The sequence below is a fragment of the Rissa tridactyla genome, unplaced genomic scaffold, assembly GCF_028500815.1.
Source record: "Rissa tridactyla isolate bRisTri1 unplaced genomic scaffold, bRisTri1.patW.cur.20221130 scaffold_29, whole genome shotgun sequence".
NCBI classification, from domain to species: domain Eukaryota; kingdom Metazoa; phylum Chordata; class Aves; order Charadriiformes; family Laridae; genus Rissa; species Rissa tridactyla.
This window is the reverse complement of record NW_026529507.1, coordinates 4,092,169-4,148,325: the sequence shown is the minus strand read 5'-3', so window position 1 is coordinate 4,148,325 and position 56,157 is coordinate 4,092,169. Positions and strand designations below refer to the sequence as shown.

General features: G+C 51.9%; 2 protein-coding genes across 2 annotated transcripts; one reads left to right on the top strand and one right to left on the bottom strand.

Moving 5' to 3' along the window:
- Positions 1 to 22,560: 22,560 nt before the first annotated feature.
- LOC128903292 (olfactory receptor 14J1-like) lies at positions 22,561 to 48,251 on the top strand (the record flags this gene model as incomplete). Its single annotated transcript, XM_054187308.1, has 2 exons — positions 22,561 to 23,022; positions 48,222 to 48,251. Coding segments are annotated over 2 exons (492 nt in total), but the record flags the coding sequence as incomplete, so codon positions are not given.
- Positions 48,252 to 49,213: 962 nt separating this feature from the next.
- Positions 49,214 to 50,077, bottom strand: LOC128903388 (olfactory receptor 14C36-like; the record flags this gene model as incomplete). Its single annotated transcript, XM_054187405.1, has 1 exon — positions 49,214 to 50,077. A coding segment is annotated over exon 1 (864 nt), but the record flags the coding sequence as incomplete, so codon positions are not given.
- Between the last annotated feature and the right edge of the window lie 6,080 nt (positions 50,078 to 56,157).

Sequence of the window (56,157 nt, the reverse complement as noted above, 5' to 3'; positions counted from 1 at the left end):
TGAGGTCTTGGACCCTAAAAGGGAGGGTTTGGACCCAAAAAAGGAGCCTTTCAGGCCTAGAATGAAGGTGTTGGACTCTAAAAATGAGGCTTTTGAGCCTAAAAAATGTGGCTTTGATCTTTAAAGGAGGGTTTTGGCCCATAAAGATGAGGGTTTAGACACTTACAGTGCAACCTGGACCCTAAAAACGACTGGCTGGATCGTCAAGACCATGCTTTGGAGCCTGAAAATGAGGCTTTGGACACTTAAGATGCAGCTTTGGACTCTGAAAAGGAGCTTTTGCAAACTGAAACGGAGCCTTTGGACCATGAAAATGGTGCTTTAGAGCCTACAATGAGGCTTTGGAATCCCAAACGAAGACTTTGGAAAACAAAAATGAGGCTTTGGACACTGTAAGTGTAGCTTTGGAGCCTAAACCCTCTCCCCTGCTCCTTTTGCTCTGGCAGGGCTCCAGCCAGGCTGGAGGGGACAAGAGGATAAAAGGAGTTCCCCGGGCATAGAGAAAGGCAGCGGGAGGGCTCTGGGTGGCACCCAAGGGCACACGGAGGGCCGTGGTGGGTACCCAGAGGCACGCCAAGGGCTCGGGGTGGGCATCGAGAGGCAGCCAGAGGGCTCTGGGCTGCAGCAAAGGGCACATCTAGAGCCCAGGGCCGCACCAAGGGGCAAGCAGAGGGCCTTAGGAAGCACGCAAAGAGAAATGGAGGTCCTTGGGAGGCAGCCAAAGGCCATTTGGTGGCCCCTCAGCTGCCCCGAAAGGCCCACACACTGGTCCCGGGGGGACAGGGGAAGGAAACAGGCCTTGAGAAGACAAGAGGAGGGGTCCCGTGGCAAAGACAACAAGCTGAAGCCCATCCATTGGCAGGACACCAAAAGGCCCAGCGAGGGCCCTGGGTGGGAACCGAAAGGCCCATCAGGGCTCTTGAGGGGACCAGAGGATAAAGGCACAGAAGAAGGCGCAGCCTTCAGCAGCACCTGCAGATGGGACTCGCCTACGGCATGAGTAGAGCTTTGCAGGGCTGGACCAGCCCCTCAGAGAGCCCAGCCGCAAAGCTTCCTACACAAGGCTAAAACCTTGGCTGCTTTTCTCTTCCCTACTTCACATTCCCTGTAAAACTGGGTCTTAGCCTGACCAGGGCTGTAGGAGGGAGGAAGACGAGGGAAAACGTTGCAGGGAAAATGCCCAGACACGGTGTGGCCTGGCGTGACTCCTGTAGGTACAAGCAAGCCCTTGGGAGCGTCCTGGTTTGAGGTAAAGCAGAACCAATTTTGTGTTCAGTAATTTTACTCTGCAGCTAAGCCTCTTCTAACCAACTGAACTCTCTGACATTAACAGCGTATTGTCCAGACGCTGTTCGCTCCCAGAGTGATAAGACCTGGTTGTTTCTAGTTTATGCCAAGGAACGGTGTGCAGAGAGGCTCCTGCTCATCCTTATTGCTGTCACAGCCAAGCTCAGCTCACTGTGTTATTTGCCCCGTTGGAGGGGGGGAAGCGGAGAAGCGTAGAGGGGCGGCTCCTGCGGGGAGGAGGGGACAGGACGGGGCATCCCAAACTGACCCACGGGGTATTCCACCCCACCTGCCCCACGCTCAGTATAAAAGCTGAGGGATCACATGGGGCAGTCTCTTCTTTCGATGGCCGACGTCCCAGGAGGACTCTGTCAGTTCATCCGACTTTACTCCTGAACCGTGCATTCCCAAACCCAGATCGGGAATCCAGCTCCCGTCCATCGCTGAGTCCAGTCTAGGACTTTCCCAGTGCCTGCCGGTGACGTGATCGTCATCCTGGGAGTCTGATACAGTTTTGTGCATATCGTATAGATTTCAATAGTTTCTTTTTATTTTATTATTAATATTTTATTAAAGTAGTTAGTTGCTTCTGTGACTCCAGAGGTGTAATGCCGGGACTGCTGAAGGCCTTCTGTTGGCCGGCGAGCATCTCGCTCAGTGCCTCAGGGAGGGGTGGGAGGAGAGTCCGTGAGCTCTCCTCTTTGATTTCTCCTGCTTCCTCTGAAGGTGGGGCTGTTGGAGGGAGGCTGAGAGGTGGCAAGACCTTCCTTGGTTGAAGCTTCTCTGAATTCTGCTCTGACATCCTTTCTTCCTCCGACTTCTTCTTCAAGGTTTCCACAACTTCAGGGTCAATGGTTTTGGCATACGCGACCGATTCTGCACCCAGCTGCTGAATTCTGGAGATGGCTTTTTGCGTGCTCTCCTTGGCAGTCTCACGACTCACTCGGGAGATATCAACAGCCTTTTGCAGTGGCTGCAAGATGAGCAGCTTTGCCCAAGAAGAAGAAGTGTCCAAAGGATCTGCCCCTCTGGCACTGGCAACCGAGCTTCCGCTGACCTCATCGGGAGCCCTCCTTAAGACGTGGACGGACTGGTCCAGCGCCTTCACCTGCTCCAGCACTTCCTTGACCATGGTCTCGGCCTTGTCTTTAACCTCCTGGTCTTCGTCCAGCGTAGCCTGCAGCAGCGTAGGCTGGATGCTTTTAGGCGCTTCTTCTTCTTCGGCACACTTTGGAGACTAGAATGAGGAGCAGATGATGAGGGAGTGTGTTCCTTCACCTCGGTTTGCCTTCCTCTTCCTCCTCACAAGACCCCTGCCCAGAGGAGTCCCTAGCAGTCCAGCTTGAAAACCTCTGGTTTCTCTGTAGGCTAGCGGGCACAGGGAGGTTTCTGGTTTCCTGTGGCCACGAGCCAAGTGTTGTGGGCACTTCTTGGCATCCAGCAGGTGCCACGTTGCTTAGAGCAAAGGGCACTGTACCTGCCCTGGACCTCAGCACGGTGAACCAGGTGCCACGGGCCGGCCCTCCACTGCAAGCTAGTGGCTGCCTGAGTACCGCAGATCGTGTCTGGAGGACAGGCCCCAGGGCACAGCGAGCCCCCGCACGGGCTGGTACTTCCAGCGGGCTCATTGGCTCCAGCCGCGGGAGGCGCTGGGCAGCGTTGCAGAGCGGAGGGAAAGTGGTGGAAGGTACTGGACCAGGCTCCTTGCTCCAGTCTCTTCTGCCACAGGTCCCAGCCGCTCACGGGGCACTGCTGCCCTGTATCAGGGGACCGGTTTGCCCCTTTTCAAGGCCAAATGCCAAGAAGAGTTTTTTTGAGAGCAGAAAAGGAAACAATCCCTTTTCTTTTGGCACCTGGCTGTTGTCTGACAGCCCAAGGAAATGTCCTTGGGACAGGAGGCAGTCTGAAAGTCCAGCCTCGGGCAAAGTGGGGAAGAACTCGCAAGTCAAGAACAGAGACAGGCAGCAGCCTGAAACCGTCCTCTCCCGTCATTTGCTCTTTGGCAGCTTGACAGCCTGACTGCCATGGCCGAGGGAGCTTTACCCTTCACCCGGGCATAGATACCACCCCACACTATCCGGAAACACTTCCCGAGAGGTTGCTGCAGGGGACGGAAGGCCGGCAGCATTTAATGGGCCCCCTGCTAATGAGAACTGGGCTAATCAAAGACTGCCTTGAAGAGAAAACCAACCCACGAATGGCCAAGCTCTGGCACTGTCAGGTTCAGGGACGCTGCATCTTTGGATGCAGAAGTCTTTGGATGAAAACCAGAGGTTTTCAACCAGACGCGAAACCAGCACCATGAACCATGCGGCCATTTAGTGCAGCTCACAGGTTCGTGCTAAATGTGCGAGTCCACGCGCAGAAGTGGCCACTGAGAGTGCCCAGGCACACTTTTGTGTCAGAAGGGGCTAGTGCCTCCTGTCCGAGATACACGGGAAGGAAAGCGCCCACTTCTTGGTCTCTGACAGCCACCTTCAAACGACAACAGGACACACACCAGCCAGGCACCACTTCCTCAGCAACCAAGCACGGCTCACAAGCCCCGAGGAGCTGCATCTGTGTGTGTGGCAGCACCCTCTCCCAAGGCCCGGGTACCAAGGCACTAGCGCACAGCGGAGGCGGCCCCCAGACCGACCCCCACCTCTGTACACCCTCCTTTCAGGGAGTTGCAGAGAGCGAGAAGGTCTCCCCTCAGCCTCCTTTTCTCCAGGCTAAACAGCCCCAGCTCCCTCAGCTGCTCCTCATCAGACTTGTTCTCCAGACTCCTCACCAGCTTCATTGCTCTTCTCTGGACCTGCTCCAGCCCCTCAGTGTCTTTTTTGTGGTGAGGGGCGCAAAACTGGACACAGCACTCGAGCTGGGGCCTCACCAGTGCCCAGTACAGGGGGACGGTCACTTCTCTAGTCCTGCTGGCCACACTGTTCCTGATACAGGTCAGAACGCTGTTAGTCCAACCTGGCCTTGCGTCCCGGGATTCTGGGTTTGTTGGGTTGGAGTTTGGGGTGGATTTGGGGTTTTTTGATTTGGCTTTTGGATTGGATGTTGAGTTTCCTGGACTGGATTCTTTTTGTTGGACATTTCCTGTTGGATTTTTGGGGTTGTTTTTTTTATTTATTTAAGTTGTTTTTTGGGGTTCACGTTTTGGGGTTGGATTTTGGGTTTAATTATGGGTTGGTCGGTTGGAATTTTGGGGTTTGATTTTTACCCCTGTGCGGGCGTGTCAGGCAGACATTGTGACATGAGGGCGGCAGGGCCAGCGCTGAGTGTCTGGCGGTGGTGGCATGGCAACCGCTGATGTGCTGCCCGCAGTGGTGGGGCTGCCATCGGCAGGGACATGTTCAAGCAGGTCAGGTTCCTCCAACGCCATCCAAGCTGGCCTTGAGCCCTGGGATTTTGGGTCGTTTAGGTTGGATTTGGCGTTTTTTGCGGGTTTTTTTAGGGTTGGATTTTTTAGATTGGATTTTGTATGGTTTTTTTGTTGTTGTTGTTGTATTTGGGGTTGGATTTGGGGTTTTTCGGGTTGGATTTTTAAGGTTAGATTTTATCTGTTAACCGAGCTGAATTTCGGGTTGGATTTTGGGTTGGGTTTTTCATTTTTTTCGGGTTGGATTTTTCGGGGTAGAAATTTTGGGTTGGATTTTTTTGGATTGGATTTTTTGGGGTGAATTGTTGTTTTTTTCAGTTAGATGTTGGGTCATATTTTGGGTTTTTTAGGTTTGATTTTTCGGGTTAGAAATTTCAAGTGGGTTGGGTTGAATTTAATGTTGGGTTTTTTGGGGTTGGATTTTTCTGGGTTCAGGTTTTGGATTTTTTTGGGTTTGAATTTTTGCGTTGGATTTTGGGTTGGATTTTTGATTGTATTTCTTGGGTTGGATTTTTGGGGTTTGATTTTTACCCCTGTGCGGGCGTGTCAGGCAGACATTGTGACATGAGGGCGGCAGGGCCAGCGCTGAGTGTCTGGCGGTGGTGGCATGGCAACCGCTGATGTGCTGCCCGCAGTGGTGGGGCTGCCATCGGCAGGGACATGTTCAAGCAGGTCAGGTTCCTCCAACGCCATCCAAGCTGGCCTTGAGCCCTGGGATTTTGGGTGGGTTGGGTTGGATGTTGGGGTGGATTTTGTTTTGTTGGGTTGGATTTTGGATTGGATTTTGGATTTTTTTGGGTTGGAGGTTTGGGCTTGGGTTTTTTGGGCTTGGATTTTTTGGGGTGGATTTGGGGTTTTTTTCAGTTAGATTTTGGGTTGGATTTTGGGTTTTTGGGTTGGATTTTTGGGGTTGGACTTTTTGGATTGGATTTTTGCAGTTGGTTGGGTTGAATTTTGGGTTGGGTTTTTTGGGGATTGGGTTGTTTGGAGTTGGGTTTTGGACTTTTTTGGGTTTGATTTTTTGGGTTGGATTTTGGGGTTGGGTTTTTTGGGTTTGATTTTTACCCCTGCATGGGTGTGTCAGGCAGCCATTGTGACATGACAGTGACAGGGCCAGCGCTGATTGTCTGGCGGTGGTGGCATGGCAACCGCTGATGTGCTGCCCGCAGTGGTGGGGCTGCCATCGGCAGGGACATGTTCAAGCAGGTCAGGTTCCTCCAACGCCGTCCAAGCTGGCCTTGAGCCCTGGGATTTTGGGTCGGTTGGGTTTGAAGTTGGAGTGGGGTTTTTTTTAATGGTTGGATTTTGGCTTGGATTTTGGAATTTTTGGGCTTTACCTTTTTTGGCTTGGATTTTTTGGGCTTGGATTTTTTGGGGTGGATTTTATGTTTTTTGAGTGATATTTTGGGTTGCATTTTGGGTTTTTCAGGTTGGATTTTTGGGGTTTGATTTTTGGGGTTTGATTTTTCAGGTTGGATTTTTCGGGTTGGATTTTTCGGGTTGTTTGTATTGAATTTTGGGTTGGGTTTTTTTGTTTGGGTTTTTTGGGATTGGGTTTTTGGGGGTTCGGTTTATGGTTTTTTGATTAGATTTTGGGTTTTGGGGACTCGATTTTTGGGGTTGGGCTTTTTGAACCCTGGGATTTTTAGTTGTTTGGAGTGGATTTTGGGGTGGGTTTGGTTGGGTTTTTTTGGGTTGGGGGTGTTTGGGTTGGGTTTTTCTTTTTGGGCTAGATTTGCTGGGGTTGGATTTTTGGACTGGGCTGTCCCCAGGGCCCTCCATCCCCCATGCGTTTAAACTTGGCTGTCTGATACCAACCAAATCCCTTTGATTTGGCTGAAAATAAAAGTATTCCAGTGCTTGACAAACCTTTCAGTGAAGAAATGTTTTTCCTACTATCCAATCTAAATCTTCCCTGGCACAACTCCTGGCCATTTCCTCTTGTCATGTAACTCGTTACTTGGGAGAAGACACCAACAGCCACCTCGCCACTTCCAAGCCTGTAGTGCTGCATTGGGTTTTCGTGACCCAAGTGTAGGACCCGGCACTTGGCTGTGTTGAACCTCAGGCCACTGGCCTCTGCCCATCGATCCAGCCTGTCCAGATCCCTCTGCAAAGCCTTTCTACCCTCAAGCAGGTCGACACTGCCAGCCAACTTGGTGTCGTCTGCAACCTTATTGAGGGTGCACTCGATCCCCTCATCCAGATCATTGATAAAGACATTAAAAGGAACTGGCCCCAGTTGTAGGCCCTGGGGAAAACCACTTGTGACCAGCTGCCACCTGCATTAAACTTTGTTCACCACCACTTTGGCCACTCTTTGGCTCAGCCATCCAGCCAGGTTTTCACCTGGCATAGAGTACTCCCGTCCAAGCCACGGGCAGCCAGTTTCTCAGGGAGAATGCTTTGGGAAATGCTGTCAAAGGCGTTTCTAAAGTCCAGGTAAAGAACATCCACAGCCTTTCCCTCATCCACTAAGTGGGTCACCTTCTCATAGAAGGAGATCAGGTTTGTCAAGCAGGACCTGACTTTCATGAACCCATGCTGACTGGGCCTGATCACCTGGTTGTCCTCATGTGCCACATGATGGCACTCAGGATGATCTGTTCCATGATCTTCCCCACACCGAGGTCAGACTGACAGGGCGGTAGTTCCCAGGATCCTCCTTCTGGCCGTTTATGTTGATGGGTGTCACCTTTACTAACCTCCACTTAACTGGCACCTCCCCGCTTTGCCAGGACTGCTGAAAAATGATGGAAAGCGGCTTGGTGAGCATCTCCGACAGCTCCCTCAGTACCTGTGGGTGGAACCCATCTGGCCCCATAGATTTGTGTATGTCTAAGTGCTGTAGCAGGTCCCTCACTATTCCCTTTGGATTATGGGGGCTTCATGCTGCTCCCCATCCCTGTCTTCCCGCTCAGGGGCTGAGTACCCAGAGAACTGCTGGTCTTACTACTAAAGACGGAGGCAAAGAAGGTATTAAGTACCTCAGCCTTTTCCTCATCCATTTTCACTATGTTTTCCGCCATATCCAATAAAGGATGGGGATTCTCCTTAGCTCTCTTTGTGTTTCTAATGTAATCATAGAAACATGTTTTAGTGTCTGTTATGACATTAGCCAGGTAAAGACCTAGTTGGGCATTGGCCTTTCTAATTTTTTCCCTGCATAACCTCACAACATCCTTGTAGTTCTCCTGAGTTGCCTCCCCCTTCTTCAAAATGTCATAATCTCCTTTTTTCCCCTGAGTTTGAGACAAAGCTCTCTGTTCGGCCAGGCCAGTCTTCTTCCCCACCAGCTTGTGTTTAGGCACATGGGGATGGCCTGATCCTGCGCCTTTAAAAGTTCCTTCTTGAAAAACGTCCTGCCTTCCTGGACTTCTTTTGCCCTTCAGGACTGCCTCCCAGGGGACTCTGTCAACCAGGCCTCTCAAAAGGGCAAACTAAGATAACCAGGTCCGAAGCCCAGAGAGTTATTGCCATTAGGCACCTCCTGATGGTGGAGGGAGGGGAAGCCCAAAAGAAGGAACTCCGTGACACTGGTATGGTTCAATAGTTTGCATCCAAGCTGCAGTGTTCAAGGGCAGATGGTCAGTGGAGGAAACAATGCTTCAGGAGGTTAAAAGAAGATGAGACAGAGCGAAAGAGTGTAGAAGGACGAGAAAAGAGGTTCATGGGGACAGTCGGGCACAGGCTGGAAGGAAAACAGAAGATAGGAGAGGAGAATCATCTGAGAGCAAGAAGACATCCTTTGATGTACAGAGAACAAACTTGCTAAGTGAGTCAGAGTAGGACTGCACTATAAAATGTATGCCAGTTATTGGATTCGAGCTCTTTACCCAAGAGCCTCTTTACAGTCGATGGAGAAAAAAATTGGTGTTTCTCTGTCGTTCTTACTCTAGTCTATTTAAATATATCTTTTAGGATGGGCTAAAAGGAATTCTACTGAAAGATAAAACACCTCAGCAAAGTAGCTTTAACCTTTGTCTCCTAACCTTAGGAGAGAAACAGAGAAAGCAGCGTGGAGATGGTGACAAATGAGGAGAGATGTGGGAAGTAAAGGTAAGCAGGACAGCCAGAGAAAAGGGGAAGGTTTGGTTTTCAGGGAAAACCAGAGCCAAAGAGGGCAAAGAGGAAAAGCCTGTGTTAAAACTATCCTCTTTTCAGGACTGTCTTTGCATCCATGCTTGAACTTTGCCAGGTAGAACAGAAAGCTTTGTAAACAGACTCCTCCTCAGTCACTGACCACTTTCTCGCTGAAAACCAGTTTTGGTAAATCATTCTGGCAGTGAGGGGGAAAAACAGAAGACGATTTCAAAAGCAACACAAAAGAGGGGAAGAACCAAAAGTGATGGCAGGGAGGAAGGCCCCTCCTGTGCAAACCAGGGATGAGAACAGCTGTTTCCAGCTTGTGTGCATGCCTCAGCCTGGCAAATGGGGAATGCCCACGGCTTGGGGTAGCCGTGCCCAAGGAGCTGACCTTGCTTGCCCAGGGAGAGAGCAGTGTAGGGGCAGCAGTGAGGGACTTAAAGGCAGAAAGAAGAAAGGAAATATCAGGGGGTGTCATGCAAAAGTGGGCTAAGTTGAGTTTTGATCCTGAGGCAGATGAAGAAGGGGGATGTGCTGTTTGGTGCTGGGATGTGGAGCGACATACGGGATTCTGGGAACTCTGGGGCTTGGAAATCCTGCGCAATAAGTGAGCATTAGCAAGGCTTTGGAAGAAACCGAATGGGCTGTGGGGAGCTCACAGGCACTGGCAAATCCTCAGAAACCCACAGCTTGGTGTTGGAAGCAAGGGAGCAGACCCAGGCACAGGAGAGTGTAGCTGTGTTTTGGGGATGGCCAAGGGCCTTGGTGGGGCTTTGACACCCCAAGAGAACGGAGACCCTTGTCTGCTCAGCTGTGGCTTCTGTCTCATCCACTGAGCTCAATGAGAGGACACCAAGTCCTTACAGCTCCAGCGCCTTGTTGCCTCCTCACCCACCCTCCCCAGAGCCTGGGAGGTTCCTACTGCTGACCTGCACCTGGCACCTCATCACTGCCACATCACCCAAACAGAGCCCAGAGCATCTCAAGAGGCAATGGACATCCCTCCCCAGGGGATGGGAGTCCAGGCTTGGCCGTCCTGTTTGGTGAAGCACATCAAGGCCTTTCACAGTGATTTCCACATTTAAGTTTCTTCCTGGCCCATGTGTCTCCGACTTCCTGCTTCACCACACCACAGGGACAGGAACTTTGTCTGCTCCTTCCCTGCATGGTCTGTGCAGTGAGGGACTTCAGCAGGGTCTGATAACACCCTCAGAAACCTGGAGGTTTGCTGCTTTTACTTCTCAAGAGGACTAGTCAATCTTTCAGGATCTGCACTTCAGGAACTCGGCACCAGAGCGCTCCTTACCACAAAAAACACATGAAGGCGCCAAGTCTGGGCATAAGTTTCCTTTAGTCTTCAGCTCTTCTCTGGCTCATTAGAGAGATTTCAGGAGTGCAGTCAAAATGAAAAGATGTCCAAGCAAAGAGGCCAAGTCAATTTAACGCTTGATTTTGAAGAGCCAGTTCTGCATTAATCCCAACACATTTGGGTAACAGAAATGTCTTCGGGAAGAGTCTGCGCCGTCTAGACCCATGTGGATGGACTGGCACAGCCACCCCCAGCAGGGGGAATCCCCATCTCCTAGGCTGAGGCACGCAGTCAACATGCAAACCTCTGCAGTGCCCACTTGTTACAGGCCTCCAGGCAGAGTGTGACTCATTCCACATGACCCTCTGAGCCTCTGTCAGCTCATTGTGCTTCCTCTACCCATCCCTGCAACTCTCAAGCCTCTGGGAGCTTTGGCTTTGGCATCCTCCCGACATCCTGGGGCCAGGTTTCTAAATGCCTCCTCTGCAGCTTCCCCGCCTTCCACCTCCTGTGTGCTGCCTTTTTGCCCTGCAGCCCAGTCCGTTTATACCAGCAGCCTCCTGAGACGAGTGTTTCTCTTCATGGTATTCCAAGACATCATTCCTGTGCTTGGAGGAGGCCGTCCTGTAATGCCTATATGATTTCCCGAGCTCCTTCACCCTTCAAAGCTGCTTGCCATGGCACCGCTTGTATCAGTCCCCCAAGTACACCAAAGTCTTCTCCTCTGGAGCCACCCACGTGTGTTCCTCTGCTGGCCTTCCTCACTCCTCTTTGGCCTCTGGGACCCCGCTATTTCCTGGTCACTCCAGCAAGGCTGACACTAATTGTCACATCCCTGACCAGCGCTTCCTTGTTGGCCAGGACCAGGTCTAGGTGAGCATCGCCCTTCCTGGCCCAGCAGGCAGCTCTGCTAAGAAGTTGTCTCATGATGCTCCAGGCTGCTGGCACCTTGTTTCTCTGCCTGGCCAGTGAATGCCTGGGCAATTACTGTTCCCCATAGGAATCTCCTCATTTACCTGGAGACTTCTTCGTGTTCCTATTTAAGACTTGCTCTACCAAGGCCTGGGAGACCTCACTGGTGGTAACTGAGGCAAAGAGGACATTGAATATCTCGGATCTACCTACACCTACTCCTACTAAATTCAGCACTGCTCCTACATTATTCCCTTTTCTTCGTTTAACTGTTCCCGAATTACCAAAGATCCTCTTGGTGCCCTGGAATTCCTATTTGAGATTCAGTTGAGTTTCGATATGCACCACTGCTGGATCTGGAAGATGCTGCCCTGGAGGACAAGATGTATCCAGGCACACTGTGAAATCTATTGGTCTTTTCATTGATTGTATCATCAGGGCAGTGAGTAAAGATCCCCGTGTGATGTCCTCCATGTCCATGCAATGCCTGCAGCTGTTGTTTGGAGAAGGGACAGACCTCGCCTCTCTGATGACTGATGACTGAATGCATCAGTCAACGGCACAAAAGCACCAAATAGAACGCTCTAGCCTGCCATGTGGGGCATCTGTGATGCATCCGCACTGAAAGGGAATTGATTTCCTGTAGGTCCTGTGTGGTCCATGCCAGCCCTGGCACCTCATGTAGCTCTGTGGGCCTGGATTTGAACGTTATATTGAGTTGCTGCCCTGAATTCTGTTAGGCAAAGTGGGGCTGAACATGGCACAAATGCCATTAGAGTCACTGGAGATCTGGAAAATTGAGCTGATGGAAGAGAGAGAGACCAAGCTCTCCCTGTGTCCCAGGACTGCGGTTGTTCATATGAATACCCCTAAAGACTGCCATGAACATACAAGTAGGAGAAGATTCTTTTGGCCTTTATTTGGGCCTCAGCTGTCATTTCACTTGGCCAAAGGAATTTCCCACAAGGCTCATTCAGGGTCCCTGAGACATTGCCCTGTCTCTATGAACAGCTCCAGTAGAGCCTGCAGTTATCAGCACACACCTTTGACCATCCCTGAAACCTTCAATGTCACCAGGCATTGTGTCCTGCTCTCCATCTCCATTGATGAGCACAGGAGCTGAGACAAGGAGTTCACGTGCATGTGCGTATTTTATGCACACCTGAACACCTACAGCAAGAGGAATCCCACCTCCTGTGGGTTTGTGGCAGGCATGGAAGGCAGTTGTGTCTCCTTCAAATGCCAGGAATTGAAACGCAGGATGAGATGAACCACAGATTCAGCTGAATCCCTTCCCTCAGCAGGGGTAAGGGAGATGACTGCCTGTCACTGTCTGGGAACACTTTCTAATAATAAGAGCAAAAAAGGCGATATTTTGATGTAACTTTGAGAGGAGAATTAAAAGTTCTGGAAAGAAGTGTCTCTGCCCAGCTGAGGGAGGGGACATCAGTGGTGACTTCATCCTGTTTCCCAGCAGGTTCCCCTGGAGCCCCAGGGACACCTGGAGGGAGCCCCGAGGGGGCAGAGAAAGGGCTGCCTTGGGCTGGTCCTCTGCTGCTGAGCTGGGCTGGGCTCCTGGCATGGAGGGAGCTGATGGCAAGCGGGCAGCGCTGCAGACAGCTCTGCCCAGGAGCAGCTCCTCTGCCAAGCGCAGCAGGGCTGAGGGCACTGCCTGCAGGCACCCGAGAGGAGCCAGGCACAGAGAGGATAAAGGCAGCTGGGAGTGGGAGGAGAGTTCTGAGCTCGTTCTCTCCTGGCTTCTCTGGTGTGGAGAAGGAGGCCGTGCTTCCGAGCAGGGATGCCCTGCTGCACCATGGCAGCGACAATGAAGGAGGGCTGCCTTCTGCGAGGGACTGTGGCAGGGTTTTGAAGACAGGTGGGTGTGCAGGCAGGGGTGCCCAGGGCTGTCCTTGAGAGCAGGGTCCCTGCAGCCCAGGGCTCTGTGTGCCGGGGCAGGGACTCTGCTGCTTGCCAGGGTCAGCTCTCAGCCTGCCCAAGGAGTTCCCCCCCGAGCGTCTGTGGGGAGAAGCTGTGGGGAAAAGGAGAGACTCCCCTCAGGGCAGGGTCCTTTGGCTCTTTTTCGAGTGTGTGCTGTGTGGGTCAGGGCTGCCCACAGCTGCAGATCTCCCCCAGAGCACTGGCAGAGGCAGCATTTACAGAGGAAAGACAAGGCAGGGGCTGCCTGGAAGATGAAGACATTGCAGGGTCTGTGCTCTCAGCTGTCTCCTGAGGGAAAGGAGCTGTCACTGTTCCACTGAGGGATCAGCAGATCTGCCAGAAAGCTCACAAAGTGCCTTCAGCCCGTCAGGCCAATCGTGTCCTGGGCTGCATCAAAAGAAGCATGGCCAGCAGACCCAGAGAGGGGATTCTCCCCCTCTACTCTGCTCTCGTGAGACCCCACCTGGAGTACTGTGTCCAGCTCTGGAGCCCCCAGCACAAGAAGGACATGGACCTGCTGGAGCGGGTGCAGAGGAGGGCCACGAAGATGATCAGAGGGCTGGAGCACCTCTCCTGTGAAGACAGGCTGAGAGAGGTTGGGGTTGTTCAGCCTGGAGAAGAGAAGGCTCCGGGGAGACCTTATAGCGGCCTTCCAGTACCTGAAGGGGCCCTGTCAGAAAGCTGTTGCAAGGCTGTTTGCAAGGGCATGTAGCCTTAGGACGAGGGACAATGGTTTTAAACTAGAGCAGGGCAGGTTTAGATTAGAGTTTAGGAAGAAGTTCTCTCCACTGAGGGTGGTGAGACAGTGGCACAGGTTGCCCAGAGACGGGGTGGAGGCCCCATCCCTGGAGACATTCAAGGCCAGGTTTGATGAGCCTCTGAGCAACCTGATCTAGTTGTCGGTGTCCCTGCTTACTGCAGGGGGGTTGGACTAGATGACCTTTAAAGGTCCCTTCCAACCCCACACGTTCCATCATTCTGTTATTCCATGATTTGTCCAAAAGCTTGTTGCTGCTCAGGGCCCCCTTTAGGCAGATTTGTGTATTCAAAAGACCATTTGATTTACTTTGTCTCTTTGCTTCTCTCTGCGAATCGAGGGAGCTCGTGACGTGAGTGTAAGCCTCACTGCGTGCAAAGAACAATTATGGACAAAGAAAGAAAGTCCAGGACAGGGAATCTTTTGGGAAGTCTTGGGATCTGTGATTTAACAAAAATTATGTTTTCTGTTGGTCTAAGGTTAGCCACTGTAGGAAGCAGATTTCGGTGGGGGTAATGTGGACTTTACACATAGCTGAGGAATGTCTCACTTTTTTACTGAACTATGCATTCCTTTGTTTCCATTTGTTGGCAAGTGACAAACACCCTTCTGTGTCCGTGTGCTGCTCGTTCTCCAAGTAACCCAGGTGGGAACCGGTGCCAATGGGCTGAACCGCGCAGCTTCAGTGGAGGAAGCTCAGATTGGAACAGGGCTGCTGTAAGTCCCAGGGGGCTGATGAGAGAAATGCTGGGTTGGGGGCAGGATGAAGACTGGCCATAGGTTGTGGAACACAAAGGGTCTTGATTTTCATATCTGTTCAGACTGCATTAGCAGACGCTCAGGATCAGTATCATGTAGAGACTGCTGATTCCCATTCATGTATAAGCAGAAAAATAAAGTAGGAAAAAGAAAAAAGAAACCCTTTCTTCTTGTTGTTTAGTAATCATATTATTTCACTTTGAGTACATTCCTGCAACTTCTCTAATTAAGCACATGAGAATTGAAGACTTTAAGGAAAAATATGCCCAGAGAGACTTGACTTGTTAGGGCGTTTTGCATGTTAATGAGCCCTCTGGTGCCAAGTGCCTGAACTGCAGATCCTGAAAGACTGAACAAGCCTCAAGACAAGTAAAAGTCAGCAGCAATCCTCCAAGAGTTTCCGAGAGTCCTTGGAGGCTGGTGAAGCAGGAAGTCAGAGGTGCTGCTTCGAGGTGGAAAATCAAACGTGGAACGTGGTTGTGAAAGCCCTTGATGTGTGTCACCAAGCAGGACAGCCAAGCCCTGACCCCATCTGCTGGGAAAGGGGATCCGTCAACTCACGGGATGCTCACACCTCAAGCCCTGCTCCCCCGGACACTGCTTCAAGGCTTCTAACAGAGATGCAGACTGCTGCATTGGACATATGTATGTTTATATTTTTTTTAATAGGTACTGATACTCCTTGGGAAATCAAACAAACTCCTGAAGGAGTATTGAAGGATTCTTGATATGGTCAGGGCTGTATAAGGGCACGTGTAAAGCATCCCTGCACCTGATGCGAATTAATTCGGTGGCCATGGAAGCTCTGATGCACACACAAGATGCCGGTGTGACCAGGAAGGGGAAGACTGGATCTAAACAGCACGTTTCCAAAGCTGAGAGCATGAGCGTCATGGTTTCACTGCAGGAGAGCTCCAGCCTTGGGGCAAAATCACAAAAGTGGTCTAGTACATCAGGGCCAGCAAATGTGTCTGGGACAAGAAGGAAATGATTACTGCAGATGACAGAAATCCCCCCAGCCAAGGTGCAGCTGTCTTCTAGCGACAACCCTTCCAGTTCAGGAGTCTTGCAGAGAGCAGGGGGTGGCACAGAGCCAAGTACTGTTCATAGCATGTGGCCACCAGCAGGAGCCACTCTGTACATGCCAAAGGTGCAGGAAATAGCCCTAAGAGCGCTGTGAGCAGAGGTGGTGCTGTGCCCAGTGGGAGGACAGTCAGGGTGGCGGAGCTGTAGCAGGTTTCCATGTTTTCCAGCAGCAGCCCCATGCTGAGGCTGTTCCCAACTGCAATTATGGGGCAGGTCATGGGAGGGAGGAGGAAGAGATTTTTCTGAAGGTTGGGGACGTTGCCCATTCCCATTAGGGGAAACTCCACTGATGATGACAAATTGTCCTAATCCCCTTTTTCCATGGAAAATTTTAGGTCTTCCTGTCCCCTCTCTCCTTGTGGGTACGCCTTCGAGTGACAACATTTGTTTCTCTGTTAGGTGCCTAAGGACATTGGGAAGGAAGTTCAGAGAGGTGAAACACGGAGGTGTCTGTGCTTCTGAGTGCATCATAGTCCCAAGACGTGCTCTGTTCTGTGTGAAGGGTGAGAAAAGCCATCTTCTGGAGGGCAGCGACACTCCTGCTTGCAAGACCCTTTCGGACTGCGCGGGCGAAATGCTCTGTGGACGTGCTGCTTTCAGACTGTGTGAAACAAGGGATGGGCCATAAGGACAGGGGAGGGTGAGGCAGCACACAGAGGCACTTGCGATGAACCGGAAAAGGCCGGTGAGAGAAATCTCATTGGGCCGGTGGGGTTGTTCCTGAAGTCACACGCAGAATTGTCAGGGCTCTGACAGGGCTGTTCAAAGCCGCGAGCCCTTCCCTTCCACGTGCAGAGGCGTAGGGACTCTCTGGCCTCCTGCTGCCACTCCCAGATGCTGGGAGGCACCTCAGCCCTGTGGTGTGGTGCCCATCTGAGATGCCTCATGGCATGAGGTATGGACATAGGGACCCTGGTTCACGGAAGCACATCCCAGTGTGGCATCCAGGTGGTTTCCCAGAGGACGTTCCTCTCAAAGTCAAGTTACCCGAAGACAGAGGCCATCTGAAGAGCTACGTCTCTCTCTCTTCTCCACCAGCCGTCTTTACCAGATCTCCATTGGCAGTTAGGGCTGGGTTCTCACTGGCACCCCTACAATGCCCAACCTAATTCAGGGCAGCTGCCCAATTTCAAGGTTGACTCCATCCTGTGGAGCTGCCTGAGGTGCCAGGGCTCTCCAGCACAACTGCGTGCAGCCGGCAGGGACAGCACAGGACTTGCGCGAACATCATCCCCATTCAGAGCAGCCGTGTAAGAGACCCCAAGAGACCTTCTGAGGCGTTCAGTGCTTTCCTTCAAGCAACTGCAGTGAGGCAAGTGCTGTCCCATCTCAATCCAGTAGATGCAGGGAGTGCTTCTCCCACATCCCTCAGTCATCCCTTTGATGATGCAGTCAAGGAACAGAGCAATGATTTTCACAGTGTTCCTGGATCTCAGGATACCCATAGCCAAGGACACTTGCAAAAGCCCCTTGTCCTGCCTGGAGATCAGCTTCACCTGCACCACAGGCCCTCTGGGGCTGCAGAGACCCCGCAGACAGCAAAGCCCTCTCCTGCTGGGGCTGCAGAGTCCAGCCCTGCTTCTCTCTCGTCCTGAGGAAAGCAGGGATTGATCTCCTCCTTTCCCCTTTACATTGCCATCTGCCATCCCCCCCAGCATGCTCTGACGCAAACCTTTTGCCTGCACGGTACTTGGGCACTTGGTAACAGCTGGCTTTGTTGCACGCCTGAGCTTGGCCCTGGTGCCACAACTGAGGTCCAGCACATCTCTGCTCTGACACAAAGAACCTATAATGAAGGAGAGGAAGGGGACCAACTCTTATTTAACCAACTTGAGGAAGTCTTGGGCTCACCAACGACTTAACGTCTTACCGGGGACATCAATGACCCTGTGTATTGCGTTGACATGTCTAGGTTTTGGTAGGGGTGAGGGGGCTGCAGAGGTGGCTTAGGAGAAAAGGGATCAAGAGGTGACTCCATGTGAGAGAGAGCCACTTTCAGCTGGCTCCAAAGGGGACATGCCACTGCCCAAAGCTGAGCCAGTAAGCAATTCTCGTGGCACCTCTGTGATAGCATATTGAAGCAAGGCTAAACAGCAGTGTGCAGTCACTGTAAGAGAGAGGAGTGAGACACATGGAGAGAAACAGCCCTGCAGACAGCAAGGCAAGTGGAGAAGGAGGGGGAGCGGGAGTGAAGCTGGGTGGGCACCTGGCAGCCAAAAGTCAGCCCAGCACCCCCTGACATTCCCAGGAGAGCACGGTGCAAATGCTCCTTTAGGTGTCTGGAGGCTCTTTGCCTCAGCTTTTTAGCACAGCTGCCAGATGGGCCAAGCAAGGCGATGCTCACCTGGATCAGAAAACCCGTGTCATCCTTGTCAGCCTTGGCTCTAGTAGCAAAGAAAGAGTGGAGTCTCAGCTCCCGAGGGAGTGAGGACGAAGAGCAGAGAGCAGATTCCAGGTCTCAGGGTGGCAGACATTGGCCTGTTCTGGGAACTTTCCGTTCAGGCTGGAAGTGACCTTGCAAGATTTCTATAGACCAACATTCTACGCAAAGCAGGGTCACAGCAGAAAGTGCCTGCAGCATTTGGGTGCTGCCAGTTGTTAGGGAGTTCCCGCAAACTCCAGATCCTTTCAAGGATGATGGAGAGTGGCTTTACTGTGGCATCGTCCTGCCCTCTCAGCTCCCTCGGATGCCACCCCTCCAGTCCCATAGACTGGTAAGGATTGTGTTTGCTCAAGTAACTCCTGACTCTCTCCAAATTCACCACGGTTTTTTTTCCCTCCAGAGTCCTGCCTCAAGGCACAAAGGCCTGGGAGAGCTTGCTGGAGGAGACCAAGGCAAGAAGGACACAGGGAATCTCAGATTCATCTACACCTGCTGTTACTAATTTCCAGCAGTGGCCACTCAGTCTCTTTGTTTCTTCTTTAACTGTTCCTGAAGCAGCAGCCTCTCCTCTTGGTGCCCTCGAACCCTTGCCTTGCAAGGGTCTACACTTGGGAAGCTCTAGCTTACCTAAAGCCATCCCCATTTCTCCTCTAGAGACCCAGCATCTGTAGTCTGCTGCGGTCTTTTCTCACTCCCCTTGGGAGCTGAGACCCCGCTATTTCATGGTCGCTACAGCCCAGGCTGACATTTTCACACCCCTGATCAGAATTCCCTCTGAATTGACTGGACTCAGCAACACCTTTGTTGGCCTACCTTGCGCCTGTGCAAAGATGTTGTCCCAAGAGACACAGAAACCTGCTGGACAGTATGCATGCTGCTGTGTTCCCCTTCCAGTGGTGTCAGGGTCATTAATGTCTCCAATAAGACCTGGGGTCATTATTCTGGAGAGTTCCTTGTGTTGCTTAAATAGGCAAATGAGTGGAGATCCCAGTGTGATGTGCTTCCTGTTCCTGAACTGCTCTGCATCCACTGGATGGAGGTGGGTCAGACCCTGCCTCATTGCCCTCGTGGGATTCAGTTGCCGGCCAACAGAAACTGAATCTATGAGACATGGCATCTGGAGTGTGTGTCTCGCACCCACTCTGAAGGCGATGCCTTTCCCGTAGGTCCTGTGCAGTCCCTGCCGGCCACCTGCAGTTGTGCTGGAGAGCCCCGGCACCTCCTGTAGCACAACAGGCCTGTCCATGGCCATTGAGTAGCTGCCCTGAATTAGGTTAGGTGATGTGGGGATGTCCATGAGACATCTGCCGTTACAGTCAGTGGGGATCTAGTATACACGGCTGATGGAGAAGATGGATGATGTCAATGGCAATGAGTACATCTGGTCCCCTGACTACCTCAGAAGGCTGCCCTGGGTTGAAAGAGTAGGGAAAAGTTCAGTTGTCCGAAATGTGGACACGTGCTGGTGGCCAAAGGAATTCCTCGTGAATCTCAAAGATGGTGGCACCAGATACTGCCCTGTCTCCATGAACTGCTCCGTTAGATCTTGCAGTTACCGGCACGTATCTTGGACCACGTCTGAGACCTGAAATGTCAGTAGGTGTTTGAGTCTGAAGAGCTCACTGCTGGCCTCCATCTCCAGGAATGACGCTGGGAGCTGAGACCAGCAGCTCCCATGCAGCAGGTGCCTGTTTTGTGCCCACCTGAAGAGAGGCAAGAGGAATCCCCTCTCCTGTGGGATTGTGGCAGCCCTAAGTGAGAGCTGAGTCCACTTCATACCCAGGACTACAAACCAAGGAGGAGATGCCTCAATTGACGAAGCCGACTGCCTTCGCTCAGCAGGGGCAAAGGAGATCTGGCACTGTCCAGGTTTCCTGTCTCATAGTAGAAGGAACAAGACCTTTCTCGTGCGCAGCTCTCTCTGACAGGAGAAATTACCCGGCTGGAAAGAAGCGTCTCTCCAGAGGTGCAAGAGAGACCACACAGTATTACTTCAGTCTCTTTCCCAGCAGGTTCCCCTGGAGGCACAGGGACACCTCCAGGGAGCCCCGAGGAGGCAGAGAAAGTGACGTCTCGGGCTGGTCCTCTGCGTCTGAGCTGGGCTGGGCTCCTGGCATGGAGGGAGCTCGTGGCAAGCGGGCAGCGCTGCAGAGAGACAGCTCTGCCCAGGAGCAGCTCCTCTGCAAAGGGCAGCAGGGCTGAGGGCACTGCCTGCAGGTAACGAGGGGAGACGTGTGAGGCCAGCGGATCTTAAAGGCAGCCTGTGGTGGAGAGTGCTGAGAGCTCACTGGGAGAAATCCTCACAGCCTTTGCACAGTCTCTGGCTGCAGGGCATTGAATCTGCAGCTGCTGGAGGCATCTCCAGAAGCTGGACCAACCCCCAGCCTACGGGATCTGCAAGTACAACTCTCACAGTTTCTCTAGTTTCGAGGAGAAGGACAACGTGTGGAGCAGGGCTTCCCTGCTGCACCGTCAGAGGGACAGGGCATGCTGTGTCTCTGCTGCAGTATAATGCAGAGAGGCTCCCTGGAGCAGTCTCCTAAAGCTGGCATAGCCCATGGCTAATGTGATCTGTCAGGAAGGCTCTCAAGGCTCCGTCGGTGTTGAGAAGGATGTGCTCGAGAGCAGGGCACCCCTACCACATCACCAAAGGCACAGGGCATGTCGGCTGCCTTCTCCCAGGGACGGCTGCCGGGCTGTGAAGGTGGGTGTGCGTGCAGGGGTGCTCAGGGCTGTCCTTCAGAGCAGGGTCCCCGTGTCCCAGGGAACTGTGTGCTGGGCCAGGGACTCTGCTGCCTGCCAGGGTCAGCTCTCAGCCTGCCCGGGGAGCTCCCCCTGGCGCTGCGGGGAGAAGCTGTGGGTGGAAGGAGTGACCCCAGTCGTGTCATGGCAGGGTCCTTGTGCAGTCGTGAGGGTGCTGCATGGGTCGTGTTTCCTCCCAGCTCCAGATCACCCCCAGGACATTTGCAGAGGATCCTTTTGGAGAAGGACTTCAAGGCAGCATTTACCTGAAAGAAATGGAGCCCATGTTTTGAATTTTCCACCTTTAGTGGGATGCATGGGGAGTGGGAGAAAGGAATTTCCTTTTCCATTTAGGATGGCACCTCCCCACCACCACACATACATTCCCTGGAAATACTCCCTGGTCTCCTCTCCCACATCCTGGAGGAGAAATGTTCAAGTGTCTCCCTGTCCTGACTCTTTTTGAAGAAGAATTTTCACCTGTTCCCCTCTCGCCCCTGCTGTCCTTGTTCCTTCCCTTCTTCCACTGTGGTGGGGGCTGAGGATTCAGGTGCAGCTCAGACACTGACGCTGCACGTCCTGTCATGCAGGTGTATCCAGGGAGGAAAAGCATCCAAATGCCTTTAATATTTTGGGCTCTGGGGACTGCAGTGTGTGGGGCCGAGAGTAAGCCACCCCATCTTTAGGCTAGTTGGCTCTTTCCCAGGAGTGTCCTGCTTGGCTGCACGCTGCCCTCCAGAAGGGCTCAGCTCTCCCGTGGCATCCCTGTGTCGTCTAGCAGCCCCACGGAGTAGACATGTCAGTGCCAAGGCCACGTAAATCCAGCTGGAGGGCTGAATGTAGGCAGCTGCAGTGAGCCCCCTGTGTCCCTGGCTGGGAGGGGAGAGCTGAGATCCTCCTCGGGTCCAGTGAGCTCAGGTGAGGGGCTGGGAGAACTGCGCTTGTAAATGGGACTCCTCTGCTCTCAGCAGTGTCCAGGTTCTTCTCAGGGGAATGTCTGCTTGGGATCATCCTCCAGCTCAAAGGGGCAGCAGCACAGGGCAGCTGAGAGCAATTCCGATGGACAAACTCGCTGTCCTCGCTCTGCACTGAGGGACAGTCCCCTTGGCTCGCAGGACCCACAAGGTTTCACTTGCAGCACAGCAGAAATGCCAGGGATTTCTGCCTTAAAAACACTCCTCAGGTGTGGTGGGGAAACTACAACAGAACAACACCAACAACAAGGTGCCCTGAGCTCTGCCCTGCAGTCGGGTGACAATGCTGAAAAGCCCTTTGATGCCAGGAGTGGATTTAATCTGAGATCACCCCGTGTTCCTTTTTACCCATGGCTGTAGGGCAGGACTGAATCCTGCAGAGATCTCAGCTCTCTGGTGGACTATCAGCCAGCACCAACCAGAGTGTACAAAAAGGACCTGCAAAAGGTCTTCCTGAAAGGCGAGAGCCAGTTTGGTGGGTTTCTAAGACCAATTGAATACTTTAGTTTGAGAGAAATCTTCCCTAACTTCTCACTGCTTTTCTTTCCATTCACAGGTCTCCAAGCCCAGGGGAAGAAAATGTCGAATGGCAGCTCCATCACCCAGTTCCTGCTCCTGGCATTTGCAGACACACGGGAGCTGCAGCTCTTGCACTTCTGGACCTTCCTGGGCATCTACCTGGCTGCCCTCCTGGCCAACGCCCTCATCATCACCACCATTGCCTGTGACCACCGCCTCCACACCCCCATGTACTTCCTCCTCCTCAACCTCTCCCTCCTTGACCTGGGCTCCATCTCCACCACTCTCCCCAAATCCATGGCCAATTCCCTCTGGGACACCAGGGACATCTCCTATGCCGGATGTGCTGCACAGCTCTTGTTCTTCATCTTCTTTCTCACAGCAGAGTATTGTCTTCTCACCATTATGGCCTATGACCGCTACGTTGCCATCTGCAAACCCCTGCACTACGGGACCCTCCTGGGCAGCAGAGCTTGTGTCCACATGGCAGCAGCTGCCTGGGGCAGTGGGTTTCTCAATGCTCTCCTGCACACGGCCAATACATTTTCCCTGCCCCTCTGCCAGGGCAATGCCCTGGACCAGTTCTTCTGTGAAATCCCCCAGATCCTCAAGCTCTCCTGCTCACACTCCTACCTCAGGGAAGTTAGGCTTCTTGTGGTCAGTGCCTGTTTAACCTTCGGGTGCTTTGTTTTCATCGTGCTGTCCTACGTGCAGATCTTCAGGGCCGTTCTGAGGATCCCCTCTGAGCAGGGACGGCACAAAGCCTTTTCCACGTGCCTCCCTCACCTGGCCGTCGTCTCCCTGCTTGTCAGCACTGCCATGTTTGCCTACCTGAAGCCCCCCTCCATCTCCTCCCCAGTTCTCGACCTGGTGGTGGCTGTGCTGTACTCAGTGTTGCCTCCAGCAGTGAACCCCCTCATCTACAGCATGAGGAACCAGGAGCTCAAGGAGGCCATTAGGTATCTGATTTCATGGATTTTTTTCAAGAGGGAGAAATGTTCCACCTCTCTCCACAAATGACTCCCGCACTATTTGATTCCATCTGCTTTTTTGTGTGTTTTGTTATTGGCTTTGTGTTTTTAATGATTACATTTCTCATCATTGCTGTTGATATTGTCATTTATGGTTTTTATGCTCCTACACAAAGGTTTCACTTGTGTCACTACACCTGAGACATTTACGTCTTAGTTTCACCTGGTTCCCTTCTAAAAATGTATTTCACAGTGGCTCAGAGCTGGCCTCTTTCACAGAGTCTCTGTTAACAAAGCAAGATCTCCCTGGTGCAGTGCTTTAATGCTGGGGTCTTTCTCCAAACATGCCTGAGGAAATTCACCCCTGAAGGTCTTCTTCCTCCTCCATGTGTCCAGGAATAAAAAGCTGACTGTCCGTTTGTAACATTTTAGAGATATTGGACTGGATTTAGGAGTCACCAGTCGGTGTCTGGTGAGAGGTAAGATCGTGGGTTTAACTGAGGGACGTACCCCAGCCCTTCACACAGATGACATAAAGGCCACCCATCCTGTGGGAGGGGAATCTGGAGCTGTCTGGAGAGGCTGGTGTTTCTCCAGGGACAGCATGTTCCTGGGGTTGTGCTGGGATGGCAGAGGTCAGAAGGATGGGGTCTGGGGCCTCAAGCAGAGGCCATGTGCAGACCTCCTCTGGGCACTCTCCCGTTCCTCCCCACCTGTCTACAGCAGGAATTCCCACAGAGGGACAGACACGTCCAGGTGTGGCCACACCACGGCTCACTGAAAGGGCATGAAAAGTCAAGCTGTCTGGGTAGCCCTCTCCTCCTAATCCATCCCTGTGTGCAGCTGGCCTCGTTCATGGTCAGCATGCGCCACTGGCTCACGTGGTGTCCCTCATAATGCGTGGGCCCTTCTCCTCAAGGTCACTGCTCATCCTGTCACGTCCCACCTGGCACTGTAATACGGTGTTTTTCTTCCCCCTGATGCAGGACTGGCCACTTCTCTTTGTAAAACTTCAGCAGTTTCTTCTGGCTGAGTCCCAGAATTTCCCAAGGTCCCCCTGGACTGAAGATCCATTTTGTTCGTTCTTCATGTTTGCGTGCAGACAGCTCACCATGGTTGTGGTGATGCATCAGCACAAGATAACAGCACGAGGAGTTGCAGGGCACTACAGGGAATTAAAGACATTCCTAATTTTGTACTGTCCAGCAGAGGAATTGTCACAACAGCTATGTTAGAAACATCTTTGTGCCCCGTAGAGAGGGCACAAAGCAAGCAAATGTAGGGCCTGTGGGGAAAGAGAAGCTGGGCTGTTTGTAGAGGAATCTATGACAATGGTTAAAGAAAAGAACTTGGGAAGGGGAAAGAGGAAAAAGGAAAACCAAAAGTTCAACTCAGGATATGATGAAAGCAGTTTGGAGATACCCGATGAGCAGCATTGAGTCAATGCCTTGAGTGGGACAAAAAACCCACAGCGGAGTGGACCAACATTATGTCTGCTTACTTCTGTGGTCATGGGCAACGTGAGCGCTCTCCCCCTCATCATGAAGGGAAGACCCGTGGTGGAAAGAAATGCACAGTCTCTCATCCTGGAAGGGACCTTGGGAAGACTCCAGACCAAGACAATCCACAGTCTGTGGAGAAAGGGCAATGAGGATGGGGCTGTTTGCATGCTAGTTAGCGTTAGTGTTTGATGTGTACCTCTATAGATACACAGACAGCACGGATCCCTCCAGGAGCTGGTCTCAGACCCTCCATCTCTCTAGAAGCTGGCCTCGGGATTCCCTCATCCCTCCAGTTCCCCCATGCACAGACAAGCACACACACACACAAACAAATGGCCCTCTCCAGCACAGAACCACGGAACCCTGGAGGCTGGAAAGCAGCCAGCTTCCACCTTCTCTGTGCTTCCTCTTCAGGCTTGATGTTACTCAGAGCTCTTTTCTCATGCATGCCAGCCTCCTGCCACCTTGGCATGACTTCCTGCATGTTGGCATGGACCATTCTGGATGACGAAGAGGTGATCCTTGACCACCAAAAAGCTCCCTGCAGGACTCACCTGGCCACAGACATCCTCTGATCCAAGGTTATCAAAATCTACCTCCCTAACTCTTATGCCCATCAGTCTTTATCGTATGAAAATGAGTTAACTTTCTTAAGATATATAGCTAGCTAGCTCCCATTGTGTACTGATTTATCATGCTTGCGTAAGTGAGTTAAAGGAGGTCAGCTCATCACAAGGAGCAGAAGAACAGCCCTGCCCTCAAAATAAGGACTTCTCAGAATCATTCAGCTGTCCATGAAGGATAAAAGATACCCCTGGAGAACCGAGATAATGCCAGTATCCTCGTCCCTCTTACACACCTTTGAAACTCTCCCAGTGTCCAGCATCACAGACAAGTAATTAGCAATAGACCAACTCCGGGGACGTCTGGATCAATAGACAAGCCGCGAGAAGGCTGATGGCTGATGGAGCTGCAGAGATATAGCTACTTTGTGCAGTTTTACTGTGATTAGGAATTGGTACTCCGTGTCTGTGTTAGTTAGTCATTAGTCAAATAATAAGGTACCTGAATGCTTGAATGGCATAAGAACCCTGTGTTTAACCGCATTTGAGGTACCCCAATTGAGCTCGGACACCTCATGCACATGACTAAATATTTACGCGTGCACCTCTGTACTTTGTGTCCTAGCCTCTCTGCTCGGTCAGCACGGGCCACTTGCAAATTTTCATAACACAAGTGACTGATTGCCACTGCAGTGGGACAAGGTCTCTCCCTTCTCCATGCAGTACATGTGAGGCAGTTTAGAACACAAGACACGTCACACCAGGGTCTCCACTCATGTGTTGCACTCTCAAAGTGCTGTGTTTTCTCTTGCCCAACATTTACTCGCCCTCTTCATAATACAGTCAAGGAACAGGCAAAAAAATCTCGTGGGGGACCTGTCAGCAGCACCTTGTCATTCATGGAGATCACCTTCACCTTTGTCAAAGGCCCTTGAGGGCTGCAGAGACACCACTGACAAAAACCCTCTTTCTTGCCAGGGCCGCCCTTCCCAGCCCTGTTTCTCTCTGTTCTTGCAGACAGCAGGCTTTGCTCACCATCAACATCCAATTTCAGCTTTAAGCTTCCAGGTGCCGTCCACTTGACCGTGTCTCTGCCGTGAAGCAAAGCCTTTGCACACAGAAGGTCTTCAATGCTTGGTACCAGGTTTCCTTTAAGAGACGTCCGAGCTTGGCCTGGAGCTACACCTGAGGTGCCACAGCCCAGATGTGCACCAAAACTCTCAGCCAGGGGAAGAGACAAGTTGAGAGAGAGCCTGTGCTTTTTGACTTTGACAGAGGAACTGCCAAGGCGTGGTGGGACAAGGCACACAGCTTGGGGTGCTGCAATGGATGGCTACAGGCTTTTCAGGAGAGACAGGCTGGAAGGATCAGGAGTGGGGTTTCCTGAAAGTGAAGCCATTAACTGGATGTATGGCGCAACTCCTTGGGGCAGGTGAAGAGTTTGGTGAGCCTTTGTGGGGGAGGGTGAGAGGAGAGGCCAGTAGAAGTGTCCTGTCATGGTGGGAGATAAGGAACCCACAGTCAGGATGAGGAAGAGGGTATAGTCTTTCTGAAGGATCCCAGGGAAGCGTCTGGCTGTACGAGCCTGGGTCTCGCTGGGGACTGCCATGATACTGGCAGCTTCTGAAAGAGGAGCACAGCAGCACGTACAGTCCAGGTGGTTTCTGGAGTGTCTTAGGACAACGTCTTAGCACAGCTGCCAGATGGGCCAACAAAAATAATGCCAACCTTGATGTGATACCTGCAATGCAGGAAGAGCTGGTCAGAGACGTGAAGATTGGCTGTCGTGACCCTGAAGTAGTGGGGTCCCAGCACTCCAGGGCAGTGAGGAAGCAGAACAGAAGACTGCAGACGCTGGACCTCAGAGGTCCTTTTGCCTTTGGCCTACGCTGAGGAGTTTTCGTGGGGATCCAATGGTCAGGAGCATTGAAGGTGGCGCAAAGCTCTGTACAGCTGGTCTTCAAGGACAGCATCCTCCAAGAAGAACATTGGCCTGTATCAAAACTCAGTTTGAAACCTGAAAGTAAATTCAGGGGAATCATAACGAGATTTCCAACTTCAGGAATTCTTACAGAAGAAAACAAAGATATTAGTTGGACACTGCTGTATTGAGTTAGAGTAGGGAGAGAGAGTTCCGAGATACTCTATGCCTTTTTTGCCTCAGGCTTCCCCAGCAAGGTCTCTCAGGGCTTTGTGCCTCAAGGCAAGACTCTGGACAAGAACAGCCAATGGCGGATAGGAATGAAATCAGGATCTACTGGAGCAAACTCAACCACTCAACCACTACTGGAGCAAACTCAACCCAACGTACATGGGAATGGACGGGGTACATCCAGAGGTGCTGGAAAGTAAGAGAATGTCACAGTGAGGCCACTCTCCATCATCTTGGAAAGGTCCTGGAGGCTGGCGGGACTCCCTGACATCTGGCCAAAAGTAAATGCTGCATGCATCTTTCAAAAGGGTCCAGAGAAGGAGGTGGAGAGCTAAAGGCTGCTTAGCTTCCCTTTAGATGAGGAACATGTCCCAAAGCATGTTCTCTCGCACTGCATTTCTGGGTGCCTGAAGGAGACGGTGCCTGGATGAACTCAGGGAACATGTACACCGGTTACGGTTTGGCACTTAGAGGGCCATGGTGTTATGCCATTGTACGCCCCATAAAGATTTGGCCATCTCAAAAAAAGGGACGATAGGAGGGAAGTGCTAGCAGGTGGGACCATTGCTTGACTGCAAAGAGATAAAGGCAGGATCTATCCAACATATCCAACCTTCATTGATCCCAGCCTCTTTTAGATAGGATATATAGATGTGAAATATATTAAAATAAACTTGTCCTCGGAACACAGTCTGGGATCTGTGCTTGACAGGAAAATGTGTTTTCTATTGGTCTAAGGCCATCCAGAATGGAAAGTGAACTTCAGGGCAGGGAATGGGGACGTGACATACAGCTGAGGCATGTCTTCTCTGTATTGAACTCTGCCTGCCTTTGATTTCCTTTGTTGGCCATTAGGAAACACCATTCTGTGTCAGCTCGTTTTCAAGGTAAAGCAGGTGGGAACCGGTGCCAAGGAGTGGAAACACGCAGCTACGGACTGGAGTGGAGAAAGCTCAGGTTTGAACAGGCTGCTGTAAGTCCTGGTTGCCAGGTGAGAGACATGGTGAGATTGAGACAAAGCCTGTCCATGGAGTGTTTGCAATAAAGGGTCTTGCCTTAAAGGGTCTTGAGGCTCCATTAGCAGAAATTCAGGACCGATATGAACTGGAGATTGCTGGCATCATTTCATGTGTAAGAAGAAAAAATAAAGAACAAAATAAGAAGGAAGCAATCCTTTCTTATGGTTGTTTAGTATTGAAATGTATTCATCTGAGAACTCTCTAATTAAGCACAGAAGAACTGAGGAATCCAGGAAGTCTATGCACAGAGACTTGGCTGGTTATGGCATTTTGTATGGAAATGAGTCCTCTCCGGCCAAGATCCTGTAGACCCTCAAACACTGGGCAAGCCTCTAGAGAAGTAAAACTCAGCAGCAAACCCCAGGATGGTGAGGGTGTTACCAGGGCCCACTGATGCCCATCACTGGAGACACCATGGAGGGAACGACCGGACAAGATTCCTGTCCCTGGGGACCGGTGAAGCAGAAAGTCAGAAGCACTGGTTATAGGTGGAAAATCAAATGTGGAGGTGGCTCTGAAAACCTTTGATGCACTTCATCAATGGAGATAGCTACGCCCTGTCCCCTGTCCCCTGTCCCTTGGGGATTTGCCAGAGCCTGTGAGATTCCAACAGTTCACCCACCTTCTTCCAAAGCCCTGATAATGTTCCCCTCGCACAGAAGATGCCTTAGCCCCCCGACTTGCTTGAACCTTCTGGTGGAAGTTCCAATATGAACTGGTGCCAAAGGCAGCCAAGTGGTGTGCTACATCTGACATTGCCAATGCATTCTTCTTTTTCAATCCCTTTGGCAGCAGGGTGCAGGCCACAGTTTGCTTTCACGTAGTGTCCAATGCACCTGGAATGCCCCCAGTGACAGGACAAGAGGTACTTGAACATAAGAAGTTCCATCCAAACATGAGGAGGAACTTCTTGACTTTGAGGGTGGCAGAGCACTGGAACAGGCTGCCCAGAGACGTGGTGGACTCTCCTTCTCTGGAGACTTTCAAAACCTGCCTGGACGCATTCCTGTGCAACGTGCTCTAGATGAACCTGCTCTGGCAGGGGGGTTGAACTACATGATCTCCAGAGGTCCCTTCCAACCCCTACCATTCTGTGATTCTGTAATCGACTATCCTACAGTTTGCCATGGATTAATCCAAACTGCACTGGAACAGCGTGATACCCCTGAACATGTACAATACATCCATGATCTCATCATGTGGGGCAACAAAGCAGAAGTGTTTGAAAAGGGGAAAAGAGCAATTGAGATTCTTCTGAAAGCTGGTTTTGCCATAAAAGAAGCAAGGTCAAGGGACTTGCAGAGAAGATTCAGTTCTTGGGAATAAAATGGCAGGATGGATGCCGTCATGTCCCTACGGATGCGGTCAACAAGATTGCAACCATGTCTCCACCAGCTAAGAAGAAGGAAGCACAAGCTTTCTTAGGCCTTGTGGGATGCTGGAGAATGCATATTCCAGGTTATAATCAGCTTGTGAGCCCTCTCTATGGAGTAACCTGAAAGAAGATCTATTCTGAGTGCGGCCTTGAGCAACAACAATCCTTTGAGCAGATCAAACAGGAGATAGCTCGTGTGGTAGCTCTTGGGTCTGTCCAGACAGGACCAGCTGTGCGTAATGGTCTCTACAGTGCAGCTGGGGCACGTGGTCTCACCTGGAGCCTCTGGCAGAAATCATCGGGAGAAACCTGAGGTCAACCTCTAGGCTTTGGAGATGAGGGTATTGAGGATCGGAAGCCCTCAGCACCCCAACCGAAAAAGAGATCCTGACAGCGTATGAGGGGGTTTGAGCCACTTCAGAAGTTGTTGATGGGCAAGCACGGCTCCTCCTGGCACAGCAGTTGCCTGTGCTACACTGGATATCCCCTCCACACATCACGCGACTGACGCTACATGGACTAAGCGGGTAGTGCTGATCACACAGTGAGCTCGACCAGGGAAACCAAACCTCCAGGAACCCTTGAAGAGATTACGGACTTTCCAGGGGGCATAGATTTTGGAGCATCTCATGAGGAGGTGGCTCATGCCCAGGTGGCACCCTCATACAATGAGTTGTCATCTACTGATGAAAGGTGTGAAAGGCAGGGCCAGAAGGCTGGATGCCTCTCCCAAAGCTGGTATCAGGAGCACACCCAAGGAACTGTACCATGAAAAGTCCTCATGGTATTCTGGGGTTCTCCACAGACTCAGGGGGACAGGGTCAGAGTTGCAGGGGGATCTGTTAGGGACCAAGGGCTGGACGAAGAGAGCTGCCTTCTTGGTGGCACATGTCCAAGCAGAGTGCACATGGCCTTCGATTTTTCTTCCTGGTACTGTCCCGCTTGTGGTATGGGTGATGGCCGCTGCTATCCTGGAGAGGAACTTGGAGTTGCCAGGAGAGCTCATGGGATCTCCCGGAAAAGTATGCGAGTCTGGGTGAGCAGTGAGTGGCACCTCATCAAATGAGTGACCATCCAAGGTGGAGTGTCCTTGAAGGAAAGGTGAACCTAAAGAGCCCATGGGCTAACAAGGCCCCTGCAATGCCAGGAGCCAGCAGGCCAAAGGGACAAAAGACTAGACAATGGTTCAGCCCACTGTCCTGGAGACCCTGTGGGACCGATCTAGGGCAGCCCTTCCCTGCCCTTTGTGACACTAAAGACAACCCATTGTCCTGCCAAGCCCTGTCCTTGTCTACCGAGCAATCAGGGAAGATGGAAGGGGACTCAGCAGCAGTGATCCCTTTCTGGCTGGGGCTGCTCCCCACCTTGACCAGCATGGCGAGTGCAGGGTCACCCCATGGCCCCAGGGCACCACAGCCCCCTCCCTCTGCAAAGCAGCACCGCCAGCTCAGGTCCCTGCAGGAAGCATGGGGTGGGAACCAGGAATGTCCAGCCAGGCCAGCCTGGACACACTCACCTGGGGAAAGGCTTTCTGGGGAGAAAGGGTGACCAGGGAGAAGAGCAAGGGAGCATTTCTGTGCCTGCAGGGAGGAATCCATGGGAAGGAGAAACCTCTTCCTGCAGGCCCCCACTCTGGGCAGGCTGCTCTGTGCCTGGAGCAGGACTCTTGTGCTGGCCTGGGGAGAGGGGCTGGCACTGAGGGGACACAGACCATCTGTGGCCCTAGCACTGGGGGAGGTCACCAAAACAGGAGGGCTGAGGGGGACAGATCCCTGAGGGCTGCCAGGGTACTTTGCCGAGGGATGTCTCCCCACCCTTGAGCACACCTGTCCCATGTGGTTCCAGCACGATGGGGCCATTGGACCGTTAATGGGGCAGCAAGGACGGCCTTCCCATTGCTCTCCGGTTTCCCATCCCCTTACTCCTCGCTCAGTCACATCCCTCTAAAGTACCCAGGTGCTGCTTTGAGCTTCAGGCAGTTGGAAGAATGCCCTGGTCTTTCGGCAGGCTGATAATCTCTTCAGCCTAATCCTTCCATGTGTTTATATCTGTCATATCCCATCCATCTCTCTCCCATACTTGGAGTGAGGTTATTCCTTTTGGTTGGTGACCCTCGCTGGAGGAGGTTCACCAGGTTGAAGAAGCCCATGTCCCTCATCGTCCCCACACAGGGCTTATGCGCTAAGCCCCAATCCTCAAAACTAAGAAATTCCAACTGAACTCAAGAAAACAGGTTTTGGCATCAAGAACACACAACCCTGGCCCAGGCTGCCCTGAGAGGCTGTGGAGTGTCCTGTCGTGGAGACACTAAAAACCAGCCTGGACATCTTCTTAAGTGACCTGCTCTGGCTGACTCCCTGTAGGGCAGCAGGAATGAACTAGACGATCTCCAAAGATCCCTTTCAATCTACATGATTCTGTGAGGACATGGCAGTCCAGCAACATCTAGGGTAGATGCTTGTGAGGTCCCTTCTGCCTGAGAACCCAACAGGCCAGCAGCAGGCCAAGGCCTGGCGTGTTGATTGTGAGGTCACTGCTGCTATAACAGCAGGAACCTGGCGGCAGGCCAACCCCCGGCTCAAGGCTGGGTTCGGTGCCTACGAGGTCATTTCTCCATGAGTACCTGACAGGCCAGCAGCAGGCACGTGGTGTGGATGTTGGTTATGAGGTCAGTGCTGCCACAATCTCTGATAGGCCAGAAGCAGGCAGATATTGATTTGGAGGTCACTTCTGCCTGAGTCCTTGATAGCCCCGCAGCAGGCAAATGGCCTGAATGCCAGTTGTGAGGCTGCTGCTGCCTGAGGACCTGAGAGACCATGAGCAAGCTCGTGGGTGTTTGAAGCCCTGTGTTCCAGAGCACCCCTTAGGCCAGCAGGTTGAAGACCAGGCTTGGTTCTTGTGAGGCCCCGAGTATGGGACATGCCAGCAGCATGCGTATGAATGCAAGACACAGTATGGGACACGTCAGCATGTATGGAACACACCAGCAGCTAGAGGTCGCTTGTGGGATCACTGCTGCTTGGGCACATGATTATCCAGCAGCAGGCGCATGACTGGGGTCTGTGTTTGTGAAGTCATTTCCTTCTGAATACCTTTGTAGGCCAAAATGAGGCTTGTGGCTGTGTTTGGAGCCTGTGTGGTCTCTTCATCTTGGAAACTTTCTGGACTCTAACATAGGTGGTGGGACATCCACACTAATGGTCCCAAGGCTTCTTCCAGCTTTTACTTTCTGAGCAGTGAAATCTCTTGGGATTTCTCTTCCATGGGTTGAGGTTTCTGGGCTCACTGGTAGGGCGTCCAACAAAGCTAAGATGCCTGGGCGTGAAGAGTGAAATATTTATTAATATACAAACAGTGATTTAACAAAATTAGTAGTGAACGCGACAGTGTTTTATGGGATGTGATGACAAGGTACACTTGATTCTTTATTGCATAGAGGACAGGGTCGGACAAGCTGTCAGGGAGACCCTCCCGTTGAGTCATGAGGCTCAACTGGCTTTCTAAACTCCTTCTCGGAGAGGAGTCTGCCTGAGGCTGGATCCAATGCTAGTCCCAGCCTTGGTTAACGGTTTATGTCTAAAGGATTATATATGCGCAATCAATCCTTTCTATCACTTAGCTAAGATTTCACAGTTTAACGTTCTATTAATCACCTACCGAGAATCTGTTGTGGCAAGGAATCTCTTGATGTCTAGGAGGAGAACCTTAAGCGAGCATCCCTGCTCAAGGGGAGATCCTGGCGTGCAGCCCACCGCCGTGCAGGAGAGCTCCAAGCACTCTTGGGCTGTCCACTATTTATAGAGTAAGAGAATTGACCTACAGTCATATTCGCATGGGAACAAAATATCTAGGCCCCCACTCCAGACAGTGTGTTGGCTGTGTTGCCAGCCATCCCCCAAAGTCCAGGTGACACTCATCACACCTCCCACTGATGGTTATGGCTTGAGCAGGAGCTGGGGAGGGGCAGAAGCGGGAGAGCGCAGCGCCACAAGATGCGGCACACAGGGACGTGGTTTAGTGGTGGACCTGGCAGGGCTGGGTTTACAGTTGGACACAATGATGTTAAAGATCCTTTCCAACATAGATGATTCCATGAGTCTGTGATTGTTTTGAGCCTCAGGACTCTGTTTCCTCCTCGCCCCTTCTCTGGGAGGCCAGGAGGTGTCACAGAATTTTCCTGCACTTGGCATTGCTCCCCCTCACATCCCTCTGCCCCAGGAAGAGCCCTGGGCCACAAGTGAGGGACAGGATCTGCCTTGCCAGGGCCTGGGGCTGAGGGCTTGGCCTTTCTGCTGCATCAAACCAACCAAGGGTTTCTTCAGCATTACAGCCACCTGCACTCTGCCTTTGCCCACCTGCAATCACAGCCTCCAATTATCTGCTCTAACGAGTCCCTGGGGAGGCTTTGTCAGGAATGGCCCTCAGTGGGGCTCATTAATGCTTCCAGGTACTTGGAGTTTGACTTCTGATTTCTTGAGCACTCTGTTCAACCTTCTCTCAGTATCTGAGGTCTGTGGACTCAGCAGCAAATACCCCATGGGGCTCATTAAAAGACAGAAAGCCTTAACAAGCTTCTCTTTTTGTAATTTTCTTCAAGACTTGTACAGCTAATTGGAGAGGTTTCATAGTGTAATGAAGTAGGAAGATTTCAAAATGCATCTGATAAAAATGATCTTTTCTGTTAAAGGATATATTTTATTAATTTTCACTTTACAGAAGAGGTGATAGAAGCATTCTCTGATTGATATTGGTGCAGAGTGTTTCCTCAGGAAGTCTGGACACCTAGGTAAAGCAGTCCCTTGATGTCCATCGCTGGATGGACAGCCTTGCTCCTCACCTCCCCAACCTCACCATTTCTGACATTGCCCACCTGGGACTTGCATCACTGCTCCTTGCATCAGACTTCTCCACTGGTCTCTGCAGCTGCAGGTTACAGCTCCATTGCACCATCTCCCACCTGAGCCCCTTAGAGACCTGGCTGCACCCAGGCACAGGAGAATTTTCCCCATTCTTCAGAAAAGAAAAGTAAAGCACAATCAGTTTTCATAAACAATAAATGATATTCTGTAATCATATGCTAAGTACAAGCTACCACTAATGAAGTTGATTTCTACAAGGGATAAACTTAGGTAGTTAGATAAAAAACGATAGATATAAACATAATTAAAGAGCTGGCTAAGGAGGCAATTAGACTGTTGAGAGACAGTCAGGCTGTTCAGTCCCTGAAGGTGAAAGCAGCAGCGTGGGCGAGAGGTACCTGGATGAACAAAGAGTAAATGGAGAAGAAAACTGAAGAATTACGGAAAGGGCCTTTGCCTAGACAGTCTGGATCTGAAAAGGTGACTTTAGAAATGGTCACTGTATCAGGACAAGTAGACAAAAAATTAGAGAAACTAACTGCACTGTGTAACAGGGAGAATAGTTGTAATGGCGTTAGAGGGAAGATCAATATTTCTTTGGAATATCCTTTCTGAGAGGTTATGGGATTGGCAGAGGTCTCTTGTGAGAGAGGACAAGCAAGTGGTGCACCCATCTTTGGAAGAATCCAACACTGCACCCCAGGGAACGAGAGGCTGCACAGGCTCACATCGGTGAGGAGCGGGCCATCAGCTGGAGTCCTCTTGGGTGACATTTGTGGGCACCAACAGCAGAACGTGTCCAAAACCCATCAGCATGGACTTACCAAGGGTCAATCATGCCTCACCAACCTGACTGCCTTCACGATGTAGTAACTGCATTTGTGCATGAGGGCACTCTTGCCACGTTTGTCAATAGCAATAAACTCGGAGGATCATTTGTTTACCAATTAATTTACCAATTACTCCCATGGGCAAAACAGACCCAACTTGGGAAAATTCATTAAATGTATTTCCAATTGATTGTAACAGAATAGGACAGTGAGAAATAAAACACAATTCAAAACACCTTCCCCCCTCTCTCCCTCCCTTCTTCCCAGGCTCAACTTCATTCCTAACTCACGGAATCACGGAATCTTCAGAGTTGGAAGGGACCTCTAGAGATCATCTAGTCCAACTCCCCTGCTAGAGCAGGATTACCTAAAGCACATCCCTCAGGGCTGCATCCAGGCGGGTCTTGAAAATCTCCAGAGAAGGGGACTCCACAACCTCCCTGGGCAGCCTGTTCCAGTGCTCTGTCACCCTCACCGTAAAGAAGTTTTTCCGTGTATTTGAATGGAACTTCCTATGTTCTAGCTTGTGCCCATTGCCCCTTGTCCTGTCGCTGGGAACCATTGAAAAGAGCCTGGCTCCGTCCTCCTTAAACCCACCCTTTAGATACTTGTAAACATTAATCAGGTCCCCCCTCAACCTTCTCTTCTCCAGGCTAAAGAGTCCCAGCTCTTTCAGCCTTTCCTCATAAGGGAGGTGCTCCAGTCCCACAATCATCTTGGTTGCCCTACGCTGGACTTGCTCCAGTAGTTCCCTGTCCCTCTTGAACTGGGGAGCCCAAAACTGGACACAGTACTCCAGTTGCGGCCTCACCAGTGCAGAGTAGAGGGGGAGAATGACCTCCCTCGACCTACTGGCCACACTCTTCCCTATGCAGCCCAGGATGCCATTGGCCTTCTTGGCGACAAGGGCACATTGCTGGCTCATGGATAATTTGCTGTCTACCAGGACCCCCAGGTCCTTCTCCTCAGAGCTGCTTCCCAGCATGTCTGCCCCTAACCTATACTGGTGTTTGGCATTCTTCCTTCCCAGGTGCAGGACCCTACACTTGCTTTTGTTGAACCTCATTAGGTTCTTCTCTGCCCAGCTCTCCAGCCTGTCCAGGTCACGCTGGATGGCAGCATGGCCCTCTGGAGTGTCGGCCACCCCTCCCAGCTTGGTATCATCAGCAAACTTGCTGAGGATACACTCTGTCCCCTCATCTAGGTCATTGATGAATATATTGAACAAAATTGGACCAAGTATTGACCCCTGAGGGACACCACTGGTTACAGGCCTCCAACTGGACTCTGTGCCGCTGATCACAACCCTCTGGGTTCTGTCACTCAGCCAGCTCTTGATCCACCTCACCGTCACCTCATCTAGCCCATACTTCCTCAGCTTCCTAATGAGGATGTTATGGAAGACAGTGTCAAAAGCCTTGCTAAGGTCAAGGTAGATGACATCTACGGCTCTCCCCTCATCCAGCCAACCCGTTATAACATCATAGAAAGCTATCAGATTGGTCAGGCATGATTTGCCCTTGGTAAGTCCATGCTGACCACTTCCAATAACTTCCTGTTCCTCTACGTGCTTGGATATGACATCCAGAATGAGTCGCTCCATTACCTTCCCAGGGACAGAGGTGAGACTAACCGGCCTGTAGTTCCCTGGGTCCTCCTTCTTGCCTTTTTTGAAGATTGGAGTGATGTCAGCCTTCCTCCAGTCCTCAGGCACCTCTCCTGTTCCCCACGACCTTGCAAAGACAATGGAGAGCGGTCTAGCGATAACATCTGCCAGCTCTCTCAGCACTCACGGGTGCATCCCGTCAGGGCCCATGGATTTATGAACATCCGGCTTGGCCAAGTGGTCTCTGACCCGGTGCTCCTCAACTAAGGGAAAGTCTTCCTCTCTCCCGACCTTCCCCCTTGCCTCCAGGGTATGGGATGCGTGAGGGACGGCTTTATCAGTGAAGACCGAAGAAAAGAAGGCATTCAGTAACTCCGCCTTCTCTGTGTCTTCCACCACTAGGGCACCCGTCTCATTCATCAGTGGGCCTATATTTTCCCTAGTCTTCCTTTTTCTGTTGATATACTGGAAAAATCTCTTCTTCTTGTCTTTAACTGCAGTGGCCAAGCTGAGTTCTGATTGAGCTTTGGCCCTTCTAATCTTCCCCCTGCATAGCTTTTTTATATCTTGATAATCCTCATAAGTTGCTAAGCCCCTTTTCCAGAGAATGTAAGCCTTCCTTTTTTTTCTGAGGTCCAGCCAAAGCTCTCTATTTAGCCAGGCTGGCCTTCTTCCCCGTCGGCTCGTCTTTCGGGACATGGGGATGGCCTTCTCCTGTGCTTCTAAGAGCACCTGCTTGAAGTATGACCAGCCTTCCTGGGCACCTTTGCTCTTCAAAACTGCCTCCCAAGGGACACTCTCAACCATGCTCCTAAACAGGTTAAGGTCTGCCCTTCGGAAATCCAAGGTGGCAGTTCTGCTGGCTCCCCGCCTCACTTCACCAAGAATTGAAAACTCTATCATTTCATGGTCACTTGAACTCTTCTACCTTTGCCCCGAGTAGCACAGGGGGCTTGTGGAATGGGAGTTGCCGTCAGTTCATAACACTTCGTTTCTGACCTTGCCCAAATGTGGGTCCTTCCCACTGACTGCAGTTCTCCACAAACTGCTCCAGCGTGGATCCTTTCCACAGGGTACAGTCCTTCAGGCGTGGACTGCTGCAGTGTGGGTCCCCCACAGGCCACAGGTCCTGCTGCAAAACCTGCTCCAGCATGGGCTCCTCTCCTTGGGCAGCAGGTCCTGCCAGGAGCCTGCTCCACCGGGGTCCTCCATGGGCTGCTGGTCTACCGCTCCTAAAGGAAAAAGGCCAGCCCAGCACGGCTTCTCTTCTGGACCAGACCACAAGAAGTCCCGGAGGATGGCTGTTTCCTATGCCCGTGGGACTTGAGAAAACTCAGAAGACTCCAGTGTTTTGGGTATTGCTGAACAGAGTTTGCATGGTGTCAAGGCCTTCTCTGTTTCTTTGTTCTGCTCCCTCCAGTGAGTAGGTGGGAGGTGAGAAAGAAGTTGAGAGGGGACCCAGCCAGGACCGCTGATCCAAACTGACCAGAGGCATATTCCATACCATATGACCTCATGCTCAGGAATAAAAGCTTGAGGCACAGGAGGAAGATGGTGGGGTTTTTTATTGTTTAAGGAGTCTGCTGCTTGGAGACTGGCTGGGCATTAGTCTGCTTGTGGGAGGTGTTGAGTGATGGTCTCCGTTTCACTTGTTGAGGTTTTTTTTAACCTCTTCTCTTCACCAGTTAAATTGTTATGTTGACCCCAAACTTTTCACACTTTATTTCTTCCTTGTCCCACTTGTGAAGGGGGAAGAAAGTGTGAGCGACTGTGTGGCTGCTGGGCTATTGGCTATTGGCCATGGTCAACACATCACAGCAAGGAAGATTCTGATAGCTGGGAGCGAGTTCAGCGGTTGGCCACCAAGATGCTTAGGGGCTGAAGGGGAAGGGCCTTCTTTAGCCTGGAGAAGGGAAGGTCTTGGGAAGCTCATAGCAGCCTGTGTGTCCCTATGGGGACATTTTCAGGGCCATGGAGCCAGGCTTGTGACAGTGGTGCTTGGCAGGAAGTTAATAGACAATGGTCAGATGTTGAAATAAGGAAGGTTCAGGACAAAGAAAATGAAAATCTTTTTCTCTGTGGGGGCATCCAAGCATTGCAGGAGGTTTCCCAGTGACATTGTGCCATCTCTGTCCTTGGATGTTTTCCATCTCCTACGGGATAAAGCCTTGAGCAACATTTGACCAGCATTGGTCGTGCCTTGAGGCATTTGACCAGCTTCCTGAACAAAGCTATCAGTATGCCATGCCTCCTGAGATTCCTGGGAGCAGCCACTTTCTTGTCTTTCTTGTTCTTCTACAAACTTCTCCACATCTCCAGACCAAGTGGTGATTTAGGCTGTAAAGAGAATGGAAACAAAGCCTCTGGCTTGGTTACTATCAACTTAATTGCTAAAAGAGAGTGAGATGGAGGGATCTCAGAGCTTCCAGATTCCTGTGGAAGATTGAAGGCCTCCAAGAAAGGATTTGCAAATAAGAGTGTTGAACTAGCCTAGCCTTTAAATCACTTCACATGGGATGCTTCAGCTTCCCACTTTCAGCATTGGCACCCAGAAACCTCACATGCTTTTCTTCCTCTCCTCCCCAAACCTGACCAAGTGACATGAAGAAAGAAAGCAGAAAGGCCCTAGGCCCCTGTGAATCAGCTGGGGTCTGGCACTTGGAGGGCCGCTCAGTGAATGGCAGTTCTTTCGTGGTCCACCCGATAAAGAATCAAGCTGGGAAGTCAGCCTGCAAGAGCAAACCAACAAGGTCCATGGACAGGCAAGGCTGTGTCTGGAGAACCTTTACACCTACAGCGTAGATCAAGCTGGGGCTGAACCTCAGGCCTGGGCTTAAAGGGGATCCTGAGCTGAGGGACAGAGGGGTGGGAGGAGGCCCCAGGTGAAGCTGCTCAGGGCCATGAAGGCCTGTGGATATTTTCAGGGCCCTGACATGGTTTCCATGGGAGCCCACCTGCCAGTGCCCTCAGTAGGCCTCCTTCCCTACTGTCCAGGGTCTGTGCTCTGCTCCTCTCCTTCCCTGTTCCCCTGGAGATCTGGGAGACCACCATTTGATGGTCACTACAGCCAAGGCTGAGACTGGTCTTCACATCTCTGACCAGCTCTGCCTCTTGGCAGTACCAGCTCCACTTGTGCATCAGTGTGGCCCATTTGGCAGCTGTGCTAAGAACCATCAGCATGGACTTACCATAAGTAAATCAAAGAAAAAGGAAGCCTACAGAAGGTGGAAGCAAGGACAGGTAGCCTGGGAGGAATACAGAGAAATTGTCCAAGCAGCCATGGATCATGTCAGGAGAGCTAAAGCCCAGAGAGAGTCAAATCTGGCCAGAGGCATCAAGGGCAACAAGAAAGCTGAATAAAGAACACGGACTTCACAGTATCGTGTTGCCTGGGGTTGGCGTGGCGACCTGGTTCAGGAACAGCACAGCGACCAATCACAGGCCGCTCGGTCCATCGACTCGCAGACACCAATGTGGTGGACGGCAAATGGCGTTTATTAGTAAGTGACACAGCCTTATATAGCTCGAGTTTACAACGTCCCTTCCGTCTGCTCACATCATAAACTAACCACTATTGGGAGAGGGGCTCTATCTTTCCGTACAGCGCGATATCTTCCGGCCGCCAGACCCTAACTACCTACATTTCCCCCCTCCCTATGGATAACCAAACTAGCTAAAATAGAAAAATAGAAAACTTGAATAAAAAACATCTTCCTGAAGAAGAACGATGGCCGCAATGGGGCCACCCATGACTCCCACTCCATGACCCCAAGTGCTATTGGAGACTTTAATGACACTCACTGGCAGGTGAGCATGGCAGGATGCATACTGTCCAGCTGGTGTTGGGGTCTCTTTGGACAACTTCTTTGCACAGGCGCAGACCAACAAAGGTGATGCTCACTCCAATCCAGTCCTTGCAAAAGAGGAAGTGCTGATCAGGGATGCGAAAACCAGTGTCAGCTTTGGCTGTAGGGACCATGAAATACTGGGAGAAGATTTTAGCCTCTTCAGGGGACTTTCAGTGGTAGGCCCATGGGCAGCGGTATTCAAAGGCAGCAGAGCTCAGTACAGTTGGTCTTTCAGAGAAGCATCTTCCAAGCATAAGAACTGTCGACATTCATAAGCCGGAAAACAACCAGACATTTCAGGAGAGCAGCTTGGCTAAGGAAGGAACGTGGATGCAAGGACTGATGCAGGAATTTAGAAATAGGGATGGCTTTAGAGGAGCCAAAGCTTCCCTAGTGTTGACCCTTGCAAGAGCTTCGAGGACATCAAGAGGATCTCTTAGTACTTCCAGACCAATGCAAGAAAAAACGCAAAGATTATCTGTGGCCACTGCAGAATTTAGTAAGAACAGGTGTAGAGAAATATGAGATACTGTATCCCCCTTGCCTTAGTCTTCCCCAGCAAGGTCTCTCAGCCCTTTGCTCCTCAAGGCAGGAGTCTGGAAGAAAATAACCAGCAGTGAATGCGGATCAATTCAGGTGTCACTTTGGCAAACATAGTCCTTACCAGGCTATGGGGCTGGAGGGGCAGGCTCCCAAGGACCTGAGCGAGCAGGACGGTGTCACCGTGAGGCCCTTCTCCATCATCTTTGAAAGGTCACGGAGTCTGAGGGAACTCCCTGATTACTGTAAGAACCCAAACATTGCATGCACCTTGCAAAAAGGCCCAAAGGATGAGCAGGGTAACAGAAGGCTGTGCCCCCCTGTGACACCCCTTTCTGGGTGTCTGAAAGAGAAGGTGATTTACCCTGGATTTACCCAAGGTAGCTTCTTCCTGGCCATCCTTTTTACGTTTTCTGAAGAAAGGAGAGGATTTCTGGGCAAGGAAGAGCAATGATTGTCTTCTACCTGGAAGTCAGCAAGGCTTTCAGCATCATCCCCCACAATGTTCAATGTCAGCACACTATGGTCTGCATGGATGGATAAATAGATGGGTAAAAACCAGCTGGACAGGAGGGCTGTCGTGGTTTGGGGCAGATTGGCCAATGGTGAGATGACAGATGCTCTCCCCCACCTCTCATTCCAAGGAGACACAGAAAAGAGAGAAAAAGATTTATGAGTTTAGAAAAAAATGGTTACTGTAATAAAAAAGTAATAGTTCATTAAAGTAGTTACATTAATGAAATATTAATAATAAAATATAAAGGAAATAATGAAATAGATACAATGCACACAAAACCCTTTCAGGCTCCTAGGGAGATGTCAATGGCAGGCACTGGGGAAGTCAAGGACTGGACTCAGCACCAGATAGGAACTGGATATCGGATATAGATTCAGGAACACACAGGTCAGGATCAAAGTCAGAGAAACAGGGTCCTCCTCAGACATCAGTCACTGAACAAAGAGAGCCATTAAAGAAAAGAGCCGACCTTTTGATTCCTCATCTTTTATACTGAGCATGGGAGATGGGATGGAACACTCAGGAGATGGGATGGAACCATGGTAATGCTGGCCTCCTTTGTGGTATCTCTGCAATAAAAGGGAGCTTCCTCAGTGCCATGGGTGAAAATAGGCCTTTTCTTCCCAAACTGGAGTGCAGAACACACTCAGGGAACTGAAGGCTGAAAGGCCTTGATGATGTGCTTGGGTGCTGAATGGACATGGGGGATGGATGGGGGCATCCCTCATGTCTCATCATGATGAGAAGTCATGACATGAGATGTCAAAACTGGCTCATAAGTCATGACTGACTCACCCCAGAATTCCCTCTCGATTGCCGGTACATCACCATTCAGGGACGGAGCACCAGCCACGTCCCTTGCCTTTGGGGATTCACAAAGTCCAAGCCTGATGGTGAAGTCGGCACTCACAGGAGTGATGGGTGGCCCCATTGAGGCCATCGCTCCTCTTCAGGAACAGCAGGGAAATCTCTGGATGATTAAGGATGCCAGGACGTACTCCAGAAAGAGAAGATCAGTGCTAATCCTGACACCTGAGTGCAAAGAAATAGTTGCACTTCAACAAAATTACAAAAAATCCCAAACTAAACCCAGAGAACAGCATCCGCCACCAGCACCGTTTCAGTGGTAGTTCCAGCCGCTGCAGAGCTGCAGCTGACGGCCCTGCTGTCCCTGTCGCAGGACTCCAACTGACAGCAGTTACCAAGGCCCTTTGGGAAGACTGCACTGGGTGTCACCTTCTCTGAAGAGGACCTGCTGCTTCCCTCTGGCTGCCATTAGCAGCAGAGCCCTCTGGTTCTCCACCCCACACTTTGCCCCCTTGGACACAGGAGGGACCGGCTTTCAGCCGCTGCTTTAACAGCTGCCTTTGCTGTGCTCCTTTTCTGTCTCTCTTCCTACCGCATCCGTCAGGATGGGCTTCTTCTCATTCCAGACGGAGCCCAAAGCCTCAGAGTACACTGCCACCCCCTACTTACCCACCCTGGGATGTGTTGAAGAAATAACAATTAGCAAATAGGAACTCTACCCACAGTGCGTATCTGGCCAGCCTATAAAGCTGTAACAGCTCATCCTAAAGCTCCGAAGGCATAGACCAGCCATCACTTTGATCCCATATCTACCTCCTGTATGATCTGTCCTGAAGGTCAAATCATCGTTACCTTCAGAAGAGGATGGAAGGTGAGGAGAAGTGGGCAGTAAACGATGAATGGTTGGGAAAATGGTGCCAAGCAAGTGGCAAAGGCAGGAGCCGAGTTGTCCCAAGGCCAGCTCAGCCCAAGGAGCTTTGGCTGGCCCGCTCTTGAGGATGCCAAGCCCTGGCCAGGTGAGCTCACAAGCAGTGGCCAGGTGCCACATCACTGCCCCTTTGTGACAGGGGCCACCCCCACATGCACGGGGACACACTGTGGCCCCTCAGCAACCACAGCTGGGGCACCTCCTGCAGCCACCAGCCGGCAGCTGTTGGGCTGCCCCAGGCACTGCTGGCCAAGGGCTGCTCATCTGCCCACAGAGCTCCCGCCTCTGCCTGGAGCCGCACCAGCCCCAGGAATAAAAACCTGCCCACGGCTGTCAGCGAGCCCCTTCACAGCTTTGGCTGGCACAGTCGGGGGGCTGAGGACTTCTTTTCCACTCTTCCCAGGTACAGGACTGCGTCTGTGAGACTCCTGTAGCAAAGCACCTCATGTCTAAAAAGGTCATTTCCAATGAATTTAACCTACCCCCAAGATACAGCCACAGACTGACTCTGAACTAGTGCTACCAAAGAACCCCCTTGAGCAACTGCGCTGGGTGCACCTTGGGTGGCTGCCAGGCCCCCACCCAGCTGCTCTCCCACCCTGCAGCTCCAAAATACATTTGTGGGTGGCTTTTTAGCATCTGGTTTAACCCCACGACCTGCCTGGAGGGCAATGAGTGTTGCCTCTGCCCCAAGAAGGCAGCTGGTTGTTATCCCTGCCCCCCTTGAGCTCACCAGTTGGGCCCCTGCACCGCCTGCGTCCTCCAGTTTTCCCCACTCTTGCTCGGGGCAGTGAGTTCCTCCTGCTCAGCTCAGGGCAGGGAGTTTTCCTCCTGCTCCACTTGGGGAGGCTTTCTTCTTTATATCCTTCCCTTGGGGCATCCAGTGTGGCCTCAGCCTTGCTTGGGTGGCTTCTTTTCATCGTGTCCCCCTCAGGACGGCTGGTTTTCCCCTCTCTTGCCTGGGGAGTCTCCTTTTGCCCCTGCCCTACACCAGGTGCCTGGATTTACTCCTGCCCTGCTCAAGGTGGCTCTTTGTGCCTCTGCTGAAATCAGGGTGACTTGCTTTGCTCCTGCCCCACTTGGGCCATTTAGTTTTTTCCCTCTCCGGCTCAGGGCATCTCCTTCTGCCCCTGCCCCCACCCCGCTCGCAGGGGCCATTAATGTCCCGGCCACAGCAGGACCACCGGGGCTCCAGCGCCATTTCCCTGGGACCAGCCCCTGGTCAAGTGCTGCCCTGAATTGTCACATCACAACCACGCTTTTGCTTCCCAGCCTCCTCTAGCACCGCTCCTCCAGCTGGCATCTGACATTGAAAAAAGAGCCTGAGCCCTGTGATCCCTCAGCTTTTATACTGAGCAAGGTGCAGGTGGGATGGAGTACTCTGTTAGTCAGCTTTGGGTCACCTCTCCTGTGCGCTCCTCCCCAAAGGTGCCATCCCTCTACGCTTCTCCCTTCCGACCCTCCGTGCCCTGCCATGTTTAACCCACCACAGTCATCCTTCCCAACTCTCCTGCTACCAACAGTGCTAACAGGGTGACATTCCTCAAGGGCTCCCCCAGCTTGGCATCATCTACAAAGGAGGTGAAAGTGCATTGTCTGCCATCATACGGAGAGATAATAATGTTCCATAGTAGGTGTCAAGGGCTGGTCTTTGATGGATGCCACTAGTAAGTGGGTTCCAGAAGGACTTTGTACCACAGATGATGTCCCTCTGTCATTACTCAGACAGCTTTCCACCAACCACATCGTCCACTTCTTCAGCCCATATGTCAACAACCTGGCTATAAGGAGACTACAGAAGACCATGTCAAAGGCCTTGCTAAAGTCTGGGTACACAACAACCCCTTCTATTCCCTCCCACATGTCTTCTGCCATCCCTTTCTTGTCCTTCAAACGCCTGCAGATGGCTGCAGGAGGACTTGTCATATCCCCTTCCCTGGTGAGGCTGGCCAGTCTGTCATTGTCCCAATCCTCCTTCCTGCCCTTTTGGAACACTGGGTTCATGTCTGCCTTTTCCAAGGACCCAGGAACCTCTCAGATGGCTCTGGCCTTTCCAAGGTGTTGGAGAGAGATGTCACAATGACACTGGCCAGCCTTCCCCATCTCCCTGACACCAAAAGTCTTCTCACTGTGGAAAACTTCCAGAGGCGTCACTTTCCAAGGAGTGCCCAGGATACAATACTTAACTTGTCCAGGCCCTCAGGGCCACTTCAGAAGAGTGATTTCTTCCTACAAGCCCACGACTCCAACGGGATCTCTCGGCAGCCGACAGCTTTCCTAAGCTGTTTTTGCCAGTTCCTCCCAACCCCCATCCTTCCTTCTCCTCAGGACTTTGTACCACAGATAATGTCCCTCCGTCATTACTCAGACAGCTTTCCACCAACCACATCGTCCACTTCTTCAGCCCGGCTGTCAACAACCTGGCTATAAGGAGACTACAGAAGACCATGTTAAAGGCCTTGCTAAAATCTGGGTACACAACAACCCCTTCTATTCCCTCCCACATGTCTTCTGCCATCCCTTTCTTGTCCTTCAAACGCCTGCAGATGGCTGCAGGAGGACTTGTCATATCCCTTCCCTGGTGAGGCTGACCAGTCTGTCATTGGCCCAATCCTCCTTCCTGCTTTTTTGAAAACTGGTTTCATTTCTGCTTTTTCCAAGGCTCTCAGATGGCTCTGGCCTTTCCAAGGTGTTGGAGAGAGGTCTCACAATGGCACTGGCCAGCCTTCTCCATCTCCATGACACCAAAAGTCTTCTCACTATGACACGCTGCCAGAGGAGTGCCCAGGACACAATACTCGCTGTCCAGATCCTTGGGGGCCGCTTCAGAAGAAAACCAGAAGTGATTTCTTCCTACAAGCCCACGACTCCAACGGGATCTCTCGGCAGCCGACAGCTTTCCTAAGCTGTTTCTGTCAGTTCCTCCCAACCCCCATCCTTCCTTCTCCTCAGGCTGTAGATGAGAGGATCGAGCAGGGGTGAGGTGCATGTTGAAACAGGGCTTTGTTAAACTCTCTCAGGAGGGCTGTTCTGGGCATCCCACTGACAGTGGTGGGGGTGCCGCAGAAAGGAGTGGCTCCAGGGAGGGCAGAGGAGCCGGTGGAGAAGGCCTTCTGCCTGCCCATGCTGGGCAGGAGAGCTGCCCCCAAGTGCAGCTCTGATGCACGCACAGGATTCCAGCATGAACAGGAAGGGGAAGATTGGGTCTAAAAAGAGGTTATGAAAACAAAATCCATGAGGGTCATGGTTTCACATCAGGAGAGTTTCAGCATTGGTGTAAACCCACAGAATCACAGAATCATAAACAGGGTTGGGTTTTAAGGGACCTTTAAAGACCATCTAGTCCAAGCCACCTGCAGTGAGCAGGAACATCTCCAATTAGACAGGTTGCTCAGGGCCCTGTCCAACCTGACTTTGAATGTTTCAAGAGACTGGGTACATACAACCTCTCTGGGCGACCTGTTCCAGTGTTTCACCCCCACAAAGAAGAAGTGGTCCAGGACATGGGGACCACAACATGTATCTGGGACAAGAATGAAATGATTGCTGTAGATGACAGAAATCCCCCTACCCAAGGTGCAGCCGCCTTCTGGAGACAACCCTTCCAGTTCCCGAGCCTTGCAGAGAGCAGGGGGTGGCATACAGCCCGGTCGTCATCGTAGGATGGGGCCACCAGCAGGAAACACTCCGTACACGCCAAAGGTGCAGGAAAGAGCAGTAACCATTGCTGTGAGCAGAGATTGTGCTGTCCACATTCAGGAGACAGTCAGGGTGGTGGAGCTGGAGCAGGTTTCACTGTTTTCCAGAGGCAGCCCCATGATGAGTAGGGTGTTCCCAACCACAGTCATGGGGCAGGTCAAGAGGAAGAGAGGAGGAATAGAATTTTTCTGAAGGTTGAGGACTTCTCATACTGAGGGCATTTCCTTCTCTGTCAGGTGCTTAAAAAAAATAGTGAAGGACGTTCAGAGAGGTGAAACATGGAAGGTGTGTGCCTCTCACTGCATTCCTACTCCCTAGACGTGCTCTGTGCTCTGTGAGAGGTGAGAAGTGCCATCTTCTAGAGGGCAATGCCGCTCACGCCTGCAGAACCCTTTCGGACTGCACAGGGGAGATGCTCCACAGAGGTGCTTCTGTCACACCGTGTAATCAAAGGGACAGGCCATGAAGAGAGGGGAGGGTGAGGTAGCACACAGGTGTTCCTGGAGACACACACGGCACTGTCAGGGCTCTGGCAGGGCTGCTCAGAGACACGAGTCCTTCCCTGGCACGGGCAGAGGCCCTGCAGCAGACTCCATGGCCTCCTGTTGCCACTCCCAGAGGCCGGCAGCACCTCAGCCCCGCGCTGTGTCTCCCTGCTCGGCACCTCTCTGAGATGCCCCACGGCGTGAGGAATGGACACAGGGACCTGGGGTCAAGGAAGCCCATCCCAGTGCTGCATTCAGGGGGTTTCCCAGGGGACGTTACTCTCCAAGTGAAGTCACCTCCAGACACTGTCTGTCCCACAGCCCTTAATGGAACCCCCAGGAACAGCGGATGGTGTTTGTTCTCACTCAGGTTAATCTCACCACACGCACATTATGCTCAGGCCTGTGGTTGTTACTACCCAGGTGTGTGACCATTGCCCTGTGGCAGCTTCCCTGGGGTGTCCTGCACACACAGGACCTGACAAGAACCTGCTCTGCTGGTCCTTCATGTCTTTCCCAGGAGCCCTGGCTGGGCGAGGGACCTGCTGCTTGTCCCCCCCTGCACACTTTACACAATTAAGTTCTACGCTGGTGGTGCCATTTGTGGGGAACTTTCCTGGGCATGTTCTTGACAGCAACATTGGGAGACGACCTTCCAAAGGTGTTTTTGCCTGAAGGCCTTCAGGCACTGCCCTGAGGACATTCCCTGCTGTGATGGAGGTGCTGTTAGGGAGGCCAGCTCTGTCAGAGAACTGACCCGTCCCTGCCCCTGCCTGTGGTCACAGGGCTGCCACACCACAGCAGTAGGAGAGAGCTGCCAGAGCAATCAGGCCTTCCAACAGCGCAAGGGATCAGAATGGAGAATGTGGAAATGGGAAGAGAGCAGCTGTGAGAAGACCAAGGCTGGTTCTCCCTCCTCTTCTTCCCTCTCCTCTGTCCTGATCTTTCCCCTCCACCTCTGCACACAGGCATGCCCTGCAGCTCCAGAGAGGGCTTCAAACGAAGGATCTTGAGCAAACAAGTCGCTGGAAGGTGCTTTCTTTCTTTTTTTAAATACACAGAGAGCGCGGGGCCTCATTTACAGAGACTGTGGGACTCACAAATTTACAAAGATGCATAATTAGAAGCAGCACAAATGACAATATTTCTTTGTAGACAACATTATACAAAGCAAACAAAGAAAAGAAAAAAAAAACCATAACAAAACCACCAAAACCCAAACCACAAATCAAAACCGAATATTACAATAACTTTGCTTGCCAAGCTGAGATGGGCTTTGCTGGCAATGAGAAACATGATGAGAGATTTGCAGAAGATGACTGTTTATTGCTTCTGAAAATCATCTGGTCATCAATTTCCACAGGGCATCCTTGAGCTCCTGGTTCCTCATGCTGTAGATGAGGGGGTTCACTACTGGAGGTATGACCGAGTACAGAACAGCCACCACCAGATCTAGAACTGCAGAGGAGATGGAGGGGGGCTTGAGGTGGGCAAACATGGCAGTGCTGAGAAACAGGGAGACGACGGCCAGGTGAGGGAGGCACGTGGAAAAGGCTTTGTGCCGTCCCTGCTCAGAGGGGATCCTCAGCACGGCCCTGAAGATCTGCACGTAGGACAGCACGATGAAAACAAAACAACCAAAGCCTAAACAGGCACTGACCACAAGAAGCCCAGCTTCCCTGAGGTAGGAGTGTGAGCAGGAGAGCTTGAGGATCTGGGGGATTTCACAGAAGAACTGGTCCAGGGCATTGCCCTGGCAGAGGGGTAGGGAAAATGTATTGGCCGTGTGCAGGAGAGCATAGAGAAACCCACTGCCCCAGGCAGCTGCTGCCATGTGGACACAAGCTCTGCTGCCCAGGAGGGTCCCGTAGTGCAGGGGTTTGCAGATGGCAACGTAGCGGTCATAGGCCATAATGGTAAGAAGACAGAACTCTGCTGTGAGAAAGAAGATATAAAAGAAGAGCTGAGCAGCACATCCTGCATAGGAGATGTCCCTGGTGTCCCAGAGGGAATTGGCCATGGATTTGGGGACAATGGTGGACAGGGAGCCCAGGTCAAGAATAGAGAGGCTGAGGAGGAAGAAGTACATGGGGGTGTGGAGGCGGCTGTCACAGGCAATGGTGGTGATGATGAGGCCGTTGGCCAGGAGGGCAGCCAGGTAGATGCCCAGGAAGAGCCCGAAGTGCAAGAGCTGCAGCTCCCGTGTGTCTGCGAATGCCAGGAGGAGGAACTGGGTGATGGAGCTGCTGTTGGACATTTGTGCACTCTGAGCATGACAAGAAAGAGCAGTTGACAAGATAAGGAAGGCTTCGTTGAGCCAATCCTATTCTCTTTCCCAAAAAATCCCTGCAAAATGACTTCTCTTCCTTTGGAATAATTTCATTCAGCTGCTTTTTTGAGATCAGGCTTGTGCTGCTGAGGGCACTTTCTTTGCAGGAGCACAAATCCTTCTCTTTCCCATTGCCTTTAGCCTGAACACTGCTGAGCCCTGAGGGACAAAAGGGCTCTCTGTGCCCTAGTGCAGAGTCAGGAGAGCTGCTCTGCTCACCAGTAGACCTGCTGGGCACCACCCAGGTGTCCTGTGCTTGCACTGCTCTCCCTGTAAGAATGGTCTCCCTGACAACGTACTTGAAGATGAAATTCGCCTTTTGTGAGTGTGGAAGGTTTAAAGAGTCATAGACTCATAGAATTATTTAGGTTGGAAGGGACCTTCAAGATCACCGAGTCCAACCGTAAACCTCCAGTTTCAAAGTCGGTTTCTCCCATCTGGTTTCTCTGTCCCTGTGCAGCGGAGCAGAGAGGGATGCAGCCGGGTGGAGTGGCTCTCTGCTGCCTGGAGCTGCCCCTGCCAGGAGCTGCTGCTCTGTGCCCACGTCTCCTCCCTGTCCCTGCTCCCACAGCCCATCCCACCCGCTGGGGGCTCAGCTCTGCCCTGCAGACCCCTCCTGGCAGCAGGGCACTGCCCAGGGCCATCTCCCTCTTTGTGGCTCCTCAGGAGGAGAGGAGAGAAAGCCTGATGCTGGAAGCAAAGGTGCTGCTGGTGCTGTGTGTAGGGAGAGGAGGGGCTGAAGGCACTTTGTGAGCTTTCTGGCAGATCTGCTGATCCCTCAGTGGACCAGTGACAGCTCCTTTCCCTCAGGAGACAGCTGAGAGCACAGACCCTGCAATGTCTTCATCTTCCAGGCAGCCCCTGCCTTGCCTTTCCTCTGTAAATGCTGCCTCTGCCAGTGCTCTGGGGGAGATCTGCAGCTGTGGGCAGCCCTGACCCACACAGCACACACTCAAAAAAGAGCCAAAGGACCCTGCCCTGAGGGGAGTCTCTCCTTTTCCCCACAGCTTCTCCCCACAGACGCTCGGGGGGGAACTCCTTGGGCAGGCTGAGAGCTGACCCTGGCAAGCAGCAGAGTCCCTGCCCCGGCACACAGAGCCCTGGGCTGCAGGGACCCTGCTCTCAAGGACAGCCCTGGGCACCCCTGCCTGCACACCCACCTGTCTTCAAAACCCTGCCACAGTCCCTCGCAGAAGGCAGCCCTCCTTCATTGTCGCTGCCATGGTGCAGCAGGGCATCCCTGCTCGGAAGCACGGCCTCCTTCTCCACACCAGAGAAGCCAGGAGAGCCATCCTGACAGCTCCTCTCAGCCAGCCCTAGAACATCCCTCCAGGAGACCCCCCTGCATTGCCCCACAGCCAGAGACTGACTGTGTCAACAGGGGTGAAGATTTCCCTGAGAACGAGCTCAGAACTCTCCTCCCACTCCCAGCTGCCTTTATCCTCTCTGTGCCTGGCTCCTCTCGGGTGCCTGCAGGCAGTGCCCTCAGCCCTGCTGCGCTTGGCAGAGGAGCTGCTCCTGGGCAGAGCTGTCTCTCTGCAGTGCTGCCCGCTTGCCATCAGCTCCCTCCATGCCAGGAACCCAGCCCAGCTCAGCAGCAGAGGACCAGCCCAAGGCAGCCCTTTCTCTGCCCCCTCAGGGCTCCCTCCAGGTGTCCCTGGGGCTCCAGGGGAACCTGCTGGGAAACAGGATGAAGTCACCACTGATGTTCCCTCCCTCAGCTGGGCAGAGACACTTCTTTCCAGAACTTTTAATTCTCCTCTCAAAGTTACATCAAAATATCGCCTTTTTTGCTCTTATTATTAGAAAGTGTTCCCAGACAGTGACAGGCAGTCATCTGCCTTACCCCTGCTGAGGGAAGGGATTCAGCTGAATCTGTGGTTCATCTCATCCTGCGCTTCAATTCCTGGCATTTGAAGGAGACACAACTGCCTTCCATGCCTGCCACAAACCCACAGGAGGTGGGATTCCTCTTGCCGTAGGTGTTCAGGTGTGCATAAAATACGCACATGCACGTGAACTCCTTGTCTCAGCTCCTGTGCTCATCAATGGAGATGGAGAGCAGGACACAATGCCTGGTGACATTGAAGGTTTCAGGGATGGTCAAAGGTGTGTGCTGATAACTGCAGGCTCTACTGGAGCTGTTCATAGAGACAGGGCAATGTCTCAGGGACCCTGAATGAGCCTTGTGGGAAATTCCTTTGGCCAAGTGAAATGACAGCTGAGGCCCAAATAAAGGCCAAAAGAATCTTCTCCTACTTGTATGTTCATGGCAGTCTTTAGGGGTATTCATATGAACAACCGCAGTCCTGGGACACAGGGAGAGCTTCGTCTCTCTCTCTTCCATCAGCTCAATTTTCCAGATCTCCAGTGACTCTAATGGCATTTGTGCCATGTTCAGCCCCACTTTGCCTAACAGAATTCAGGGCAGCAACTCAATATAACGTTCAAATCCAGGCCCACAGAGCTACATGAGGTGCCAGGGCTGGCATGGACCACACAGGACCTACAGGAAATCAATTCCCTTTCAGTGCGGATGCATCACAGATGCCCCACATGGCAGGCTAGAGCGTTCTATTTGGTGCTTTTGTGCCGTTGACTGATGCATTCAGTCATCAGTCATCAGAGAGGCGAGGTCTGTCCCTTCTCCACACAACAGCTGCAGGCATTGCATGGACATGGAGGACATCACACGGGGATCTTTACTCACTGCCCTGATGATACAATCAATGAAAAGACCAATAGATTTCACAGTGTGCCTGGATACATCTTGTCCTCCAGGGCAGCATCTTCCAGATCCAGCAGTGGTGCATATCGAAACTCAACTGAATCTCAAATAGGAATTCCAGGGCACCAAGAGGATCTTTGGTAATTCGGGAACAGTTAAACGAAGAAAAGGGAATAATGTAGGAGCAGTGCTGAATTTAGTAGGAGTAGGTGTAGGTAGATCCGAGATATTCAATGTCCTCTTTGCCTCAGTTACCACCAGTGAGGTCTCCCAGGCCTTGGTAGAGCAAGTCTTAAATAGGAACACGAAGAAGTCTCCAGGTAAATGAGGAGATTCCTATGGGGAACAGTAATTGCCCAGGCATTCACTGGCCAGGCAGAGAAACAAGGTGCCAGCAGCCTGGAGCATCATGAGACGACTTCTTAGCAGAGCTGCCTGCTGGGCCAGGAAGGGCGATGCTCACCTAGACCTGGTCCTGGCCAACAAGGAAGCGCTGGTCAGGGATGTGACAATTAGTGTCAGCCTTGCTGGAGTGACCAGGAAATAGCGGGGTCCCAGAGGCCAAAGAGGAGTGAGGAAGGCCAGCAGAGGAACACACGTGGGTGGCTCCAGAGGAGAAGACTTTGATGTACTCGGGGGACTGATACAAGCGGTGCCATGGCAAGCAGCTTTGAAGGGTGAAGGAGCTCGGGAAATCATATAGGCATTACAGGACGGCCTCCTCCAAGCACAGGAATGATGTCTTGGAATACCATGAAGAGAAACACTCGTCTCAGGAGGCTGCTGGTATAAACGGACTGGGCTGCAGGGCAAAAAGGCAGCACACAGGAGGTGGAAGGCGGGGAAGCTGCAGAGGAGGCATTTAGAAACCTGGCCCCAGGATGTCGGGAGGATGCCAAAGCCAAAGCTCCCAGAGGCTTGAGAGTTGCAGGGATGGGTGGAGGAAGCACAATGAGCTGACAGAGGCTCAGAGGGTCATGTGGAATGAGTCACACTCTGCCTGGAGGCCTGTAACAAGTGGGCACTGCAGAGGTTTGCATCTTGACTGCGTGCCTCAGCCTAGGAGATGGGGATTCCGCCTGCTGGGGGTGGCTGTGCCAGTCCATCCACATGGGTCTAGATGGGGCAGACTCTTCCCGAAGACATTTCTGTAAGCCAAATGTGTTGGGATTAATGCAGAACTGGCTCTTCAAAATCAAGCGTTAAATTGACTTGGCCTCTTTGCTTGGACATCTTTTCATTTTGACTGCACTCCTGAAATCTCTCTAATGAGCCAGAGAAGAGCTGAAGACTAAAGGAAACTTATGCCCAGACTTGGCGCCTTCATGTGTTTTTTGTGGTAAGGAGCGCTCTGGTGCCGAGTTCCTGAAGTGCAGATCCTGAAAGATTGACTAGTCCTCTTGAGAAGTAAAAGCAGCAAACCTCCAGGTTTCTGAGGGTGTTATCAGACCCTGCTGAAGTCCCTCACTGCAGAGACCATGGAGGGAAGGAGCAGACAAAGTTCCTGTCCCTGTGGTGTGGTGAAGCAGGAAGTCGGAGACACATGGGCCAGGAAGAAATTTAAATGTGGAAATCACTGTGAAAGGCCTTGATGTGCTTCACCAAACAGGACGGCCAAGCCTGGACTCCCATCCCCTGGGGAGGGATGTCCGTTGCCTCTTGAGATGCTCTGGGCTCTGTTTGGGTGATGTGGCAGTGATGAGGTGCCAGGTGCAGGTCAGCAGTAGGAACCTCCCAGGCTCTGGGGAGGGTGGGTGAGGAGGCAACAAGGCGCTGGAGCTGTAAGGACTTGGTGTCCTCTCATTGAGCTCAGTGGAAGAGACAGAAGCCACAGCTGAGCAGACAAGGGTCTCCGTTCTCTTGGGGTGTCAAAGCCCCACCAAGGCCCTTGGCCATCCCCAAAACACAGCTACACTCTCCTGTGCCTGGGTCTGCTCCCTTGCTTCCAACACCAAGCTGTGGGTTTCTGAGGATTTGCCAGTGCCTGTGAGCTCCCCACAACCCATTCGGTTTCTTTCAAATCCTTGCTAATGCTCACTTATTGCGCAAGATTTCCAAGCCCCAGAGTTCCTGGAATCCTGTATGTCGCTCCACATCCCAGCACCAAACAGCACATCCCCCTTCTTCTTCTGCCTCAGGATCAAAACTCAACTTAGCTCACTGTTGCATGACACCCCCTGATATTTCCTTTCTTCTTTCTGCCTTTAAGTCCCTCACTGCTGCCCCTACACTGCTCTCTCCCTGGGCAAGCAAGGTCAGCTCCTTGGGCACGGCTACCCCAAGCCGTGGGCATTCCCCATTTGCCAGGCTGAGGCATGCACACAAGCTGGAAACAGCTGTTCTCATCCCTGGTTTGCACAGGAGGGGCCTTCCTCCCTGCCATCACTTTTGGTTCTTCCCCTCTTTTGTGTTGCTTTTGAAATCGTCTTTTGTTTTTCCCCCTCACAGCCAGAATGATTTACCAAAACTGGTTTTCAGCGAGAAAGTGGTCAGTGACTGAGGAGGAGTCTGTTTACAAAGCTTTCTGTTCTACCTGGCAAAGTTCAAGCATGGATGGAAAGACAGTCCTGAAAAGAGGATAGTTTTAACACAGGCTTTTCCTCTTTGCCCTCTTTGGCTCTGGTTTTCCCTGAAAACCAAACCTTCCCCTTTTCTCTGGCTGTCCTGCTTACCTTTACTTCCCACATCTCTCCTCATTTGTCACCATCTCCACGCTGCTTTCTCTGTTTCTCTCCTAAGGTTAGGAGACAAAGGTTAAAGCTACTTTGCTGAGGTGTTTTATCTTTCAGTAGAATTCCTTTTAGCCCATCCTAAAAGATATATTTAAATAGACTAGAGTAAGAACGACAGAGAAACACCAATTTTTTTCTCCATCGACTGTAAAGAGGCTCTTGGGTAAAGAGCTCGAATCCAATAACTGGCATACATTTTATAGCGCAGTCCTACTCTGACTCACTTAGCAAGTTTGTTCTCTGTACATCAAAGGATGTCTTCTTGCTCTCAGATGATTCTCCTCTCCTATCTTCTGTTTTCCTTCCAGCCTGTGCCCGAATGTCCCCATGAACCTCTTTTTTCGTCCTTCTACACTCTTTCGCTCTGTCTCATCTTCTTTTAACCTCCTGAAGCATTGTTTCCTCCACTGACCATCTGCCCTTGAACACTGCAGCTTGGATGCAAACTATTGAACCATACCAGTGTCATGGAGTTCCTTCTTTTGGGCTTCCCCTCCCTCCACCATCAGGAGGTGCCTAATGGCAATAACTCTCTGGGCTTCGGACCT